General features: G+C 47.4%; 2 protein-coding genes across 2 annotated transcripts in view; one reads left to right on the forward strand and one right to left on the reverse strand.

The window, feature by feature from the left end:
- Window positions 1-1,910: 1,910 nt before the first annotated feature.
- On the reverse strand, window positions 1,911-37,984 carry TPRG1 (tumor protein p63 regulated 1). The gene is made up of 6 exons (XM_083364051.1): window positions 37,932-37,984; window positions 32,724-32,939; window positions 29,686-29,777; window positions 26,167-26,343; window positions 8,784-8,937; window positions 1,911-2,132 (listed from the first exon to the last, which is right to left on the reverse strand). The coding sequence occupies exons 2-6, from the start codon at window positions 32,874-32,876 to the stop codon at window positions 1,938-1,940; spliced, it is 771 nt and encodes a 256-aa protein (XP_083220177.1). The 5' UTR covers window positions 32,877-32,939; window positions 37,932-37,984; the 3' UTR covers window positions 1,911-1,937.
- Window positions 37,985-42,335: 4,351 nt separating this feature from the next.
- Window positions 42,336-70,613, forward strand: part of LOC310641201 (transferrin receptor protein 1-like) — a 546,690-nt gene continuing 518,412 nt past the window's right edge. Inside the window, exon 1 of the mRNA XM_083364069.1 lies at window positions 42,336-42,368. The gene's annotated coding sequence lies outside the window, so the exon portion shown is untranslated. The remainder of the gene's footprint in view (window positions 42,369-70,613) is intronic.

A 70,613-nucleotide genomic window follows, 5' to 3' on the forward strand; every position in this document is an offset into this window, starting at 1 on the left:
TCTTTAATCAGCTTTTTCTAAATCAGCAGCTGCTCTCCGACTTGCCCTCCGCTGCTAGCCCATCGTTGCCACAAGGCAAATCCCATCATCACTGAGCAAAGGTTGAGGGGAATTGTAGTCCAATCTATTCAGAAAATTCCTGGCTGGGCAAAGTAAGAGATTTTGCAAGCAAAGCTACATTCACACATACAACTTAATCAAGGAATCTATTTCTGGTTTGGCACATCATCCTGAAGATTTGAGGGCTGTATCTCATCAGAAAGCAAGCCAGGTTCACACACACAGAAGTGACTCTGCCTTGTGAACGCCGCCACCCGGCTTTTTACCCAGCTGCTGAAGTGTCAGGGGGAGTGAACAGCACTCGAACTCAGAGCACGTGGCATGACGGTGGGCTCACATTCAGGTCAGGAGCGTGGCTGTCTCCAGCCAAGTTGCCTAGATTGGATGGCTGCAAACAGTCCTCAGCTTACAAGCACAATGGCGCGCAACACTTCCGTTGCTAAGCGAGAGAGATGTTAAGTGAGTGTAGCTCCATTATACGACCTTTCTTGCTACGGCTGTAAAGCGAATCACCGCAGTCATGAAGTTAGCCGCACGGCTGCTAAGTGGATCCGGCTTCCCCATTGACTTTGCCTGTCGGAAGGTCGCAAAAGGGGAACACGTGACCCCACCCCGGGGGATGCTGCAAGCGTCATAAATACGAGTCAGATGCCAGGCATCCAAATTTTAACCAGGTGGACCGCGGGGGATGCTGTGATGGTCGTTAAGTAGGAAAAACAGTCACAAACAGTCCCTTCTTTGCATGTCGCCTTACCTTCAAATGGTCACTACAGGAATGGTTGTAAATCGAGGACTTGGAACATCTGGAACGGCCAGTTCCAGATCTGATATTTTGGTGGGCAAAGCTGGTGTGCCAGTCAGAGAAAGCTCAACGGGCATCTGGGCACCAAGTTCCAAACTCTTGGGTTTTATTCCTGCAAACTCCAGACTCTGAAGGAGGTTGGTGAGTCTGGGACCCCTCTTGATTTTGGGGTGCCAGAGAGACCGCAGGCAGTCCTCAACTTATAAACACTCGCTTAGCGACCATTTGGAGTTATGGTGATGCTGAAAGAAGGTTGGCCAAGGACCAGTTCTTCTCACCCATAACCACTACAGCGTCCCTGTCGGTCACACTCCCGATTGTGGTCGTAAATCAAGGACTCTCTGTAACCTAATTCTCTTTCTTCAACCTCTCATTCCACCAGGTTTGGGAGGAAGGAAGGAAGGAAGGAAGGAAGGAGGAAGGAAGGAAGGAAGGAAGGAAGGAAGGAGGAAGAAAGAGGGAAGAAGGGAGGGAGAGTGGAAGGAAGTGAGAGAGAAAGAAATAAAAAGAAGAAAGAAAGAAAGAAAGAAAGAAAGAAAGAAAGAAAGAAAGAAAGAAAGAAAGAAAGAGAAAGAAAGTGGGAGGGAGGGAGGGAGGAAGAAAGTGGGAGGAAGGGAGGGAGGGTGGAAGGAAGGGAGAGAGAAAGAGAAAGAAAGAAAGAGAGAGAGAGAGAGAGAGAGAGAGAGAAGAGAGAGGGAGGAAGGAAGGAAGGAAGGAAAAGAAAGAAAGAAAGAGAAAGAAGGAGAGAGGGAGACAGAGGGAGAAAGGAAGGAAGGAAGGAAAGAGGGTGGGAGGGAGGAAGGAAGGGAGAGATGAAAGAAGAAAGAAAGAAAGAGAAAGAAAGAAAGAAAGAAAGAAAGAAAGAAAGAAAGAAAGAAAGAAGAAAGAAAGAAAGAAAGAAAGAAAAGAAAGAAAGAAAGAAAGAAAGAAAAGAAGAGGTAGGTAGGAAGGAAGGAAGGAAGGAAGGAAGGGAGGGAGGGAGGGAGGGTGGAGGGAAGGAGGGAGGGAAGGAAGGAAGGAAGGAAGGAAGGAAGGAGGGAGGGAGGGAGGGAGGGAGGGAGGGAAAAGGTCCAGATCAGAAGCCGACGCTGCCCCGAGCGAGGCAATATCCCAGTTTATTTTGGTTTCCGAAAAAGGCCATCATCCCAATGTAGGTCTGAATGCAGATGGGCTCGCTCATCAGAGCTACTCGAGGACTCCGGCCTGGCGCAGGCTCCATCCTTTGGGCATTCTGCACGGCTTGAATCAGCTGAGCCTTGAAGGTGGAAACCTGAAGATAAGCAAGGGAAGCCATCATTTTCCCCCTTCCTTGCAATATTTCCCAGACAGGATTAATTGTCCAATTTTTAATTGTGGTTTTTATTTATTTTATTAAAAATGCAATGTAAAAAGCAATGCCAACTGAAAACATGTATCAAAAAGAAACAATGCAGAGAGGGGGGAAAAGGGGAAGAGGGAAAACATAAAGGAAATAAGCAGTGTTTTTTTTAGAGAATTGGATAAGATTAATAATTGCTAACACTCTAAGGGCAGAAAGTGAAGAGGAACTGAAGAGCCTCTTGTTTCGGGTGAAGAAGGAGAGTGCAAAAGTTGGGTTGAAACTCAACATCAAGGAAACCAAGATCATGGCATCCGGCCCTCTCAATTCCTGGCAAATAGATGGGGAAGAAATGGAGGTAGTGACAGATTTTATTTTCCTGGGCTCCAAGATCACTGCAGATGGGGACTGCAGCCAAGAAATTAAAAGACGCTTGCTCCTGGGGAGGAAAGCCATGGCAAATCTAGACAGCAGACTAAAAAGCAGAGACATCACCCTGTCAACAAATGTGCATATAGTCAAGGCTATGGTCTTCCCAGTTGCAATGTATGGCAGTGAAAGGTGGACCATAAGAAAGGCTGAGCGCCAAAGAATTGAGGCCTTTGAACTAGGGTGCTGGAGAAGACTCCTGTGAGTCCCTTGGACTGCAAGGCGATCAAACCGGTCAGTCCTAGAGGAGATCCACCCTGACTGCTCTTTAGAAGGCCAGATCCTGAAGCTCAAACTCAAATCCTTTGGCCACCTAATGAGAAGGAAGGACTCCCTGGAGAAGAGCCTAACGCTGGGAAAGGTGGAGGGCAAGAGAAGAAGGGGACGACGGAGAAGGAGGTGGCTGGATGGAGTCACTGAAGCAGGAGCTTAAATGGACTCCAGAAGATGGTGGAGGACAGGAAGGCCTGGAGCAGGGGTAGGCAACCGCGGCTCTTTTATGACTCATGGACTTCAACTCCCAGAATTCCTGAGTCAGCTATGCTGACTCAGGAATTCTGGGAGTTGAAGTCCATGAGTCATAAAAGAGCCGCGGTTGCCTACCCCTGGCCTGGAGGAACGTGGTCCACGGGGTCTAACAACAACAACAAGAACAACAGCAATTGCTTTTTTTAAAAAAAATAGTTTTTACTGGAGTTTAAAAATGGAAAGATGAAAGAACTAGTACAAACTAAAAAAAACACCAAGAGAAAAAAGAGAATATAAACCACGAAGGTAATTATCATTTTATCATTTAGATAATTAAATAAGAGGATTATTTGTAATCATGATTTGTACTGGCGTTTAAAAATGCAAAAAAAAAACCCAACAACAACAACCCACAATAAAAACTCTGAAAGATGTATAAAAAAAAAAAGAAGAAAAGAGGAGAAGAGATAAAATATAAAAGAAAGGTAATTATTATTTTGGATAATGAGAAAAGATAGATGGTCACTGTTTTGTTTTTTTAAATCATTGTTACTGAAGTTTAAAACTGCAAAAGTAAAAATAAAGCGAGCTAAAAAAATATTAAAAAGACAACATACGGAACGGGGAAATAAAAAGGACAAAGGAACAAAATATAAAAAAAGAGTGATTATCATTTTAGATAATTAAGTAAGACTTTTTTTTCAGAGTCTTATTGAAGTACAGGTAGTCCTCAAGTTACGACGATTCCTTTAGTGACCATTGAAACTTACAAAGGGCCTGAAAACAGGGATTTATGAGCTTTTTTTTCACACTTGCGACTCTTACAGCATCCCCAGGTGTTCACAATGATCACAATTCAACCACTCGGCAACTGACTCGTGTTTCTGACGGTCGCAGTGTCCCGAGGTCACATGATCCCCTTTTTGCAACCTTCCGGCAAGCAAAGTCACTGAGGAAGCCAGATGGATTCAGAGTTCAGGAGTGGTAAACCGGGAACTGGATGACCTTCCATCACGGACGATTTAGTGACATTCCTGCCTGGAGCAGGGGTTGAACTAGATGACCTCTGAAGGTCCCTTCCAACTCTGTTATTCTGTTATTCTGTTCTCCCTCCTTCCTTCCTTCCTCCCTCCCTCCTTTCTTTCTTTCCTTCCTTCCTTCCTTCCTTCCTTCCTTCCTTTCTTTTTCTCTTTCCATCCTTCCTTCCTTCCTTCAATCCTCCCTCCCTCCCTGTTCTCTCTTTATCCTCCCTCCCTCCCTCCCTCTCTGTCCTTCTTTCCTTCCTTCCTTCCTTCCTTCCTTCCTTCCTTCCTTCCTTCCTTCCTTTTTCTCTTTCCATCCTTCCTTCCTTCCTTCAATCCTCCCTCCCTCCCTCTTCTCTCTTTATCCTCCCTCCCTCCCTTTCTGTCCTTCTTTCTTTCTTTCCTTCCTTCCTTCCTTCCTTCCTTCCTTTCTTTTACTCTTTCCATCCTTCCTTCCTTCCTTCAATCCTCCCTCCCTCCCTCTTCTCTCTTTTCCTCCCTCCCTCTCTCCCTCTCTGTCCTTCCTTCCTTCCTTCCTTCCTTCCTTCCTTCCTTCCTTCCTTCCTTCCTTCCTTCCTTCCTTCCTTCCTTTCTTTTACTCTTTCCATCCTTCCTTCCTTCCTTCAATCCTCCCTCCCTCCCTCTTCTCTCTTTTCCTCCCTCCCTCTCTCCCTCTCTGTCCTTCTTTCCTTCCTTCCTTCCTTCCTTCCTTCCTTCCTTCCTTCCTTCCTTCTCTTTCCATCCTTCCTTCCTTCCTTCAATCCTCCCTCCCTCCCTCTTCTCTCTTTTCCTCCCTCCCTCCCTTTCTGTCCTTCTTTCCTTCCTTCCTTCCTTCCTTCCTTCCTTCCTTCCTTTCTTTTACTCTTTCCATCCTTCCTTCCTTCCTTCAATCCTCCCTCCCTCTTCTCTCTTTATCCTCCCTCCCTCCCTCTCTGTCCTTCCTTCCTTCCTTCCTTCCTTCCTTCCTTCCTTCCTTCCTTCCTTCCTTCCTTCCTTCCTTCCTTCCTTCCTTCCTTCCAAAAAGGCATTTAAGAAGAATCAGCCACTTGTCTGAAGTGGTCTAGGGTCTCCTGCTTGAGCTGGGGGTTGGACTAGATGACCTCCAAGGTCCCTTCCAACTCTGCTATTCTGTTATTAGTTGCTAAGCATCTGAATTTTGACCGCACGACCCCGGGGATGCTGCCCTGGCCGCAAGTGTGAGAAAACGGACCTAAGTGCCTTTTTTTTTAAAGTGCTGTTGCAAACTTGGAACGGTCGCTAAACGAACAGTCGTAACTTGAGGACTTCTTCTGTAGGTGGAGGAACGGAGCAGGAGATCTTGCTTCCAAGAACGTCTCCGTCAAATAAGCCCGGGAACCGGATCCCTCCATACGAGCGGGTCCCGAGGGATCTAGCGGTGTCCTTCAGCCACCTCTCCATTGCAACACAGCTGGGACCCTCCCTGAATTGGGGGTGGGTTGGTGGGGGGGCAAGAGCAAGAGGGTGTTGATGCCAAACACTTGCGAACACGTCTCTCGCATGCAAAGGATATTTTTCATGCTCGGCATTCAAAGCAGCTTGGGGTAGATCGGATGCACTAAAACATCCTCCCCACGCTAGGAACACAAAGGGGTTGTGTTACACCACAACGACACGGCCATGGAAATCTGGAAAGCAGCCCAGATCTTGAGGACAGAGAGAGAGGGAGGGGAGGGCGCAGATGGGGAGGGGAGGAAGGAAGGGGCTGGGGTCTCTCTGGATGGAAATGGAGCGAAACACTTGGCAGCTGAGCCACGGTGACCCCCTTCCAGCTTGCACTCTCCTGTGCGCACGGGCGCAAGGATGCCACTGTTTTAATTGGAACAGTTCATCGGTGGAACTCATGGCCTCCAGAAGCGGTGAATGCTCCAACAATGGAGGTTTTTAAGAAGAGACTGGACAGCCATATGTCTGAAATGGTATGGGGGTTTCCTGCCTGAGAAGGGGGTTGGACTAGATGACCTCCAGTGTCCCTTCCAGCTCTGTTCTATTCTATTCTATTCTATTCTATTCTATTCTATTCTATTCTATTCTATTCTATTCTATTCTATTCTATTCTATTCCTATTCCTTATTCTGTTCTGTTCTGTTCTATTCTATTCTATTCTAATTCTAATTCTAATTCTAATTCTATTCTGATCTATTCTATTCTATTCTATTCTATTCTATTCTATTCTATTCTATTCTATTCTATTCTATAATTTCTATTCTATTCTGTTCTGTTCTTCAGTTCTAATTCTATTTTAATTTCTGTTCTATTCTAATTTCTATTCTATTCTATTTTTAATTCTATTCTATTCTATTCTATTCTATTCTGTTCTTTATTCTATTCTATTCTATTCATTTTCTCTATTCTATTCATTTTCTCTATTCTATTCATTTTCCCTATCCTATCCTATCCTATCCTATCCTATCCTATCCTATCCTATCCTATTCTATTCTATTCTATTCTATTCTATTTTTATTCTTTCCTATTCTATTCTATTCTGTTCTGTTCTGTTCTGTTCTGTCCTGTCCTGTCCTGTCCTATCCTATCCTATCCTATCCTATCCTATCCTATCCTATCCTATCCTATCCTATCCTATCCTATCCTAGTCTAGTCTAGTCTAGTCTAGTCTATTTATTAATTTTAACTGAGTTTTAAATTTAAGGCCTCTGTCCTAATGTTTTGCATGGCATGTTTACGGAATATTGTAACCAGGTGGCAGGTAAGTTCAAGAAGCAAACACACCCACATGCTTGGTCCGCGTAGGGACAAAGGATCTAGCAGCAGCCATTCACAGAACACGCTAAGCTTACTTAGCATGACAGGCAGTTCTCGACTTACGATGGTTTGTAACCGCCTTGTAAAAAGTGACTTATGACCCAGCGTTCACATTTAACGACCGTTGCAGCATCCCCGTGGTCACGTGATCAACATTCGGCTCTTTGGCAACTGACTTGTATTTATGACGGTCGCACAGTGTCTCCCGGGGGGGGGTGTCACGTGATCCCCTTTTGCGACCTTCCGACAAGCAAAGTCAGTTGAGGGGAAGCCGGATTCGCTTAATGACCAAGTTACTCCCTTAACAACTGCACTGATTCACTTAGCAACCGTGTCAAGAAAGGTCGTTATTAAGGGGCAAAACTAGGCTAAACCACCGTTTTGCTTAGCAACGGAACTTATGGGCTGAGTTGGGGACGTAAGTCAAGGACTTACAGCTTTTGGTTACTTTCTCTGCTTTTTCCTCTGTTTTTTGGCAGATTGTCCCCAGCTCCTTTCTTCCTCGGCTCAGCTCAGCTTTCTCTGTTATTTATTTATTCGTTTATTTATTTATTGGGCTTCTAACCCGTCAGGATCCGGTGATTCTCAGCGGTTTCCAAAATAAAGCATCCACAACACAACACTGGAGCTCAGATGGCAAAACCATTAAAAACAAAAAAACGGGACCATTAAGTGAAAATTAAAACGGTCGGACCATAATAATCAGAGGCGGATTTTCTTTTTGTTCAGCAAAGTTTTTTTTTCTTCTCTGGGCAGCGTTGCGTTGGAAAAACAAACGGGTAAAGTGGCTGCTTTTTCAAAGGCCTTTGGGCTACAGAGAACCTAGAGTCCTGGGTCTGGAAGGGATCTTGGAGGTCCTCTAGTCCAGCCCCCTGCTCGACCGCTCCAGGCAAAATGGCTGCCCAGCCTCTTCTTAAAGCGGAAGATGGAAGAATCCCACCCAATGTTTATTTTTTAAAAAGTTCTGCCCAGGGTTAGTGCAGATTCCGAGCTGAACACCCATCGGTGGTGTTCCTGCGAAATATTTGCTTCCCTTCTCACAACTCTCTGAACTAGGTCAGGGAAAGGCATTCGTACGTCTTGCTAAATTAGGCTACTATTACCTAATCTAGATTAGTTTCTACTTGATGGGTTAGCTTGCGGTGGAGTGACGGGGTGAATTCAGGACACACAGGTCTCCAGAAGGTGTGAATGCTCCAACACTGGAAGTTGTTAAGAAGAGACCGGAAAGTCATTTGTCTGAAATGGGTATAGGGTTTCATGCCTGAGCAGGGGGAGGGGGGGTTGGACTAGATGACCTCCCGGGTCCCTCCCAACTCCATCATTCTGCCTTTACGGATACTAGATTGAGCAGGATGCACGAACGCATCCATGCTAGCTAACCGTGCTTGTCTACTTTTTAGGGTTAAGTGGTCCCACATCAGCCTTAACCAGGTCAAGGAGAGACCCAGCAGATGTATCCTTGCAATAGACCATGGTTGGTGTGTGGGAAAACCGGCTTTGTGAGAGATTATAAATAGATGCTTTTCCAAATTGTGGATGTGGCTTTTTCTCCCGGGCGAGTTAAGTCCGCCAGCTTTTGCAAAAGCTTTCTCCAAATAAAACTCTGTTCCTGGAATCCCAAGTGGGCTGGTTTGTTTGTCTTGGGAAATCTGAGCCACGTTCCAAACAGCATCCATTAACCGTGGTTGGCTTTTTCCTGGCTTATTGGGGCATGCAAGGCCCCAATAAGAACTTCCCATCTATTTTGCAAACAAAGGGAAATGGGTTCATCCGTGACCACTTCCAGTATCTTGTGTGAATGCAGCCACTCCGGGAGAATTCAGCCTCTCAAACTCACCCGCCTCCTCGCAACCTCGTCCCCACCACTCCCGTTTTGAGGGGTGGTCTTTCGTTGACCCACCTGACAGATGGGGCTAAGCCTCGGGCAGCCATTTTTGACCGGGTGCTCCGTGAAGGTGGTGTACGGCATGTTGGTGGACCATGGGTTCCAGCGGGCGAGGAAGTTTGGCTCTTGCTGAGTGTCCCAGAAGATCCTCAGGCCTTCCCCGTTCCTCCTAGAAAGCAAAACATTTGGGTTCAATGTTCCTCAACTTTGGCAACTTGAAGATGCGAGGATTTCAACTCTCAGAGTTCCTCAGCCACCACCTGTGGACTTCAACTCCCAGAATTCCTCAGCGAGCATGTGTGGACTTCAACTCCCAGAGTTCCTTGGCCACCATCCATCTATGGAGTCCAACTCCCAGAATTCCCCAATCAACGCATGGACGTCATCTCCCAGAATTCCCCAATCAACGCATGGGCTTCATCTCCCAGAATTCCCCAATCAACGTGTGAACTTCATCTCCCAGAATTCCCCAGTCAATGTGTGGACTTCAACTCCCAGAATTCCCCAATCAACGTATGGACTTCAACTCCCAGAATTCTTCAGTCAACATGTGTAGGCTTCAATTTTCAGAGTTCCTTAGCCACCATCTGTGGACTTCATCTCCCAGAGTTCTCAGCCAGCATGGGAGGACTTCATCTCCTAGAATTCCTCAGCCAGCATGGATGGACTTCAGAGTTCCTAGGCCACCATGCTACCCGGAGGTATTCTGGGAATTGAAGTCCACCCATCTTCAAGTTTATTTTTTATTTTATTTTAATCCCATTTATATCCCGCCCTTCTCCGAAGACTCAGGGCGGCTTTACAAACTTAGCAGTAGCCTTCATTCTATGTATATGCCTGCTTATTAGGGCTTTCACACACACCCCAAGCGGCATTATTACAAAGTCAGCTTAATTGCCCCCAACAATCTGGGTCCTCATTTTACCTACCTCGGAAGGATGGAAGGCTGAGTCAACCTTGAGCCTGGTGGGACTCGAACCTGCACTAATTGCAGGCAGCTGGTGTTACTTAAGGAGGCATCAGCCCACTGCTCCACCAAGGCTTGAGGAACACTGTTATGGGTGAAGGGGTGTTTCTAGCCTGTCCCAAAGGAGAGGCTCCTTTAGATGGGACAAGCATCCAGATTCTCCAGAAGAACCAAGAGCCCGGATATACAGAATAGAGAATAACAGAGTTGGGAGGGACCTGGGAGGTCTTCCAGTCCAACCCCTTGCTCAACCAGCAGGCCCGACAGCATTCTGGAAGAATGGCTGTGCAATGCCTTCTTAAAAGCCTCCAGTGATGGAGCGCATGGCGATCCAGGTAGGGAAGGAATTCCTAAATGGGGGAAGGTTTTGAAGGTCACGGTACCTAGGCATGGAGGGAAGGTATTGTGGGCCTCGAAAATGGTTGGAGAACACGAGAAGGTTGAACACTTCCCAAGGGTGAGGCCTGAGCTCCTGGAAGAACGATCCCATGGATGAGTCAAGATGAGAAGCACCACAAACCTCTTGTCTGGACGTTCTCCAGGAAATAACCCCCAGGGCAGGGAGAAGACAATTCCATTGCACAAGGGAAGGTGAAGAACGCCAAGGTCCTCCCATCCTACACAATGCAGGGAGGTGCAAAGACGTCCCCCGTCCTCGGCCCCAAGGCCTTGCAAGCTGGTTGCACCACCAACAGCCTTGGGCATCCTTCTGGCTCTCCACCTCTCCCACCTCTTCCTTGAAGATGGGACCTCTCTCCTTCCTTCAGGAACCCCGACTCCATGACGGTGCTGGCCTCCAGACGTTGTGGGTGTTCAGGGACAGTGAGAAGAATGGACCGGTGGAACGACTTCCCTCAAGACGTTGTGGCTGCTCCATCGCTGGAGGCTTTTAACAAGAGATTGGACAAGCCTTTGTCTGAAATGGCATAGGCTCTCCTATGTGTGCAGGGGGTTGGACTAGAAGACCTCCAAGGTGCCTTCCAGACCTAGGATTCTATAATTCTTAAAGGGGGGGAAGGAAGGAAGGAAGGAAGGAAGGAAGGAAGGAAGGAAGGAGATAAGAAATTGATGAGGGAGGGAGGGAGGGAGGGAGGGAAGGAAGGAAGGAAGGAAGGAAGGAAGGAAGGAAGGAAGGAAGGAAGGAAGGAAGGAAGGAAGGAAGGAAGGAATTGGTGAGGGAGGGAGGGAGAGAGGAAGTAGGAAGGAAGGGGAAGCAGAAGGAAAGGATGGATGGCAACATGAAAGGAGGGAGGAAGGAGGGAGGAAGCACAGAAGAAAAGGCGATAGAGGGAGGAAAGATGGGAGGGGAGGGAGGGGTAGAGAGAGGAAAAGAAGGGAGAGAGAAAAGGAGGGAGGGAGGAAGCACAGAAGAAAGGGAGAGATAGAGGGAGGAGTAGGGAGGAAGAGGGAGGGAGGAAGGAAGAAGGGAAAAGAACAAAGGACGGAAAAAGGGAGGGAGGGAGGGAGGGAGGGAGGGAAGAAGCAAGGAAGGGAGGAGAGGAGAGGCAATGGGTGGAAGCTCCTCAGAGGGAGAGCGAACCAAGAAATAAGGAGAAATCTCCTGACAGTGAGGACAATTAACCAGTGGAACTCCTTGCCACCAGAAGTGGTGAATGCTCCAACACTGAAGGTTTTTAAGAAGAGACTGGACAGCCACCTGTCTGGAATGGAATAGAGTCTTCTGCTTAAGCAAGGGGTTGGTCTAGAAGACCTCCGAGGTCCCTTCCAACTCCGTTATTCTCTTAGTCTCCTCCTCGGAGGCTTCGCAGATGCACTGAGCAAGGCCAAACGCCCATCCCGGCTTCTCTCCTTCTCTAAGCCACCTCAGAAGACCCGATTGGAGGCCTGCAGAGCCCATTGGGTGGCGCCACCCAGGGATGGCTCCAAAACAGGCCGCAGCCAATGCACGCTGGATCTTCTGAAGGACCTGAAGACCGAAATGATTCAGGGGACGGACTGGGAGACCTCCAGTGATCGGCAGAGCCCAGGTGGGTCTGTGGCAGGAACCCACAGCGCACCAGGGGACGCCGCCTTGAGGGCAGCCGGTCCTTGACTTACAACCACTCCCTTAGCGACCTTCAGCAACAGATGGAAACTGATCAAGGAGAGATTCAACCTAGAAATAAGGAGACATTTTCTGACAGTGAGGACGACCAACCAGCGGGAAAGTTTGCCTTCAGATGTTGCGGGAGCTTCGTCGCTGGAAGCTTTCAAGAAGAGACTGGACTGTCAGAAACGGTGGAGGGTCTCCTGCTTGGGCGGGGGGGTTGGACTAGATGACCTACAAGGTCCCTTCCAAGTCTGTTATTCTATTCTGTTCTGTTCTGTTCGAGTTCTCTTCTCTTCTATCCCACATTTTCTCCTCTCCTCTCTTCTCCTCTTCTCTTCTGCATTCTCTTCTATTCATTTTCTATTCTTTCTTCTCTTCCATTCATTTTGCATTCTCTCTTCTCTTCTCTTCTCTTCTCTTCTCTTCTCTTCTCTTCTCTTCTCTTCTCTTCTCTTCTCTTCTATTCATTTTCTATTCTCTCTTCTCTTCTCTTCTCTTCTCTTCTCTTCTCTTCTCTTCTCTTCTCTTCTCTTCTCTTCTCTTCTCTTCTTTTAAAGTTACAACAGCACTTAAAAAATGTGACTCATGGTCAGTTTGCACACTTACGCCTGGAATCACGCGATCACTCTTTGCGACCTTCCTAGCCCAGCTTCCGACCAGCCAAGTCAATGAGGCAAGCCCGCTTCGCTTAACGACCCTGCAATTCGCTTAACAACCATGGCAGACAATGTCGTAAAAACCGGGCCCGATTCCTTTATTAAGAATCGCCTTTGCTTAACCATGGAAATTCCGGTCCCCGATCGCGGTCACCATTCACCACGGAAATTCCCTCCTTAACTGTGGCCGTAAGTCGAGGAATGCACGTTGGACAGATGTTCAAAACAAGGGCTGCTGGGGCTTGGAATTCTTCTTTCCAGACTCTAATCTTCCCGGAGAGACAGATGAGATGAGGTGTCCGTTCCCTGCTCAGGGAAACGATGAGGTTTCCCATTTCAAATGTAATTATTAAAAAGCCACACAAACACCCTTCCAAAGGATGCCAAGATTCAGGCTGGGCCAAACCAACGTATTGCCAATCCAATAAATCCTCCTCTCTCTCTCTCTCTTTTTTTAAAAAAAGAAAATCTTTCTGTTCTTTCCTAAAGACATAATAATAAACACAGTTCCAAACTCGGGGTGGGGGGGGGGCAGAGAAAGCAGAAGAGGAGGAGGAGGAGGAGGAGGAGGAGGAAGAAAGGAAAGAAGAGAAATAATAAACAGATTTAAGTCCTGCATTTTTTTTCCCCTTTCTTTCTTTCTTTCTTTCCCCATTCAAAGCAGCACCTGGCTTTCGAGAGAGGAAAAACAAAACGGGATGCGTGCGTTTTCTCTGCAGAGAGAGAAAGATCTCAACCAACTGGGGCCCTCCACTGAAGGTCCATTAAATTGCAGATAGCAGAAGAGGGGGAAATTGTAGCCCCCACCTTCCTGGGTGGGATTAGAATTGGGGGGGGTCTGTGTCTCCGTGTCCCACTTGGAAACATTTCTTGGATGTGCGCTCTTCCTCGGAGAGATGAAACGTTCTGCAGATTACATCTACAAAACCATTTGTTTAAGGACTGTTCGAAGTGACAACGGCGCTGAAAAAGGCAGCTTATGACGAGTCCTCGCGCTTGTGACCGTCGCAGCGTCCCCGCGGTCAAAACCGGGGCGCTTGCAAAGCAGCGTGTATTTCTCACGGTGGCAGCATCCCGGGGAGGGGGGTGTCTCGTGATCCCCTTTTGCGACCTTGTTAGGAAGCTTCCAGCAAGCAAAGTCATTGGGGGGAAGGGAGGGGAAATGGATCCACTTAGTGACTATGTGGTTTGCTTAGTGGCCGTGGCAAAAAGGTCACAAAACGAGTGCAACTCGTATATCCCCCCTTGTGGCCTGCTGATTCTCTTGCAATCCCTTTCTCTGCACTCTCTCCACTCCCGAGGATGGAATAAAAAAAAAGAAAAAGTTCCTTCTCTTCTCGGTCATTGCCAGCCTCAACCTCCTTTCGCAGTGAACGGCAAAGCGTAGCCTATTTGACCCGCCTTGGGTAGCGTCTCCCACGTTCTCCAGATGTTTTATTTTATTTTATTTTATTTTATTTTATTTTAATCCCATTTATATCCCGCCCTTCTCCGAAGACTCAGGGCGGCTTACAAGCTTAGCAGTAGCCTTCATTCTATGTATATGCCTGCTTATTAGGGCTTTCACACACACCCCAAGGGGCCTTATTACAAAGTCAGCTTAATTGCCCCCAACAATCTGGGTCCTCATTTTGCCTACCTCGGAAGGATGGGAGGCTGAGTCAACCTTGAGCCTGATGGGACTCGAACCTGCACTCATTGCAGGCAGCTGGTGTTACTTAAGGAGGCATTAGCCCACTGCTCCACCAAGGGATCCCACTTTCCATGGAGTACAGGGTAGTCCTTGACTTATAAGAGCATTTTATTTTATTTTATTTTATTTTATTTTATTTTATTTTATTTTATTTTATTTTATTTTATTATTTTATTTTATTTTATTTTATTTTATTTTATTTTATTTTATTTTATTTTATTTTATTTTATTTTATTTTATTTTATTTTAATTCCATTTATATCCCGCCCTTCTCCGAAGACTCAGGGCGGCTTACAAGCTTAGCAGTAGCCTTCATTCTATGTATATGCCTGCTTATTAGGGCTTTCACACACACACACCCAAGCGGCATTATTACAAAGTCAGCTTAATTGCCCCCAACAATCTGGGTCCTCATTTTACCTACCTGGGAAGGATGGAAGGCTGAGTCAACCTTGAGCCTGGTGGGATGCGAACCTGCACTAATTGCAGGCAGCTGGTGTTAATTAAGGAGGCATTAGCCCACTGCTCCACCAAGGCCCACTGCAAGATGTTCCTTCATCTCTCCATCAAACTGGAGCAAATCCTCCTCGCTGATCCTCTCTCTCTCCTTCTCTTTGTTTGAAGAGAAGGAGAGAGAGGAAGACGGAGAGAACAAAAGACGACTGGCTCCAGTTTGACCCGTGGATGAGGATGAGATTGAAGGAACATCTGGAGAACATGTCAGAAGTTGCGAGAGCCAGCTTGGCTGCAGTTCAGCACAACTGGGATGAAGGCCTCCAAGGATATGGAGAAGGGCGAGTGGACCAGCCTGTTGCTTCGCTCTTTGAAAAAGCACCGACCATTTGTTGTGGGCAACTTCAGGCTTCTGAATGCGGTCAACCCAAGAACAAGGCTGAGCCAAAGAATGCTTGACTGTTAAGCCCCAAGGATCCTCCTGGCTGGAAAATGTCTCCTGTCTTTTCTCTAGCAATTATCCTCTTTTCGGAGAACAATCAATGTGGTTTAGAAAGGAGAAAGAAGGAAGGAGAAAAAAAAACTCAGAAGAATTATTCTGGATGGAGTTGGGTGGTCCTGCACCCGGTTTTGGTGACTAGCTGGGTCAAAGCTTCAGAGGAATGAACAGACCCACATCACTGTGGGGCTAAGGAACTTTAAAGGTAAAGGTAAAGGTTCCCCGCACTTGTGTGCTAGTCGTTTCCGACTCTAGGGGCCGGTGCTCATCTCCGTTTCAAAGCCGAAGAGCCAGCGCTTGTCCGAGGACGTCTCCGCGGTCATGTGGCCGGCATGACTAGACGCCAAAGGCGCACGGAACGCTGTTACCTTCCCACCGTAGCAGTCCCTGTTTTTCTACTTGCATTTTTTACGTGCTTTCGAACTGCTAGGTTGGCAGAAGCTGGGACGAGTAACAGGTGCTCACTCTGCTACGCGGCACTCGGGATTCGACCCTCCAAACTGCCGACCTTCTGATCGACAAGCTCAGCGTCCTAACCCACTGAGCCACCACGTCCCATAACTTTAAGAGGCCAATTAAACAGGAGGCCGGGTAGTCAGTTGGAGCTGAGAATGAATCAAGATTTGGATTAAAGGTGCCGAGAACAGATGACTTCCATTGCCGTGTTCTTCTCCAGGTGTTCCTCAACCTTGGCAACTTTTAAGATGTGCGGACTTCAGCTCCCAGAATTCCCCACCCGGACCTGCTGTGTAGGACATCCTCTGCACAAACAGACTTGCTGCATCAAAAGGCACCGAGTGGCCTCCTTTCCACTTCATCCTTTTCTTTTTTTCTCTCCCTCCTCCTGTGCCTCCTCATCGTTCTTTTCCTGCTCCTCCTCTTCCTCCTCCTGCACCCTCACAATTCCTTCTCCTCCTTCTCCTTTCCCACCATTGTTGCCTCCATCCCTCCTTCTCCTTCTTCACCACCGGCCCCACCGTTTCTCCCTCTCCTCCATCATCACCCCTTTCCATTCTCCTCCTCCTTCTTCTCCACCATCATCCTTCTCTTTCTTCTCCTTCTTCTCAACCTTCGCCACCATCCCTCCTCCTCTTCCTCTTCTTCTCTTCCTCTTCCTCCTTCTCCTCTTCTCCTCCTCCTCCTCCTCCTCCTTCTCTTTCTCCTATTCTCCTTCTCCTATTCTTCTTCTCTTTCTCCTTCTCTTTCTCCTATTCTCCTCCTTCTCTTTCTCCTCCTCCTATTCTTCTTCCCCTTCCCCTTCTCTTTCTCCTATTCTCCTTCTCGTTCTCCTCACCAGAAGCAATCTGGGGAGGTTTATGAAAAATGACAGACACGTGTCCTATTTTGACACAAGGTGTTCAGATCCAAAAAGGACCTCAGGAGAGCCAACTCTCTCTCTTTCACCCTCCCTCCCTCCCTCCCTCCTCCCCTCTCTCTCCCCCTCGCTCCCTCTTTCCCTTCCTTCCTTCCTCCCTCCCTCCCTCCCTTTCTCTCCATCCATCCATCCATCCATCCATCCATCCATCCATCCATCCATCCCTCTGTCCCTCCCTCCCTCTCCCTCTCTCTCTCTCTCCCTCCCTCCCTCCTTCTTTCCTTTTGGGTGTTGTTCTGTGTCCTGGAGAGAAGTTGGCACCGGGAGGGCAAGGATGGTGTCACACAAAAGGTGTCCCCCACCCTCGCCCTGGCAGGCCAGCCGTGGGGAGGAGAGGTTGGGTCGGAAGCAGGCACGGATTACAGTTCGAATCATCCCCTCCCTCCGGCTCTTCCACCCCCAGCCCCCCCCCCGCCACCAAGCAGGCGGCATCTTTCTGGGCTCCAGAGTCAGCTGGCTGCCAACCAGAAATATTTGGCCTGTGCCAGATAAACAGCCTGTCCCTTTAACTCTCCCGGAGGCCAGGAAGGAAAGATCCGAGTCCTTTGCCTGCAAAGAACACGACCACGACCACGACCACGGTCTCTCCGGCCTTCTTGTAGGATGCAAAAAATCAATAACCCCACTCTCCCCTTTTTAACTCAAAAATCTGATTTTTTTGCTGGAGGGGGGCATTTCTTACAACTGACAAGGATGGCCTGTCTTAACAGTTGCAGGCAGCAGGCTGAGAGCACAGCGGGAGTTTAAGATAGACTGCACTTGCCCAATGCTTGACTGATGCCACAGCTGCTTAGGAAATCCAAGTTTTGTCTTATTTCATGTTATGTTATGTTATGTTATGTTATGTTATGTTATGTTATGTTATGTTATGTTATGTTATGTTATGTTATGTTATGTTATGTTATGTTATGTTATGTTATGTTATGTTATGTTATGATGGACGGACGGACAGACAGACAGACAGATAGAGGTAGGTAGGTATGTAGATATATAGAGGGAGGGAGGGAGGGAGAGAGAGAGAGAGAGAGAGAGAGAATATATAGGATAGATAGATAGATAGATAGATAGATAGATAGATAGATAGATAGATAGATAGATAGATAGATAGATAGATAGATAGAGGGGCAGATAGATTGAGTGGCCATATAAAGCATATATATGATTTATATAGCCACCCATATGTCTCTGGGTGGCTTGTTGTTGTTAGCTGCGAAGTCGTGTCCGACCCATCATGACCCCATGGACAATGTTCCTCCAGGCCTTCCTGTCCTCCACCATCTTCTGGAGTCCATTTAAGCTCACGCCTCCTGCTTCAGTGACTCCATCCAGCCACCTCCTTCTCTGTCGTCCCCTTCTTCTCTTGCCCTCAACCTTTCCCAGCATGAGGCTCTTCTCCAGTGAGTCAGCTTACAAACCATAATTTTTCCCAATGGGAGCACAGATCTTGATCCAAGGGAAGTTCCAAGGGGATGGTGGACCTCCTCCTGGGATAGTCCTGCTTTAAAGATGGTCTGGAGCAATATACTGTATCTCCACCTTGGCCACTTGAAGATGGGTGGAATTCAGCTGCCAGAATTCCCTTGCACAAATGCATTCCTTTTGATGTGTATCCCAATTGTGGCCTGCTTATTCTCTTGCAATCCCTTCCTCTGCAATCTCTAGGATAATAATAACAATTTTAAAAAAAACAGTCCTGGCTGGCTGGGGTATTCTGGGAGTTGAAGTCCACCCATTTTCAAGTGACCCAGGTTGGGAAACACAGCTCTGGAGCTTACGCCAGCCAAGTGATGCAGCCATAGTTACGAGTGAGAGGCCGCTTCGAAAGGCAGCGTCAGGATTCTTTTATTCATTTCATTTTACGTATCGATTCGTCAAACAAAAAGTGCAAATTCGAAGGAATTAAAATGAAAAACCAAACTAAACCACCCCTCCTTAAAAATGACAGGGATGATAGGTAAGAAACTCCGCACTTGTAACAAGTCTGTGACAAAGATTGAATTTCTTGATAATCAAGTTGGAAGCGTCTTACATTGAGTTTAAAGCAGTTGTTACGTTGGAGATCCCACACGGGTATTGGAAAAACATTTCAGGAGAAGGTCCAGGGAAATTGCTCTCCTTGTTCAGCCCACAAGGGCCCATGGTCTTATCCTCAGAGCGATGAGGCCATCCAGGGGATGGGAGATAACAGAATGACAAGAGTTGGAAGGGACCCTAGAGGTCTTCTAGTCCAGCCCCCTGCTCGGGCAGGAAACCTGTACCATTTCAGACAAGTGGCTGTCCAGTCTCTTCTTGAAAGCCTCCAGAGATGGAGCAGCCGTACCTTCTGGAGGCAAGTCATCCCACTGATTAATTAACAGAATACAGAGCTGGAAGGGACCTCAGAGGTCTTCTAGTCCAACCCCCTGCTCAAGCAAGAATCCTTATACTATTCCAGACAAGCGGTTGTCCAGTCTCTTCTTCAAAGCCTCCAGTGCTGGACCATTCACAACTTCTGGGGGCAGGCCGTTCCACTGGTTAATTGTCCTCCCTTTTAGGAAGCTTCTCCTTAGTTCTAAGTTGCTTCTCTCCTTGATGAGTTTCCATCCGTTGCTTCTTGTCTTGACTTCAGGGGCTTTGGAGAACAGGTGGAGCCCCCTCCTCTTCTGTGTGGCAGCCCCCCAAATATTGGGAGACTGCTGTCATGTCACCCCCTTAAACCAGACATACCCAACTGTCTTTGCTAGGGTGCCTTTCCTGGGCGAGCAGAGGGCGCAGAGGGGGCAAAGCCGGCCTGCAAAAAAGGCGACGGGTTCTTCCAATCTCCTGCTAACTAAGTTTAGGTCAGGCAGACCAGGCACCCAAAAAACGTGTTTATTCTTGACTGAAACGCAAATCGCCCAGCAGCAGCCACTTTAGAGGAAAGCCAGTGTTATTGTGGGGAGGGAGGAGGAAAAACGCAGCTGGGAGCCAAATTTGCGGCCTGGTGCTGGAGGTTTATTCCCCCCCCCTCCTTGCAAATTAAACTGTGGGATGGAGCGGGGTGGGGGCAGAGGAAGGGGTGGGTGAGCCACACCAAGATCTGAAGGTTTGATCTGCTGAAAGCACACACACACACACACACACACACACACACACACCCTCCTCCTCCTCGCCTCCTTGCAGGCGTCTCTTGAGTCATCCAATAATTTGGGCTGTTTTGTGCCCCTCCAGGGGATTGGTGTGTTCCTACCAGCCCGAGCGGAAGAACGGTGCCAAATCAATCTCTCTAGGGTGTGTGTCTGTGTGTCTTTGTGGGTATGCCGGTAATTGCGCTTGCGTACTCCCTGCCCTTTGCAGGGGGCAACGGCTGCAAGCCGGCACAGCTCAGCTCAACTCAAACTTCAGAGCCTCTGGCTGGATCGTTGCCAGTTCAGCTGGGGAGGAGAATTTATTTTATTTAGAATGGGGGGATCTGATCACTCCCTCCTATATCCGGGGTCTCCACATTTGGCAGCTTTTAAGACTCGTTGGACTTCAACTCCCAGAATTCCCCAGACAGCCAGGCCTTTTCGTTTTTTTGTTTTTTTTTTAATTCTATCCTCTGGAGCGGAGAGATCGCAGAGGAAGGGATTGCAAGAGAATAAGCAGGCCAGCGCAGGGATGCACTTCGAAAGGAATGCATTCTGGGAGTTGAAGTCCACAAGTCTTAAAGTTGCCAAGTTTGGAAACCCCCTACCGGATGGGGCAAAAGAACAGAGACCACTTGAACACCTGGACAAGCTGCGCAATACAGGTAGTCATCGACTTATGACAGTCAAAAATTCAGATGCTCCGGGATCAAAAATTCAGATGCTCCACACCCGCTTCACGTTTACGACGGTTCCAGCATCCCTTTTGCAACCTTCGGACCAGCAGAGTCAATGGAGAAGCCAGATTTGCTTAACAGCCCCCTTAGCGATTCACTTAACAACGGTGGCAAGGGCAGTCATCAAATGGGGCAAAAACTCAATGCGCGTCTCACTTAACGACAGAAACGTTGGGCTTAATTGTGGCTGTAAGTCGAGGGCTATCTGCATGGCTACGTGGTGACGGTGCCCCCTTGTTCAGGGTCAGCCCCCAGCCCCTTTCTCTGGTGTTTCCCCCTCCCCAACCCCAGCCCTGCTGACCCTCTCCATTCACCCCCTCGTCCGCTTCCTGGTGCTTCGTTGTAAAACCTTGCAGGTTATTAACTTATTTAGCGTATGTTGAGAAGGTGACAGAAGGGAAGTAAAGTTAGACACACATCGGAGAGTGAAACCGACCAGCTTGCAAAAGAGAAGGGGCTTGTCTGCAAAAAGGACACACACACACACCCTTTAGCAAGAGGGCTGGGTGTGAAGACCACCCCCACCCACCCACCCCCTGGAACCAGCAAAGGAGCCGTGAAGTGGAATTAAGCAACTCAAGGAGGAATTTCCCGATGGCCGAAGGCTTTTATTTGGGTTCCAGACTGGGTCATCCCTGCACCAACGAACCGGAGGAGGGCTCCTCAAAGTCTCCAGGTTTAGGAAGTGGGGTCAGATCAGGTCAAAAGCTGCCCGGCCGGAGAAATCTTGAGCAATGTCAACAGCCGTGAAATAAGTCCTGTCCTGGCTCTCTTGCAAGGTGAGGAAAGAAGAGACCAGGAATGGTGGTTACAGAAGAAGGCATGGGTGGAAGTTTTAGGTGGCCTCGGTCCAAAAATGCCAGGCCCCTCCCAACTCGGAGGAGATCCTCCTCGCCCAGAGATGGCACCCGGGTTTAGAGGCCATGTGCGCTCTCTCTCTCTCTCTCTCTCTCTCTCTCTCTCTTGCTCTCTCTCTCTCTTTTGCTCTTTCTTTCTCTCTCACACACACACTCTCTCTTTTGCTCTTTCTTTCTCTCTCACACACACACTCTCTCTTTTGCTCTGTTTCTCTTTCCCCTTCTCTTTCTCTTTCTTTCTCGCTCTCTCTCTTTCTCTCTCTCTTTTGCTCTTTCGCTCTCTCACACACACTCTCTCTTTTGCTCTGTTTCTCTTTCCCCTTCTCTTTCTCTCTCTCTTTCTCTTTCTCTCTTTCTTTCTTGCTCTCGCTGTTTCTCTCTTTCTCTCTCTCTTTTGCTCTTTCTCTCTCTCATACACACTCTCTCTTTTGCTCTGTTTCTCTTTCCCCTTCTCTTTCTCTCTCTCTCTTTCTCTCTTTCTTTCTCGCTCTCTCTGTTTCTCTCTTTCTCTCTCTCTTTTGCTCTTTCTCTCTCTCATACACACTCTCTCTTTTGCTCTTTTTCTCTCGCTTTCTCTCTCTTTCTCTTTTTCTCGCTCTCTCTTTTGCTCTTTCTTTCTCTCTCTCTCACACACTCTCTCCTTTGCTCTGTTTCTCTTTCCACTTCTCTTTCTCTCTCTCTCTCTTGCTCTGTCTCTTTTGCTCTCTCTCTCTCTCTCTCTCTCTCTCTCTCTCTCTCTCCCTCTCCCTCTCCCTCTCCCTCTCCCTCTCCCTCTCGGTGAACCAGGACAGGCAAAGAAGACGTTGACGGAGGTACCCAGTTCTTGGTCACCCTGTCAGGAGCTCCAGCGGAGAAGGCCAGTCTTGCCATCTCCAGAGAGAAGAGCGCCACCTGCTGGAGCATGGAGAGAAAACTCATCGGGGAAATTCCCTGCCAACCTTCCTGCCTCCAACTCAGAGGAACAGAACAACAGGGATGGAGGTCATCTAGTCCAGCCCCCTGCTCAGGCAGGAAACCCTCTACCATTCCAGACAAATGGCTGTCCGGTCTCTTCTTGAAAGCCTCCAGTGACGGAGCACCCACAACATCTGTGGCAAGCCGTTCCACTGGTTAATTGTCCTCGGCTGTCAGGAAGTTTCTCCTTGGTTCCAGGTTGCTTCTCTCCTTGGTTAGTTTCCACCCGTTGCTTCTTGTCCTGCCTTCGGGGGCTTTGGAGAATAGGGGGACCCTCCCCTTCTTTGTGGGAGCCTCTCAAATATTGGAATAGAACTATATGTCACCCCCAGTCCTTCTTTTCATTAAACTAGACATACGCGATTCCCGCAGCCATTCTTCATACGTTTTAGCTTCCAGTCCCCAAACTATCTTTGCAGATGTTTTGCATCATCGGAGAACAACCTTGGTGACTGAGATACCAGTCAAAGGGTGTGGAGACTCTGCTGGAAGATCCCGAACCACGGTTAGAACATCAGAGATGCCAAGATCTCCTAACCTTGGGGACTTCCGTATCTTCTGAACCCTGGAGGATCCGAGCCTCTCTTCCCTGGGTGTCTACGGAGACCCTCAGTCATCCACGGTCCTGGCTGTCCCAAAGGTGCTTCTTCAGGAGGCAACTGGGCTTCCTACTTTTTCTCTGAGGGCATTTTGCTTCTCCTCCAGGAAGCTTCTTCGGCCCCTCCACCACGCGGAGCTGAAGAGCCGAAGAAGCTTCTTGGATGCCACTCGAAACATCTTCAAAGAAAAAAAACAAAAAACAAAAGAAAAAGTCCAGTTCTCTCTTGAAAAAGCACCTTTAGGGCACCTGAACTTCGTTTTTCCTTGAAGACGCTTCGCTTCTCGTCCAAGAAGCTTCCTCACTTCTCGCCGAGTGGTGGAGGAGGACGGAAGGATTTATATGCCTTGCAGTCATCTGGTCCTTAGTACTCTCTCTGAGAGTCGTGGAGGTCAGCCTGTGTCCTCAGGGTCACCTGAATGGTGCAAATGGGTGTGGAGACCTCTTGGAACTGGCGGAGCCCCCAACCGGGAAGACATCTCAACCGGGGTTGGAGAAAGCAGCCAAGAAACCGCGTGGAGACCTTCCCTAAAGTGTGTGCTTCCTTACTTCCTTCTGTTCTTTCAGAAACAAAGAATAAAATGGGGTCCTCAGCTGGGTCCTCGTTCAATTTACACACCTCCAGGGCAGGACTCTTGAGGTGGCCTCACCTTTGGTGTTCCTCAACTTTAGAAACTTGAGGAAAGGTAGATTTCAGCTCTGTCCTTCTGGTTCCTTTGCGACCTTTGGGTTGTTATTTTTTTTTTTGCAGATACAGGTGAGACCTTCACCTGGTTTCAGCCAGGTGAAAGCTTTCAACCACTTTCTCTAATTGTTACCTCAGGGGTCTTCAAACGTGGCCCCTTCATGGCTGGTGGACTTCAACTCCCAGAATTCCTCAGCCAGCGTGGGGGAACTATGGCCCCTTCATGACTTGCGGACTTCAACTCCCAGAATTCCTCAGCCAGGGTGGGGTAACTGTGGCCCCTTCATGATTTGCGGACTTCAACTCCCAGAATTCCTCAGCCAGGGTGGGGTAACTGTGGCCCCTTCATGATTTGCGGACTTCAACTCCCAGAATTCCTCAGCCAGGGTGGGGGAACTGTGGCCCCTTCATGACTTGCGGACTTCAACTCCCAGAATTCCTCAACCAGTGTGCGTGGCTGAGGAATTCTGGGAGTTAAAGTCCACAAGTCCTAAAAGGGACAAGTTGGAAGACTCCTGTGTTACCTGGTGGAAGTAAGCTTTAATCTTTGAACTCTTCCTAGCTGCTCACTGCTAATTAGCACAATCTCAGTACAGGTTCTCCTTGACATACGACCACAGCGGAGCCCAAAGTTTCTGTTACTAAGTGAGATGGTTGTTAGGTGAGTTTTGCCTCATTTTACGACCTCTCTCGCCCCCATTGCTAAGTGAATCACTGCAGTTTTTAAGTTAACAACACAGTTGTTAAATGAATCCGGCTTCTCCATTGACTTTGTTTATCAGAAGATCGCCAAAGGGGAACACGTGAGACACACACACCCCGGGACACCGCGACTGTCATAAACACGAGTCGGTTGCCAAACTTCTTAATTTTGATCACATGACCAGATATTTGCTGCAATGGTCGTTAAGTGTGAAAAACAGTCCTAAGTCACTTTTCTTTCAGTGCTGTTGCAACTTTGAAAGGTCACTAAGTGAGCCATTGTAAGTCAAGGACTACCTGTGATTTCAAATCCTTTCATTTAGGGACCCCTTCTTGGGTACTTTTGGGAGTCCAGCTTGAACAACGGGCCCTGTCCAGCAAAATGAGTTTCAAGGTGGAGAAAAGCAAAGTCTTACATTTAGGCATGAAAAAAACCAAAGGCGTAAGTACAGACTGGGTGAGACCTGCCTCAAAAACAACGCCTGTGAGATGGACCTCGGAGTCCTCGTGGATGATCACTTGACTGTAAGCCAGCCGTGTGCAGCAGCAGCCAAAAAAGCTAACACAATCCTGGGTTGGGTAAACAGAGGTATAGAATCACAATCACACAAAGTATTAGTACTGCTTTATAAAGTCCTAGTAAGGCCACACCTGGAATACTGCAGCCAGTTTTGGTCACCATATCACAGAAAAGATGTTGAGAGTTTGGAAAAAATTCAGAGAAGAGCAACTAAGAGCATCCAAGGCCTGGAGACTAAAACACATGAAGAACGGCTGCGGGACTTGGGTTGGGCTGGTCTAGAGAAAAGAAGAAATAGGGGAGACACGATAGCAGTTACTCCAGTATTCAAGGGACTGCCACAAGGAAGAGGAGGGGGCCACGTTGTTTACCAGACCACCAGAGGGCAGGATGAGAAACAAAGGTTGGAAGCTGACCTAAGAGAGAAGCAACCTGGATTTAAGGAGAAATTTCCTGACAGTGAGGACAATTAACCAGTGGAACAGCTTGCCACCAGAAGCTGTTGGCAAGAAAACTAGGGATGCCATTGTTTCTAAACCACATCATTTCCACACACGTCTGGAAAGGAGAATAGAATAGAATAGAATAATGAGGAATAGAATAGAATAGAATAGAATAGAATAGAATAGAATAGAATAGAATAGAATAGAATAGAAGCTGGAAGGGACCTTGGAGGTCTTCTAGTCCAGCCCCCTGCTCAAGCAAGAGGACCTAGACTCAGACAAGTGACTATCCAGTCTCTTCCTAAAAATCTCCAGCCCACAATTTCTGGTGGCAAGCTGTTCCACTGCTTAATTGTCCTCACTGTTAGGAAGTTTCTCCTTAATTCCAAGTTGCTTCTCTCCTTGATGAGTTTCCATCCGTTGCTTCTTGTCCTGCCTTCAGGTGCTTTGGAAAATAGCTTGACTCCCTCTTCTTTGGGGCAGCCCCTGAGATACTGGAAGGCTGCTATCCTGTCCCCCCTCGTCCTTCTCTTCGTTAAACTACACATCCCCAATTCCAGCAACCGTTCCTTATATGTTTCAACCTCCAGCCCTTCAATCATCTTTGTTGCTCTTCTCTGCCCTCTTTCTAGAGTCTCGACGTCTTTTTTACATCGTGGTGACCAAAACTGGATGGCGTATTCCAAGTGTGGCCTTACCAAGGCCTTGTAAAGCGGTATTAACACTTCACGTGATCTTGATTCTATCCCTCTGTTAATGCAGCCTAGCACTGGGTTGGCTTTTGTGGCAGCTGCAGCGCACGGCTGGCTCCTATTTAAGGGATCATCCACTAGGACTCCGAGATCCCTCTCACAGTCACTGCTATTGAGCAAGGTACCACCTCTTCTGCACCTGTGCATTTGTTTTGTCTTGCCTAATCAAAAACATCCAGTTACCTATTGGAAAAGCATTTTTGGGATTGCACCTAAACACCCTCTCGACTTTTTTTTCCCCCCAGGAGATCCTACCTAGTTGGCAATCAACGTGGGGTTTCCACAGTGTTCATGTCGGCGGTTGAAATGCGTCCCCTCTTGGAAAGCTACTAGATCCCCTCCCTCCCCATCGCTGAGCCGCGGAGCCTCACCTGTCCAAAGACTTCTCTGGAAAAGCGAAGGGTCCTGTGGAGATCCTCTCAATGTAGCGCAGAGGGATCCTTTGAAGATCCAGGCATTTGAGCATGATGAAGTCATATTTGCACACCAGGAGGGCAGCGTCGGTGAACACCACGATCCGTTCCTTTTCAATGTTCCAGTGATCGATCCTTGGAGGAAGCACACAAAGGACAAATAGCAAGAAGATTCTGGGCAATTTGGATCCCCAATTTCTGCCCAGGAGAAAGCAAGTAAAACCTTTGAAGAACGGTTGCAGGAATTGGGTTTGGCCAGTCTAGAGAAAAGAAGGACAACGGGGGACATGATAGCAGCCTTGCAATATTTGGGGAGCTGCTCCAAAGAAGAGAGGGGTGCACCTATTCTCCAAAGCGCCTGAAGGCAGGACAAGAAGCAACGGATGGAAACTAGTCAAGGAGAGGAGCAACCTGGAACTAAGGAGAAACTTCCTGAAAGTGAGAACAATTAATCAGTGGAACAGCTGGCCACCAGAAATCATGGGCACTCCATCAATGGAAGTTTTTAAGAAGAGACTGGACAGCCATTTGTCTGAAACAATATAGGTTCTCCTGCTTGAGCAGGTGGCTGGACTAGAAGACCTCCGAGGTCCCTCCCAGCTCTATTCTGATTCTGATCAGATTTACAACACAGAACAAAGAATAACAAAGTCGGAAGTTCATTATTTAGGGGATCCATTGATGGAAACAGGATCCAATGCATTTAAAGTCCAATAAGGGATAAACTCGGGCTTCACTGCATTATGGGAATTTAGCCCAGGGACTATTGCAGCCACCCAAGGGTCAAAAAAAGTCAATGAATTGAAGCTTCACCTAATTTTGCATGTATGGATGGCGCATTAAAAAGCAGGTGGAGTTTCAACTGAATGCAGAATAACAGAATAACAGAGTTGGAAGGGGCCTTGGAGGTCATCTAGTCCAGCCCCCCGCTCAGGCAGGAGACCCCCATACCATTTTAGACAAACAGCTGTCCAGTCTCTTCTTAAAACCTGCAATGTTGGAGCACCCACAACTTCTGGAGGCAGGCTGTTCCGCTGGTTAACTGCTCTCACCATTGGGAAATTTCTCCTTAGTCCCCGGTTGATCTCTCCTTGGTTAGTTTCCAACCATTGTAACAATCCTGGTCAAGGGCCAGGAATAACGCAGGATGTGGGAATCCCCATTTTTCATTATAACCAAAGAACAGAGTCGGAAGGGATACCGGGGGTTCTCGAGTTGAAAAATTGTTTTGAATTTATCAGCTGTAGAGCAGGATTTTTCCAAACCGACCTCGGCAGCTTTCAGATGCATGGACTTCAACTCCCAGAATTCCCTAGCCAGCGTGGGAATTCTGGGAGTTGAAGTCCACCCCTCTTAAAGTGGCTGTGAGGGTGGAAAGCCCTAACCCCAAAAAGCAGAATTGGCAAGGAGCTAAGGTGCTGTTCTCTTTGTGTCCTCTGGGTGGCAGTACAGGAAAATAAATCTCTGCTCTTCACTCTGCGAGAAACTTTTATTAAGTAAATTTTCTCCTGTTTTATATATATAGAATAATGTTTGAGCTTGCCGGAGTTGACAATTAAATAATTTCTGCCAAGCAAGCAGAAACAACTATTTTGGGCCCTTCTGAAGCAGCCCCTAGAGAAGGCAAATGTTCAAATTTAATTTGAAATATTTGCTACTGAGCCTAGGGAATTTTTTTAGGGATGATTAGGGTAGAACCCACGGTTCTATTTATCACAACAGCAGACAAACAAATATCCCTAAAGAATGCAGAATTTCATTTCAGAGTAAAGGAGAGAATCGGGAAGAGACCCATTAAAGGGAGAGTGGGAAGAAAGACAATAAAACCTCCGTTAAATGAATCACCCATTCCCTCCAACCCGAGAGATTTACAAGCTGAACAAAGCAGGTTCATGTATCGGTGTGTTTGTGTGTATCACTGCAATCGAGACGGGGTATCTACGGAGACTCTTCGTCCTCCAGGTCATGATTGTCCCAAAAGGTGCTTTTTTTGGAAAAGACAATTGGACTTCCTTGTTTGTTTTCTTTCCTTGAAAACTTTTCACTTCTCATCCCAAAAGCTTCTTCAATTCAGTTCAGGGCTTCTGCAGATCTGAAGAAGCTTCTGGGATGAGAAGCGAAATGTTTTCAAGGGGAAAAAAAACGAAACCCCAAAGTCCAGCAGTCTTTTTGAAAAAGCACCGTTGGGACAATCAAGGCAGGCTTCCATTCCTATTATATTCTTCATCCACTTGCCGCTTAAGGAACGGTTGCTGGAATTGGGTTGGTCTTGTTTAACGAAGAGAAGGATGAAGGGTGACATGATAGCGGTGTTCCAGTATCTCAGGGGCTGCCCCAAAGAAGAGGGAGTCAAGCTATTCTCCAAAGCCCCTGAAGGCAGGACAAGAAGCAACGGATGGAAACTCACCAAGGAGAGAAGCAGCCTGGAACTAAGGAGAAATTTCCTGACAGTGAGGACCATTAACCAGTGGAACTCCTTGCCTCCAGAAGCAGTGAATGCTCCAACACTGGAAGTTTTTAAGAAGAGATTGGACAGCTGTTTGTTTGAAATGGTCTAGGCTAGGGTTTCCTGCCTGAGCAGGGGGTTGGACTAGATGACCTCCAAGGTCCCTTCCAACTTTATTATTATTATTAACAACCTGCCTCCAGAAGCTGTGAATGCTCCAACACTGGAAGTTTTTAAGAAGAGACTGGACAGCCATTTGCCTGAAATGGTGTAGGGTTTCCTGCCCGAGCAGGGGGTTGGACTAGATGACCTCCAAGGTCCCTTCCAACTTTATTATTATTATTAACAACCTGCCTCCAGAAGCTGTGAATGCTCCAACACTGGAAGTTTTTAAGAAGAGACTGGACAGCCCTTTGTCTGAAATGGTATAGGGTTTCCTGCCTGAGTAGGGGGTTGGACTAGATGACCTCCAAGGTTCCTTCCAACTTTATTATTATTATTATTATTATTATTATTATTATTATTATTATTGTTGTTGTTGTTGTTGTTGTTGTTGTTGTTGTTGTTGTTTTGTTGTTGTTGTTGTTGTTTTGTTGTTGTTAAGATTAAGATTATTATTATTATTATTATTACTAAGATTATTATTATTATTAAGATTATTACTATATATATACGCCACTATTGCAAACTCAACAACAAGCCAGCATTTAAAACTCTAAAGCCACGTGACTTTGGGTTTTGTTTTTTTGCCGTTCTGGGGAGGAAATCTGTCTTTACTGCCAGCCTCTTCCGAAAACCGGCCCGTAGCAAACAGTGGGTTTGCTTAACGACCGCCACGTTCACTTTATGACCATTGCAGGAAAGGCCGTAAAATGGGCCCTGGCCGTGTATATTGCACTTGACACCCATCGTGAGTTATGGCCGTATTTGCCAAGCTCAGCAGTGGCCGTAACTTCAGCATTACCTGAACTGGGCTTGATTTAGCGTAAACAACTCTGTGACGAGAACTACAAGACCTCCATAGTGCTTACTCGGTGAGTAGCCAGAAGCTGCGAGCCGCCTCCCCCTTGCTGGCTGCCAGATGGGCCTTGAGGTCCTCCATGGCTTGATCGAAGGCTCCTGGCTAAAATGGAGAGGAGGAAGAGGCAGATGGTAAAAGCCACAAGCTGGTTTTGAATTCCTCCCACGTTCCCCTCACCTGTCTCTCCAGCCACCTGGGGGTTCCCACCTGTCTCTGAACACCTGCCATGGAGGAGTGGACACCACCAGGAAGGCAAGCCAAAGCTCCAGGCTTCCGACGAAGGTGGCTTATTTCCTGCGGATGAGGATCAAATCCAGAAGTCCTTGAAGGGCACCCGGCTCCTCCGAGACCAACTTTGAGAAGATGGTAAATTTGCAACTAATGCGTTTACCATCGTTCGGGTTGCATGTGGACCCCGGCTCCTATGCATTCACGGGTCCTATGTGTAGATCTGGGGTTGAGTCAGGGCTGATGTTGACCCCACGGGCTTGAAAAATCCATCTCTTTTCTTCGTTGGAACATAGAAGACTAAGTTTGGAAGGGACCTTGGAGGTCTTCTAGCCCAACCCCCTGCTCAGGCAGGAGACCCTATACCATTCAAGGCAAATGGCAGTCCAACCTTTCCTTGAAAACCTCCAGAGTTGGAGCATCTACAACTTCTGGTGGCAAGCAGTTCCACTGGTTTATCATTCTCACTGCCAGGAAATTCCTCCTTAGTTCCAGGTTGCTTCTCTCCTTGACTAGTTTTCATGTCGCTTCTTGTCCTGCCTTCAAGTGCTTTGGAGAACAGCTTGACTCCCTCTTCTTTGGGGCAGCCCCTGAGATACTGGAACACCGCTATCGTGTCCTCCCTCGTCCTTCTCTTCATTAAACTAGACATTCCCAATTCCAGCAGCTGTTCCCTATATGTTTTAGCCTCCAGTCCCCCAATCATCTTTGTTGTTCTTCTCTGTACCCTTTCTAGAGTCTCGACATCTTTTTTACATCGTGGTGACCAAAACTGGATGCAGCATTCCAAGTGTGGCCTTACCAAGGCCTTGTAAAGTGGTATTAACACTTCACGTGAATCTCGATTCTGTCCCTCTGTTGATGCAGCCTAGCACCGCGTTGGCTTTTGTGGCAGCTGCAGCACACGGCTGGCTCCTATTTAGGTGATTGTCCACTAGGACTCCAAGATCCCTCTCACAGTCGCTACTCTTGAGCAAGGTACCCCCTATACTATACCTGTCCATTTGGGTTTTCTTGCCCAAATGTAGAGCCTTACTTTTTTCACCATTGAATTTCATTTTGTTAGATAGCACTCGGTGTTCGAGTCTGTCCAGATCCTCCTGTATCTTAAGCCTATCTTCTGGAGTATTGGCTATTCCTGCCAGCTTGGTGTCGTCTGCAAATTTGATGAGTTCCCCATCTATCCCCTCATCCAAATCGTTGATGAAGATGTTGAAGAGCACTGGGCCCAGAACAGAGCCCTGGGGCACCCCACTACACACTTCCCTCCATGTAGATGCCGTTCCATTGAGGACTACACGCTGAGTACGGCCTGTCAGCCAGCTACGAAACCATCTGGTGGTGATGCTGTCTAACCCACATTTTTCTATCTTATCAAGTAGTAGGTTGTGATCTACTTTATCAAATGCCTTACTGAAGTCCAAGTAAATTACATCCACAGCGTTCCTCTGGTCCACTAATTTAGTCACTTGGTCAAAGAATGCAATAAGATTTGTCTGGCATGATCTGTTTTTGACAAACCCATGTTGGCTTTTAGTAATGATTATTTGCCTCTAGGTGTTTGCTGATTCGTTGCATGATTATCTTTTCCAGAATACTGTCAGCCCAAAGAAACTACGTCTCCTAACTTCCTTCTGAAGCAAGAATGCAAACTGGGGTACCCTTAACCCCCAACTGGACCAAAAGCCCAAATCCTGCCTCTGGGGTGTGTAACAGGGATGATAGGGCCCAGAGCTGCATATTTCAGATGTGTTTCTTGTCCCTTCCTGAGCCTAGCCAGATCCTGGGTGTTTACCCAAGAAGCCAGCCCAGTGATGGGAGGATCTGGACAGACTCAAACTCCTGGTGCTATCTGACAAAATGAAATTCAATGGTGGAAAAAGTAAGGTTCTACATTTAGGCAAGAAAATCCGAATGTACAGGTATAGTACTATAGGGGGTACCTTGCTCAATAGTAGCAACTGTGAGAGGGATCTCGGAGTCCTAGTGGACGATCCCTTAAATGGGAGCCAGCCGTGGGCTGCAGCTGCCACAAAAGCCAACACGGTGCTAGGCTGCATTAACAGGGGTAGAGAATCTAGATCACGTGAAGTATTAATACCACTTTACAAGGCCTTGGTAAGGCCACACCTGGAATACGGCATCCACTTTTGGTCACCACGATGTAAAAACAGATGTTGAGACTCTAGAAAGAGGGCAGAGAAGAGCAACAAAGATGATCAGGGGGACTGGAGGCTAAAACATATAAGGAACGGTTGCTGGAATTGGGTATGTGCAGTTTAATGAAGAGAAGGACGAGGGGGGACATGATAGCAGCGTTCTAGTATCTCAGGGGCTGCCCCAGAGAAGAGGGAGTCAAGCTATTCTCCAAAGTGCCTGAAAGCAGGACAAGAAGCAACGGATGGAAACTAGTCAAGGAGAGAAGCAACCTGGAATTAAGGAGAAACTTCCTGACAGTTAGAACAATTAACCAGTGGAACTCCTTGCCTCCAGAAGCGGTGGATGCTCCAACATTGGAAGTTTTTAAGAAGAGACTGGACAGCCATTTGTCTGAAATGGCATAGGGTCTCCTGCCTGAGCAGGGTGTTGGACTAGATGACCTCCCAGGTCCCTTCCAACTTTATTATTATTATTATTATTATTATTATTATTATTATTATTATTATTATTATTATTATTGTTGTTGTTGTTGTTGTTGTTGTTGTTATTATTATTATTATTATTATTATTATTATTATTATTATTATTATTATTATTATTCATGATCCTCACCCCTTGCCAACCCCATGAAGGTCCCCTGCAGTGGTTGAGTTGACTCACCCGTGTTACAAAATACTTCCTGGAGTCGTACGGATCAGCATAACGTTGGGGGTAGAGCAAGGTCCTGGGGCTGGACGGTGATTGTGAAGTGAAGTTGGCCTTGGGTTGAGGAGATACTTCAGCCATGAGGCAGCTTTCAACCTTCTCTTCCATCCCTTTCTGTCTCTCCAAAATCTGGACCTCGTGCCTAGTTCCTCCGGCCAACGTTTTCACAGCCTTAAGACAAAAAAAAAATCAACCCAGGATTAAATCAATAGCCAACTTTCCCCCTTATCGGCTGCATCAGGTATGAGGTTATGATTGGGTAAGCTTTACTGCAAGATGGCAGCTGCAAGCTGGTGCTCAAACTCCCCGCTTGAAGAGGTGGGGTTACAATCGCTTGGATGGGGCTGCCATCTTGCAGGATCCGGGCATGGCTGGTCTAGAGAAGAGAAGGACCAGAACATGATAGCAGTGCTCCAATATTTGAGGGGGGTCTCACAGAGAGAAGGGGGACAATCTGTTTTCCAAAGCGTCTGAAGGCCAGACAAGGAACAATGGATGGAAACTCATCAAGGAGAGATTCAACCTGGAAATAAGGAGAAATTTTCTGACAGTGAGAACAATTAACTGAAGGAACAGACGTTGCCTTCAGACGTTGTGGGAGCTTCGTCGCTGGAAGCTTTCAGGAAGAGACTGGACTGTCAGAAATGGTGGAGGGTCTCCTGCGTGGGCGGGGGGTTGGACTAGATGACCTACAAGGTCTCTTCCAATTCTGTTATTCTATTCTATAAGAATAGAATAGAATAGAATAGAATAGAATAGAATAGAATAGAATAGAATAGAATAGAATAGAATAGAATAGAAAATAGAACAATAGAAAATAGAATAGAGTAGAATAGAATAGAATAGAATAGAATAGAATAGAATAGAATAGAATAGAATAGAATAGAATAGAATAGAATAGAATAGAATAGAATAGAATAGAATAGAATAGGAGAAAGATTAGAATAGAATGTAAATAGAAATAGAATAGAATAGAATATATGGAATAGAATAGAATAGAATAGAATAGAATAGAATAGAATAGAATAGAATAGAATAGAATAGAATAGAATAGAATAGAATAGAGTAGAATAGAATAGAATAGGACCTTGGAGGTCATCTAGCCCAACCCCCTGCTCAGGCAGGAAACCTTATACCATTTCAGGCAAATGGCTGTCCATTCTCTTCTTAAAATCTTCCAGTGTTGGAGCATTCACCACTTCTGGAGGCAGGTGGTTGTTCCACTGGTTTAATTGTCCTCACTATCAGGAAGTTCCTCCTTAGTTCTAGGTTGCTTCTCTCCTTGATAATTTTCCATCCGTTGCTTCTTCTCCTGCCTTCAGGAGCTTTGGAGAACAGCTTGACTGCCTCTTCTTTGGGGCAGCCCCTGTGAAGTGGGGGGGGGCTCCCCCTCTTCTGCATAGCACCTGAGGGCAGGACAAGAGGCAACAATGGATGGAAACTCATCTAGGAGAGAAGCAACCTAGATTAATTTGCGGCTGGAGAGAGAACGACGCTTTCCCCACCACTGCTGAGGTCATTTGCGCAATTTGGGTGCGTTTCTCGGAAAGCTGCCTTCTGCAGCCAATTAACCTTCTCACCCACCCGCTTGTTCCTGTCTTGCCCAGCAAAACTCTCTCCAAATCTAGTCCAGGGGTCTTGTTCTGCTCGGCTACTGACCGGCCGAGAAAAAAAAAAGGGATGTTTTTTGGACTCATCCTGTACTCATCCTGTTGGAGATCGGCTGCAGCCCTCTTTTCTTTCAAGGCAACTTTGAACGGGCAGGCACAAAAAGCAGCCAGCAAATTTTAAAGTGGGCCCTGTCTGGAAAAGCTCCAATTTTCCTTAGTGGCTGGGGGTGGGGGTGTGTGTGGGGGGGGGGGAGGAACCCAATTGATCAGATGAAACGATGCACTTAATCTGCGGCCTCTGAGTTCCCGCGGCTGGGAGCCAGTTTTTATTTTTAATTTATTTACACAAAGCCATCCTTCTCTTCACTGAAATTCCTGCCTTTGGAGAGCCTCAAGATCAGGTTGCCACACACACACAAACACACACACACACACACACACACACACACACGGGGCATACAAAATGTTCCCCAAGCAAAAACAGGCTGGTGTTTTAGTTCGCTTGACGTGGAGGTCATCAGCTACTTCAAAATAACCGAAAAACAGAGCTGGAAGAGACCTCGGAGGTCATCTAGTCCAGCCCCCTGTTCGAGCAGGAGATCCTATAACATTCCGGACAAATGGCTGTCCGGTCTCTTCTTAAAAGCCTCCAGTGAAGGAGCACTGGACAACTTCTGGAGGAAAGCAGTTCCACTGATTAATTGTTCTGACTGTCAGGGAATTCCTCCTCAGAGGTCATCTAGTCCAACCCCCTGCTGAAGCAGGAGACCCTAGACCACTTCAGACAAGTGGCTGTCTCTTCTTAAAAGCCTTTTTGGAAGGATGGAAGGAAGGAAGGAAGGAAGGAGGGAAGGAGGGAGGAAAGAGGGAGGGAAGGAGGGAAGGAGGAAGAACAGGGAGTTGAAAGGGAGGGAGGGAGGAAGGAAAGAGAGAAAGAAAGAAAGAAAGAAAGAAAGAAAGAAAGAAAGAAAGAAAGAAAGAAAGAAAGAAAGAAAGAAAGAAAGAAAGAAGGAAGGAAGGAAGGAAGGAAGGAAGGAAGGAAAGAAAGAAAGAAAGAAAGAAAGAAAGAAAGAAAGAAAGAAAGAAGGAAGGAAGGAAGGAAGGAAGGAAGGAAGGAAGGAAGGAAGGAAGGAAGGAAAGAGAGAGAGAAAGAAAGAAAGAAAAAAGAAAGAAAGAAAGAAAGAAAGAAAGAAAGGAAGGAAGGAAGGAAGGAAGGAAGGAAGGAAGGAAGGAAGGAAAGAAAGAAGGAAGGAAGGAAGGAAGGAAGGAAGGAAAGAAAGAAAGAAAGAAAGAAAGAAAGAAAGAAAGAAAGAAAGAAAGAAAGAAAGTTCAGCCAAGTCAGAATATGCGTCACTTCCCTAATGAGTACGGCAAGCCTGCAATGCAAGGAGGGCGTCTTTACGAGATCTTGTCCTCCTGTCATCCTCCTCCTCCTCCCTTTTTCCACCCCTCCCTCATTTCTCCTCCTCCTCCTCCTCCTCCTCCACCTCCCTTGCTCCTTCCCCCCTCTCTTCTAGCTCTCCTTCTCCTTCTCCACCACCATTTTCCCCCCTCCTTTAGGAAATTTTCCTTTTGATAGGGTGACACCAGGAGATGAGCCAGTGAGCCCAGCAAGGCTCTCTGCATGGGATCTAGTCGCATCTCAGGGGATCCACCTCAATCGCACACAACGTCACGGGGGCTTCTTCTGGGCCTCAGGGTTTGGGGATACACGAGGTCCTCTACTAACGACCGCAACCCAGCCCAAGGTTCCTGTTGCTAAACAAGACAGCTGTTCAGCGCGTTTGGCCCCCTTTTCACAACCTTACTTGCCACAGTTCTTAAGTGAATCGCCGCGGTTGTTGAGCAGATCATGCAGTTGTTAAGTGGATCTGCCTTCCCCATCGACTTGGCTTGTCAGGAGGTCGCAAAAAGGGGATCCCGTGATCCTGGGATGCTGCGACCGTCGTAAATATGAGTCAGTTGGCAAGCGTTGAATTTTGATCGCCTGACCGCGGGGACGCTGCAACGGTCGTAAGTGTGAAAAACGGTCGTAAGTCACTTTTTACCCAGTGCCACTGTGACTTCGAACAGTCACTAAATGAACTATTGTAAGCCGAGGACTACAACGGGCAAACATTTCACGGAGACTAGATTCGCACAACCGCTTGACCTGGGTTTAATTGACCTATGTTCTGGGCACGCAGTAAGATTCGTGCCGCACTTAAAACAGGAAAGAAGCTAACCAAGACTAATCGGAAGCTGGCTAGCTGAACAGGTTAGGCTTGCAGGTTGTGTGAATGGGGCCACTGCAACGTAAAGTTTCCTGCCTACTATCTTCCCTGGCAATCACAACCAAGGTTAATATTAACTAAACTCAGCCTGCTGTGACAGCATCTGCGGGTCTTTATTTCACCAGCTGGCTAAGATGGCAGCATCTCAATCAAAGAGTTTCCGTAATACTATTTTTCTGTCTGGTTTTGCTTCATTTGGCTGAGTTTTTAATTGATTTACAGCCCTGGACAATTCTCAAAAAGGGTTTATTTTTGAACATTTATTTCTGAATGTTGAAATAAACATTGAGACACTGCACCAACATTTCTGTAAAAGATTTGCTCTGCTGAACGTGCAGTCCCTGGGACCCTCTGCAAGCACAAACCTGGTTAAGAATGTCATGTGAACAGACCAGCCAAACCATAAACTAGCCACAGTTTGGATTCACAAGATACTAGAAAAACAGGGTTGCGGGTGTGTTAGCCAACAACTGCCTTCTCACGGCGCTTGGGTCTGAATGAATGATTTCTTGGGTTTGCGGTCTCAAAGGATCCAAAGTGCCACCAAAGAATTGGTCACATACAACATACTAAGCCATGTTTCTCAACCTTGGCAACTTGAAGTTGGGTGTACTTCAACTCCCAGAATTCCTCAGCCAGCCAAGCTTGGCAACTTGAAGTTGGGTGGACTTCAACTCCCAGAATTCCTCAGCCAGCCAAGCTTGGCAACTTGAAGTTGGGTGGACTTCAACTCCCAGAATTCCTCAGCCAGCCAAGCTTGGCAACTTGAGGTTGGGTGGACGTAAACTCCCAGAATTCCTCAGCCAGCCAAACTTGGCAACTTGAAGATGGGTGGACTTCAACTCCCAGAATTCCTCAGCCAGCCAAGCTTGCAACTTGAAGTTGGGTGGACTTCAACTCCCAGAATTCCTCAGCCAGCCAAGAATTCAACTCCCAGAATTCCTCAGCCAAACAAGCCACATTAATGTCATGGCTGGCTAGAGAATTCTGGGAATTGAAGTCCACCATTCACAAGTTGCCAAGAAACCCTGCTCTGAGCTATTAAAAAGTAAACAATTCCATCAAACCAACATTAGCTTGGTCAGTTATCTCATGCTGTCCCTGAGACTTTTATCCTGGCTTGGATTAATGTGCTGGGTCCCAGCAATCCCAGAAATAGGGGGGGGGGACATTGCAAGCTCCTGTCTTCCCTGGTACCCCTCCACCACACACACACACACACACACACACACACACACACACCTGGCCAGCTCAAGGAGAATCGATCCAGCAGCCCTTACCTGCTTCAGGTGTGCGGCACCAGCTCCTTGCAATCTTCCTAGCTCTACCTGTGTTAACCTCACTGACAGGTTTGGCCAGGTGGACCAGGAAGTGCAAGAAAAAAAAATTGGCTGGGATCTGGCAGCAGGAGAGAGAGAGATGTTTACCCTACCTGGGCAGGTCTTCCGGCCCTGGAAGTGGTAAAGTCTGTGCTAGGGATAGGCACGTGAAGTGGGTGGATCCAGTTCGGTCTGCACCTCTTTGGCTTCTGGGGTGAGGCTCTGGATTGAGAGAGAGAGAGAGAGAGAGAGAGAGAGAGAGAGAGAGAGAGAGAGAGAGAGAGGGAGGGAGGGAGGGAGGGAGGGAGGGAGGGAGGGAGAGGGCAAAAGAGAAGGCAAAAGAGAGAGAGGGAAAAAAGAGAAAGAGAGAGAAAGAGAGAGAGGGCAAAGAGAGAGTAAGACAGCAAAAGAGAGAGGGGGCAAAAGAGAGTGAAAGAGAGCAAAAGAGAGAGAGAAAGAGAGGACGAAAGAAAGAGAGAGGCTGAAAGAGAGCAAAAGAAAAAGAGAGTAAGAGAGAGCAAAAGAGAGGGGGCTAAAGAGAGAGAGGGGGGCAAAAGAAAGAAGGACAAAGAGAGCAAGAGAGAGCAAAAGATAGAGGGGGCTAAAGGGAGAGAAAGAGAGAGAGGGCAAAAGAGAGAGAGAAAGAGAGAGAGAGCAAAAGAGAGGAGGGGAAAGAGGGGTGTTTGCAAAGGAAGCTGGGCGAGATAAAACATATTTACCCGTCTCCAGAATCGAGTTTTATAGATCGTTCTCAGCTTGTAACCCTTTGTTTAGTAAGCATTCGTAATTACAATGGCAATAAAAATGGTGATTTAGGATCGTTTTTCACGACATCCATGTAGTCACATGATCAAAATCCAGACGCCGGGCTACTGGCGTGTACCTGTGACGGTTGCAGCATCCCTGAGTCACAGGATCCCTCTTTTGTGGCCTCCCGGCAAGCAAAGTCAGTGGGGAAACTGGGTTCACTTCACAACCGTCTTATTGTTAAACAAATCACTCCAGTTGTTAAGTGAATCACAAAGTTGTTAAGCGAATCAGGATCCCCACCCCACCCCTTTGAAGGTCGCAGGTGGGGATCATGTGATCCCGGGACGCTGCGAACACGAGAGACGCGTGCTGGTTGCCAAGTGTACAAATTTTGATCCCGTGACCGTGGATAGGTTGCAACCGTCATAACTGTGAGGACCGGTCATAAATCACTTTCCTTCAATACTGTTGGAGTTTTCCAACAGCCACTAGATGAACGCTTGTCAGACGCTTGACAGCTGACTCGTATTTACGACGGTGGCAGCGTCCCTTCGGGGTCATGTGATCACCCCCTTTTGCGAAGCCGACGGGGGAAAGCCGGATTCACTTTAACAACCAAGTAATTCACATAACGACTGCGGCGGAAAGAAAGGTCGTAAGATGGGGCGAAAGTCGCTTAGCGACTGTCTTGCTTAGCAACGGAAATTTGTGGCTCCGTTGTGGTGGTAAAATGAGGGAGTGTCTCTTCTCCAGAGCTGGTTAAGAAGTGTCACTAAATCGTTTCTAGATGTTTGGGGTTCGTTTGCTCCCATGAATGACAAGGCAGGAGCTTCTGGCTGCGTCCCTTTGGGGTGCAAAGATTTTGGATTGACGGCACCCACTTGGGGTCCCCTGTCCATGGGGGTTCTCCATCACCCAGGTCAGGGTTGCCCCAAAGGTGCTTTTTCAGGAGGCAACTGGACTTTCCTTCCTTCCTTCCTTCCTTCCTTCCTTCCTTCCTTCCTTCCTTCCTTCCTTCCTTCACCCTCCCTCCCTTCCTCTCTCACTCCCTTTTTTCTTCTCCTTTCTTCCTTCCCTCTTTCCTTCTTTCCTCCCTCCCTCCTTTTCTTCCTCCCTTCCTTCCTCCTTTCCCTCCTTCCTTCCTTCCATCCTACCTTCGTCCCTTCCTTCCTCTCTCACTTCCTTTTTCCTTCTCCTTCCTTCCTTCCTTCCTTCCTTCCTTGCTGCCTCCCTCCCTCCATTCCTTCTCTCCTTCCTACCTTCATCCGTCCCTCCCTTCCTTTCTCGCTCCCTTTTTCCTTCTCCCTTCCTTCCTTCATCCCTCCCTCCTTTCCTCTTTCGCTCCCTTTTTCCTTCTCCTTCCTTCCTTCCTTCATCCCTCCCTCCTTTCCTCTTTCGCTCCCTTTTTCCTTCTCCTTGCTTCCTTCCTTCCTTCATCCCTCCCTCCCTTCCTCTCTCGCTCCCTTTTTCCTTCTCCTTCCTTCCTTCCTTCCTTCATCCCTCCCTCCTTTCCTCTCTCGCTCCCTTTTTCCTTCTCCTTCCTTCCTTCCTTCCTTCATCCCTCCCTCCTTTCCTCTTTCGCTCCCTTTTTCCTTCTCCTTCCTTCCTTCCTTCCTTCATCCCTCCCTCCCTTCCTCTCTCGCTCCCTTTTTCCTTCTCCTTCCTTCCTTCCTTCATCCCTCCCTCCCTTCCTCTCTCACTCCCTTTTTCCTTCTCCCTTCCTTCATCCCTCCCTTCCTCTCTCGCTCCCTTTTTCCTTCCTTTCCTTCCTCCGTCCCTTGTTTCCTATCTCTCCTTCCTTCCTTCTGTTGATGGAGATTCTCCGTCATCCTGGTCAGGGTTGTCCCAAAAGTGCTTTTTCAGGAGGCAACTGGACTTTCCTGTTTGTTTTTTTCCTTTGAAGGCCTTTCGCTTCTCGTCCCAGAAGCTTCTTCTGCTCTGACTGGAGGGTGGGTAAGGGAAGTATTTATACTCCTTGCAGAAAGCTGATCATTAGTCCTCTCTTTGAGAGTCGTTGAGGCCACCTGGAGGTTTTATCTGCGTCCTCAGAGTGGGGCAAATGGGGGTGGGGCCTTCTTGGACCTGCTGAGAGGACCGGGTTGTAGACTGGAGGTAGACGATGTTGTGTCCCTCCCCCTCGGTTGAGGGAGGGGTGTTCAGTTTCGACCTAGAGGGCCTCTTTGACCCCCTCTTCCAAGCCAGCGGTCCTCCCTGCCCAAAATGTGGACTTGGCTGTCTTCGAAAGAGCGGCCTCGGTCTTTGAAATGCAGACGGACGGCTGAATCTGGTCCCTCCTGTGTTGTGCCAGGCATTTATGAAGGGGTTGTTTTGTTTCCTCAGCGTACAGATCTGCACACGGCTCCCTGCATTGTCCTGGATATACCACATTGCTTACTTTGTGTCTAAGGGGTCAAAGAGGCCGTCTAGGATACCTTGGCTCTTTTAGGACTGGTGGACTTCAACTCCCAGAATTCCTCAGCCAGCCCTGCTGAGGGGAAAGGGAGGTTTCCAAGCTGAACCATGCTGGCTCAGGAATTCTGGGAGTTGAAGTCCGTGAGTCATGAAGGGGCCATAGTTCCCCCACGCTAGCTTAGGAATTCTGGGAGTTGAAGTCCACGAGTCATGAAGGGGCCATAGTTCCCCCACGCTAGCTTAGGAATTCTGGGAGTTGAAGTCCACGAGTCATGAAGGGGCCATAGTTCCCCCACGCTAGCTTAGGAATTCTGGGAGTTGAAGTCCACAAGTCATGAAGGGGCCATAGTTCCCCCACGCTAGCTTAGGAATTCTGGGAGTTGAAGTCCACAAGTCATGAAGGGGCCAAGGTTGCCTACCCCTGGCCTAGGTCAAGACTGAACAACCCTCCCTCAACAGAGGAGGGAGAATACAACATCATCCATCTCCAGTCTACAACACGGTCCTTTCAGCAGGTCCAAGAAGGCTCCACCCCCATTTGCACCACTCAGGTGTCCCCGAGGACACAGGTAAGTCTCCAAGTGGCCTCAAGGACTCTCTAAAAGGAGGCAAAGGACCAGCTGTCTGCGAGGAGTATAAATCCTTCCCTTCCCCATTCCTCCAGGCAGAAGTGAAGAAGCTTCTGGGATGGGAAGCGAAACGCCTTCAAAAGGAAACCCAAGAAAGTCCAGTCGCCTCCTGAAAAACGCCTTTGGGACTTAAGAGTCCGTTGCATTCCCCACGAGGAGCTGCAGACGGAGAGTTCGAGAGTCCTTCGTTCGGGAGGACCTACCTTGAGGAACCTCAACGACGCAGCCCAAGGCGGACTAACCCTTGGCGAAGGAGACACGGAGGGCAGGATCCGAGCCAGCTCATTAGGACGGAGTAGCGAAGGATGTAAGCTGATCTCATCCCGGCCTCTTTGGCTTAGTCGGCGTTGTTTGCCAGCAGATCCTGTTCCAGCACGGAGGGCAGGAAGCCAGCATTGATGTAAAGGCTGGAGAGAGAGGTGCAGGTTAAACGGGGTGAACGCGCTCTGTGTCCCCGACTTACGGCCACGACGGAGCCCAAAACTGAGATATTTGTTAAAATAAGATGAGATGAGACGAGATGTAAGATATAAGAAGATATAAGATACAAGATGATATAAGATATAAGTTTGCTTAGAATAGAATAGAGCTGGAAGGGACCCTGGAGGTCTTCTAGTCCAGCCCCCTGCTCAAGCAGGAGAACCTATACCCTCTCGGACAGGTGAATGTCCAGTCTTTCCTTAAAAATCTCCAGTGATGGAGCCCCCACGATTTCTAGTGGCAAGCTGTTCCACTGGTTAATTGTCCTCACCATCAGGAAGTTTCTCCTTAATTCCAGGTGGCTTCTCTCTCTGGTCAGTTTCTTGTACTGCCCTCTGGCTGCTTTGGAGAATAAGTTGACCCCTTCTTCTTTGGGGCAGCCCCTTGAATACTGGAATAACTGCTATCGTGTCTCCCCTATTTCTTTTTTTCTTTAGACCGGACAAACCCAAATCCTGCAGCCGTTCTTCGTGTGTTTTAGGCTCCAGGCCTTGGATCATCTTAGCTGCTCTTCTCTGATTTTTTTTTCCAAACTCTCAACATCTTTTCTGTGATAATGGTGACCAAAATTGGCTGCAGGATTCCAGGGGTGTTCTGCAATAAGATATAAGATAGGCTAGCATATAAGATATAAGATAGATGTAAGATGTAAGATAGATATAAGATAGGCTAGCATATAAGATATAAGATAGATATAAGATAGGCTAGCATATAAGATGTAAGATAGATATAAGATAGGCTAGCATATAAGATATAAGATAGATATAAGATAGGCTAGCATATAAGATATAAGATAGATATAAGATAGGCTAGCATATAAGATGTAAGATAGATATAAGATAGGCTAACATATAAGATATAAGATAGATATAATGTAAAGTCGCGTGCTTCACATAGAGACGGACACAGAGCTGGGGTAAAGATGAGTTTATTCTGAACAGAACGAACTGGGGAAACGGAAGCCTGGCGTCTATTTGTACCTGCCCAGGTGGATGGCATCCAATCAGTTCAAACCTGGGCTTCCTGCCAGTGCAGGTGACAATGGGTGTAGATCCTGGCTTCCCACCAGGCTGACCATGCCTGGGGCTGTCAACAGCTTAAGTCATTAGGCTTATCCTGAGTGAGCAGTCATCGCCCGGAGCTGTCCAGCCCCTCTGCTGATCTGCACCATCAGCCTCCTGCTGTGCTGTCCTTTGTGTATGCTGGGAGGCATACACTGCATATAAGATAGGCTAGCATATAAGATATAAGGTAGATATAAGATAGGATAGCATATAAGATATAAGATAGATGTAAGATGTAAGATAGATATAAGATAGGCTAGCATATAAGATATAAGATAGATATAAGATAGGCTAGCATATAAGATATTAGATAGATATAAGATAGGCTAGCATATAAGATAGATATAAGATATAAGATAGGATAGGATATAAGATAGATATAACGTATCAGATACAAGATAAAGATAAGATACTGAATTTGAAGCAGAACATGCAGATTCAGCCACAGTTTTGTTCTAAATAGCATCAACAGGAGTTCGAGCAAACATAGTATCCATCACGGATCTCTTTCAAGCTGAAAGCACAGAGAAAAAGCAATGATCAGGGATCTGAAGGCTAAACCATTTGATGAACAAGTGAGGAAAGTGGTTTGGTGTGATCTAGTGAAGAGAAGGGCGAGGGGGGGGCAGGATAGCCGCCTTCCAGTATCTCAGGGGCTGCCCCAAAGAAGAGGCAGTCAAGCTCTTCTCCAAAGCCCCTGAAAGCAGGACAAGAAACAACGGATGGAAACTCGTCAAGGAGAGAAGCAAGCTGGAATTAAGGAGGGATTTCCTGACAGTGGGAACAATTAACCAGTGGAACTGCTTGCCACCAGAAATCGTGGGCGCTCCATCCCTGGAGAATTTCAAGAAGAGACTTGTCCGAGATGATATAGGATCTCCTGCTTGAGCAAGGGGTTGGACTAGAAGACCTCCAGGGTCCCTTCCAGCTTGATTCTATTCTCAAGAGTGGAAAAAACGTATCCAGGAAAGATCCCTTAAATAGGAGCCAGCCGTGTGCCGCAGCTGCCAAAAACGCCAACGCAGCCCTAGGCTGCATCAAGAGAGAGACAGAATCAAGATCACGTAAAGTGTTGGGACCACTTTACAAAGTCTTAGTAAGACCACACTTGGAATATTGCATCCAGCCACGATGTAAAAAAAAGATGTTGAGACTCTGGAAAGAGTGCAGAGAAGAGCAAGAAAGAGGATCGGGGGGACTGGAGGCTGAAACAAACAAGGAACGGTTGCAGGAATTGGGTCTGTCTAGTTTAATGAAGAGAAGGACGAGGGGGGACATGATAGCAGCCTTCCAATATTTGAGGGGCTGCCCCAAAGAAGAGGGGGGGATCCACTTATTATCAGTGCTAGTAATGAATGGGTTTTTTTTCCAACCTCCACATCCATTTTCCAGCAATTTGCAAATACTGATTTTTGGCTGAGCAGCATTCCTCAAAAAGTCCTGGACTTACTTTACAACCCCTCATTTAGCAACCGTTCGAAGTGACAGCCGCACTGAAAAAAAGTGACTTACAACCAGTCCTCACACTTATGACTGCCTCCACATGCCCACGGTCACCCAATCACAATTTGAGGACTTGGTATAACTAGCACATATATATATTTCCGACGGTTGCAGCGTCCTGGGGTCACGTGATTCCCCCCCATTTGCAATCTTCCCAGCTGGCTTCTGACAAGCGAAAGCAATGGGCGTGTGTGTGTGAGAATCCGAATTTGTTTAACGACCATATGATTCGCTTATCGACCGCAAGGGTCCGCTTCGTAACTGCGGCGAAAAAAAATAGCTTGTAAAATCAAGCCCGACTGACTTAGCAATCTCCTTGCTTAGCAATGGAAAGTCTGATCCGTTGCCGTCGTAAGTTGAGGACTAAGTGTAATTTAGACTTTGGGGCTTGGCTACCCCGGGTCTGTCCAGGCCTCACTCCCATTTTAAATTCAATTTACAGCTCCCCCCCAAAACACTGATATTCCCTGGCAGCCCTTTAAAATTGGGGGGCGTTTAAAAATAGTTTCTCGGAAGAAAAACAGAAAAAGGATCTTTTGAGACATGCAAAGATTTCTCCCTGCGTTTCTGGAGATTTATAGGTCTGGTGGAATGACATCAAACGCGCCACATTTTTTTCCTCAATTTTAGCATCCTTTTAAAAGCTCCCACACACACACACATACACATACACACATACACACAGGTGTTTGTGTGCATGGCGTGCATCTGCAAATCTTCAGAGGCGCCCTAATTCTGCAAAAGGCGATGCGGAAAATCGGGAAGGCTTTGGTCCAGGTAGCGACCGTGATCAATTGCAAGGGATCTACCTGCGGGGGTCTACTTAGGGCCACCTGTCCACGTCTGGGATACAGGGTCACTGGCCAGCAATTATGGCTGCTGGCAGCATCCTGGGGGATCTGGCCGCATTTTGCCAGCCATTGGGATTCCTTGGGGCTCTCCGAACATGGTTGTCTTCTTGCAGATGTTTCATTACACAAATTCAGTAACGCCACCAGCCCTGGTGAGATTACCTAGTTGGGTATTGAAACGTCAGGAAGAAAATGAAAAAGCTCAGAGAACACCAGGGACCCCACAGTTGTTGTTGTGGTTGTTGTTGTTGTGGTTGTTGTTGTTGTTGTTGTTGTTGTTGTTCTTCTTCTTCTTCTTCTTCTTCTTCTTCTTCTTCTTCTTCTTCTTCTTCTTCTTCTTCTTTTTCTTTTTCTTCTTCTTCTTCTTCTTCTTCTTCTTCTTCTTTTTCTTCTTCTTCTTCTTCTTCTTCTTCTTCTTCTTCTTCTTCTTTTTCTTTTTCTTCTTCTTCTTTTTCTTCTTCTTCTTCTTCTTCTTCTTCTTCTTCTTCTTCTTTTTCTTCTTCTTCTTCTTCTCCTTCTTCTTCTTCTTCTTCTCCTCTCCTCCTCCTCCTTCTCTTTCTCCTTCTCTTCCTCCTCCTTCTCCTTTGAAATGAAATAAAACAAAACAAAATAATAAGAGGCAATAAAATAAATAAAATAAAAACAAAAGGAAATAAATAGTTATAGTTATAGTTTATTTGATTTATATACCGCCCTTCTCCTTGGTAGGGACTCAGGGCGGTATATAAATATATATAACTGGGGTTTTAATGTACAGGGTGATTTAATGCTTTTTAATTGTTTTAACTTTTGTATGTTTGATTTTTAATTCCCTGTAAACCGCCCTGAGTCCTCAGGGAAAGGGCGGTATATAAATGCAAATATTAATTAAATTAAATTATTAAATAAAATAACAAAAGGAAATAACTGATCATGTGAAATGAAATAAATAAAATAAAGTACTGAAATGAAATGGAATAAAAGGAATAAAATAAAATAGAAATGAAAGGCATCCAAGGGACGACTCGGAGTTCCGTCAGCTGAGGGGACCAGCCCCTCCTGCCCTCTCCCTCCATTCCCAGAGGAAGGAGAAAGGAAATCCAGTCAGTCCCACCTCTGCAAAGACCAGCCAAGCACGGAGCTGAAAGGGGAGAAAGTGAGGCTGGGCAGGCAACACCCCCCCCCCCAAAACGTCCCGTGGCTCCTGTCGCTACCCATTAGACACTTTACAAGGCCTTGGTAAAGCCACACCTGGAATCCGGCATCCAGTTGTGGTCACCACGATGTAAAAAAAGATGTCGAGACTCTAGAAAGAGTGCAGAGAAGAGCAACGAAGAGGATCAGGGGGCTGGAGGCTAAAACATATATCAAGAACGGTGGCTGGAATCGGGCATGTCCAGTTTAACGAAGAGAAGGACCAGGGGGGACAGGATAGCAACCTTCCAGTATCTCAGGGGCTGCCCCAAAGAAGAGGGAGTCAAGCTCTTCTCCAAAGCGCCTGAAGGCAGGACAAGAAGCAACGGATGGAAACTAGTCAAGGAGAGAAGCAACCTGGAACTAAGGAGAAACTTCCTGACAGTTAGAACAATTAGTCAGTGGAACTCCTTGCCTCCAGAAGCTGTGAATGCTCCGACACTGGAAGTTTTTAAGAAGAGACTGGACAGCCGTTTGTCTGAAATGGTATAGAGTTTCCTGCCTGAGCAGGGGGTTGGAGTAGATGACCTCCAAGGTCCCTTCCAACTTTATTATTATTATTTATTATTATTTATGAAGACTGCGCCCAGGAGGATTCTGGACCCTGGCCAGCCCATTTGCTCATCCATTTGTGCTGGCTGGGCTCCTGGCTTTTTTAGCTGATTGCTTTGCGAAGAAGACTTTTCTTAAATAACGAGGCCGTTTCCCCAAATAGCCCAGGGACACTTTTTGCACAGTGTGTAAGAGGAGAGAGGACAAGGCGAGGGAGAACAGGGAAGGAAAGTCCTGCCTGAAGTGGTCCAGAGGCTTCGTGGTCAACTGAACGTGCCGGATGATTTCCAGGCCGTGAGGGGACACCAGGAGCAAGGCAGGAATGTCCCGGGCGTTCAGCCTCCTTGCTGTGCAAGGCACAAGGTGTTCCCTTGAAGCGTTTCGGTTCCCTTCGTCCCCCGGTGAGCAGCGTGAGGCCTGAGGCAAGCAATGGCTCTGTGCAAGGTGGCATTGTGTAAGGAAGGAAGGAAGGAAGGGAGGGAGGGAGGGAGGGAGGGAGGGAGGGAGGGAGGAAGGAAGGAAGGAAGGAAGGAAGGAAGGAAGGAAGGAAGGAAGGAAGGAAGGAAGGAAGGAATCATCCACTTTTTTCTTTTGCAGGAGAAAGGCCTTTTGAAATTTGGTTAGAAGAATAGAATAGAATAGAATAGAATAGAATAGAATAGAATAGAATAGAATAGAATAGAATAGAATAGAATAGAATAGAATAGAATAGAATAGAACAGAACAGAACAGAACAGAATAGAACAGAATAGAATAGAATAGAATAAACAGATTGTAGAATAGAAAAGAATAGAATAGAATAGAATAGAATAGAATAGAACAGAATAGAATAGAACAGAATTTAGAATAGAATAGAATAGAATAGAATAGAATAGAATAGAATAGAATAGAATAGAATAGAATAGAATAGAATAGAAAATATAGAATAGAATAGAATAGAATAGAATAGAATAGAATAGAATAGAATAGAATAGAAAATATAGGAATAGAATAGAATAGAATAGAATAGAATAGAATAGAATAGAATAGAATAGAATAGAATAGAATAGAATAGAATAGAATAGAATAGAATAGAATAGAATAGAATAGAATAGAATAGAAAATATAGAATAGAATAGAATAGAATAGAATAGAATAGAATAGAACAGAACAGAATAGAATAGAATAGAACATAATAGAATAGAACAGAATTTAGAATAGAATAGAATAGAATTTAATAGAATAGAATAGAATAGAATAGAATAGAATAGAATAGAATAGAATAGAATAGAATAGAAAATATAGAATAGAATAGAATAGAATAGAATAGAATAGAATAGAATAGAATAGAATAGAATAGAATAGAATAGAATAGAAAATATAGAATAGAATAGAATAGAATAGAATAGAATAGAATAGAATAGAATAGAATAGAATAGAATAGAATAGAATATTTTTTTTAATTTTAATTCCATTTATATCCCGCCCTTCTCCGAAGACTCAGGGCGGCTTACAGTCTAAAGCACAAATCAATGTGCTTAGCAGTAGCCTTCATTCTATGTATATGCCTGCTTATTAGGGCTTTCACACACACCCCAAGCGGCATTATTACAAAGTCAGCTTAATTGCCCCCAACAATCTGGGTCCTCATTTTACCTACCTCGGAAGGATGGAAGGCTGAGTCAACCTTGAGCCTGGTGGGACTCGAACCTGCACTAATTGCAGGCAGCTGGTGTTACTTAAGGAGGCATTAGCCCACTGCTCCACCAAGGCTCCACCAAGGAATAGAATAGAATAGAATAGAATAGAATAGAATAGAATAGAATAGAATAGAATAGAATAGAATAGAATAGAATAGAATAGAATAGAATAGAATAGAATAGAATAGAATAGAATAGAATAGAATAAATATTGGAATATAGAATAGAATAGAGTAGAGTAGAGTAGAGTAGAGTAGAGTAGAGTAGAGTAGAGTAGAGTTAGTTACAACAGCACTGAGGAAAGTGACTTACGACTGGCCCTCATACATACGACCATCGGAGCATCCCCCTGGTCACATGTTCCAATTCCAGACCCGAGGGATGTACTCACGACCGTTGCAGCCTCCTAGGGTGACATGATGCCCTTTGCAAACATCTGATGAAAAGACTCAACGGGGGAAGTCAGGTTCGCTCAGCCCCCACCCAATTCGCTTAACAACCGCGATGATCTGCTTAACCACCAGGGCCAAAGAGGTCGCAAAACGGGGCGTGACTTCCTTAACCGCCGCCTTGCTTAGCATGGAAAATCCTGGTCCCCTTTGAGATGATGAAGTGGAGCGTTATCCGCAAGGGAGGCAAAGAGAAGCCTCTTTTCCAGGACGGGGAAATTGCAGGGTGGGGTTTGGGGCAAGGAAGCCCCCCCCCTCCTTGCACCCATGTCCGCAGGGAGGCTGCCTGCCTGCAGCTGGCGGGGACGGCGAAGGACGGCGAAGGACCCCGAAGGACGGAACCGCAGGTGGCCCATTGGGCCGGATCACGAGTGCTTTGCAGGTGCTCCTGGCTCTTGAGTGCTGCGGCTCTTAGGATTGTGAGTGTCGAGGCGCAACTGGAGTGCTGGAAGGCAGCCCCAGGAGAGCAGAACAGCTTCCTCAAAGGCCTGATGTCAGGCTAAGAGCCATTTTTGGTTTTTTGGCTCAAGACAAGAACTCTGAACTCTCTGTCCCTGAGCCGTTCATTTCAGGGGTTCTGAAGCATCAGAAGGAATTTGAAAAATTAGAATGATTTATTTATTTACGGTATTTTATTTTAATTCCATTTATATCCCGCCCTTCTCCGAAGACTCAGGGCGGCTTACAAGCTTAGCAGTAGCCTTCATTCTATGTATATGCCTGTTTATTAGGGCTTTCACACACACCCCCAAGCGGCATTATTACAAAGTCAGCTTATTGCCCCCAACAATCTGGGTCCTCATTTTACCTACCTGGGAAGGATGGAAGGCTGAGTCAACCTTGAGCCTGGTGGGACTCGAACCTGCACTAATTGCAGGCAGCTGGTGTTACTTAAGGAGGCATCAGCCCACTGCTCCACCAAGGGTCTCCCCCTCCCCCTCCCTCTCCCCCATCCTCCCCCCCCACTCCTCTTCTCCACAAACCTCCTTCCATTCTAGCACTGATTAGGTTACGTAGCTGGGTCATGAAACGCCTGCAAAAAAACCCACCCAGCTCAGAGAGCGCCAAGGACCCCACAGTCCTCCTCCTCTTCCTCTTCCTCTTCCTCTTCCTCTTCCTCCTCCTCCTCCTCCTCCCCACAAACTCTACTCTCTTCTGGCACTGATGATGTTCCTTAGTTGGGTCATGAAATATCTGCAAGAAAACCACCCAGCTCAGAGAGCGCCAAGGACCCCACAGTCATTCCTCCTCTTCCTCTTCCTCTTCCTCTTCCTCTTCCTCCCTCTTCCTCTTCCTCTTCCTCTTCCTCCTCCTCCTCCTCCTCCTCCTCCTCCTCCTCCCCACAAACTCTACTCTCTTCTGGCACTGATGATGTTCCTTAGTTGGGTCATGAAATGTCTGCAAGGAAACCCCCCGGTTCAGAGAGCGCCAAGGACCCCACACACATTCCTCCTCCTCCTCCTCCTCCTCCTCCTCCTCCTCCTCCTCCTCCTCCTCCTCCTCCTCCTCCTCTCCACAATGCCCCCTCCCTTCTAGCACCCATGATGTCACCTCGTTGGTTCATGAACTGTCTGCACCCTACACTGAAAACCCCAAATGTAGGGTCCTCGGTGCCCTCTACCAAGCCCCCCACCCCATTTGGGGTTTCACTGTAAGGCAGCCTGCCTCAAGCCAACCCCAAGTTTTTTTTTTTAAAAAAATGGTTTGAGCAGAGAATCTCCGTTTCTGGAAAACCTCCCGACACTTTGCAGACGGAGGAGAAGAAGGATTCCTTTTATGGATCCTCCCGAGAGAATCGGCTGAGCGTCTGGATGCTCCGTTCGCTTCCAGGGGAAACAGATCTCTCTTTCTGGCAGTGCCCACCTGCCCGCTCTGCCTTGAGCGCCAGGCAAGCCAATTCTCTCTGCACTTTCATCGCTTCCTTTCGTTTATTGATTTTGTTTTATTTTTAATTTAAGGGCATCGGGGGGGGACGTTGCTGTCCCACCCCTTGGCTGAGGGTGGCCGGAAAAAGAGACGGGCCTGGGGATAAGCCAACATCGCCACAGATGTGTTAAGCAGGCCTGCTGGTGGGTTCAGAGACCCCCCCACCCCCCACCCCAGGGACAGATGGGGTTGAAGTCTTGGGGGGGGGGTTTGGGGACTGATGACAGCTCCCCAGGAAACCCAAACCTGCTTTTTTTTTAAAAAAAAATCTTACTGGCAGGTCAAGGGGGTAAAGGAGAGGGAATAAGGGCCGGACCCCTCCATTTGGACCTGTAAGATTAATTTTGAGGAAAGAGCAAAACGATCTTCGAGCTCTCTGGCCCAGGCTGGGAAGTTTAATTTTAATTTTAATTGGTGTTTTTTTTAACTTTTTCAGGGACTGTTGTAATTATTTTTAATTGCTTTTAACTTTTGTATTTCTTGTTTTAATACCCTGTAAACCGCCCTGAGTCCTTCGGGAAAGGGCGGTATATAAATACAATTAAATAAATAAATAAAAGCCCTGCTATTTTGTTTTGCTTTGTCTTGTTTTAGATTACTTTACTTTACTTTACTTTATTATTTTATTAGTGTAGTTTAGTTTTATTTTAATTTTATTTATTGCATTGCATTGCTTTGCTTTGCTTTATTTTAATTGCATTGCATTATATTATATTATATTATATTATATTATATTATATTATATTATATTATATTATATTATATTATATTATATTATATTATATTATTATATTATATTATATTATATTATATTATATTATATTATATTATATTATATTATTATTTTAGTTTATTTTAGTTTATTTTAGTTTAGTTTATTATTTTATTATTTTATTAGTTTAGTTTAGTTTAGTTTTTTTTTAATTTTATTTATTATTTTATTGCATTGCATTGCATTGCTTTATTTTATTGCATTGCATTGCATTGCTTTATTTTATTGCATTGCATTGCATTGCATTGCTTTTCTTTTATTTTACTCTTTTATATTCTTTATCTTTTTATTTTATTTATTTTACTATTTTATTTTATTGTAGTTATTTGGGAAGAGTGCAGAGAAGAGCAAAAGAGATGACTGGGAAACTGGAGGCTAAAACATACGAAGAACGGTTGCCGGAATTGGGTATGTCTAGTTTAATGAAGAGAAGGACCGGGGGGGACACGATAGCCTTGTTCCAATATTTGGGGGGGGCTGCCATAAAAAGAGGTGGGGGAGGGGGTGTCAACCTCTTCTCCAAAGCTCCCGAAGGCAGGAAAAGCATCAAGGAGAGAAGCAACCTGGCCCTAAGCAGAAATGTCCTAATATTGAGGACAATTAACCAGTGGAACGGCTTGCCACCAGAAGTTGTGGATGCTCCAACACTGGAGGCTTTCAAGAAGAGACTGGACAGCCATTTGTCTGGAATTTTTTTAATTTAATTTTAATTCCATTTATATCCCGCCCTTCTCCGAAGACTCAGGGCGGCTTACAATCTAAGAAGCACAAATCAAATGTGCTTAGCAGTAGCCTTCATTCTATGTCTATGCCTGCTTATTAGGGCTTTCACACACACCCCAAGCGGCATTATTACAAAGTCAGCTTAATTGCCCCCAACAATCTGGGTCCTCGTTTTACCTACCTGGGAAGGATGGAAGGCTGAGTCAACCTTGAGCCTGGTGGGACTCGAACCTGCACTAATTGCAGGCAGCTGGTGTTACTTAAGGAGGCATTAGCCCACTGCGCCACCAAGGCTCTTGGTGGAGCAGTGGGCTAATGGGATAGATGACCTCCAAGGTCTGATTTCTCTTCAGATCATATAAACCTTTTGCCTTTCACTAAAGATTTTCCATGGAGATGAACCTATACGAGTTTATAGCTATTTTTTTTTTTTGGACTTTCATGCTGCAAACCACCCAGGGTCACTTCAGAACAAAAGGGATGGTAAGTAATAGGTTTAATACATAAAATAAGAATCAACGAAACAAGGTCCCTTTCAACTCTGTTATTCTCCATTCTCTGTGTTTACATTCAAGAGTTTCTTTGGCTTCTTTTTTCCCCCCACTGGTCGGCTCAAGAAAACACACACAAACACACACAAACACCTTGGCTGATGTTTGTTGGCTTGCTTTATTTATCCCTTAATGAAGTATTTACAGCTTTCTGCTGTTCTTCACACCCGTTTCTCCTCTTTACACCCTACGAATAAAAGGCGGCGTTCTCATTTCCTTTGAAATATACAAAAAAAATATATCTTTATTTCTCATAGGTTTCTCGCCACATTGTCCCCACATGTGGGTTTGTTGATGCAGTGAGAGGGGTTTTTTTTCTTCTTTATTGGCAGATTTGGCTTTGTGCACCGGGATCTCAGGTGTTCAGGGCCAAACACGATGATGCAAAAGGATGGAAATCGCGCGGAGACTCACAATGCAAAACGCAGCTTTTTGTGCTTCCAAGGCGAGGTTGGACCGAATTTTCTGAGTCAGATAGCGGACATCACAATTTTGCAATGCAGATTGTCATTTGTTTCACCCACCCCGTCTGCCTTGCACAGATTTGCGGGCAAGATTTCAAGGGCAGGCTTGGACAAGCCCAAGAATCTGCCTTTGTTTGGCTTTACGAAGCCCCTCAGCTGTCAAGAGCAGCTTTGGTCAACCTGGGCAACTTGAAGATGGGTGGACTTCAACTCCCAGAATTCCCCAGCCAGCTGCAGTTCACGCTCCTTCCGGTGGCCAAGGTTGGCTGACTGGGGAATTCTGGGAGTTGAAGTCCACCCATCTTAAAGTGACATGCCACGGTGACATTCATGCTGGCTCAGTAGATGGATGGATTGATGAACAGGTGAGTAGATAAATTGATGGGTGGATGGATGGAAGATGGATCAATAGATGAAAAGATAGAATGATGGATGGATGGATGGATGGATGGATGGATGGATAAACAGATTAATAGATAGATGATAGATGAGATGATAAATGATAGGTGATAGATAGATGATAGAGATAGATAGATAAATAGATAGATAGATAGATGATTGATGGATAGATGATAGATGAGAATAAATGATAGACAGATGATAGATAGATGATAGACAATAGATGGATAGATGATAGATAGATAGATAGATAGATAGATAGATAGATAGATAGATAGATAGATAGATGATTGATGGATAGATGATAGATGAGATGATAAATGATAAGTGATAGGTGATAGACGATAGATGGATAGATGATAGATAGATAGATAGATAGATAGATAGATAGATAGATAGATAGATAGATAGAAGATTGATGGATAGATGATAGATGAGATGATAAGTGATAGGTGATAGATGATAGATAGACAGACAGATGATACATGATACATGATAGATAAATGATGGATGGATAGAAGTCTAGATAAATAGATAGATGATGGATGGATGGATAGACAGACAGACAGACAGACATAACATGAAAGGACCCCTTGTCCAAACGAAGAAGACCCTCCCTCCCTCCCACCTCCCTGAAGCAGGCCAAGACGGAGGGAATGTGGCTGAAACTCTGCCGCCAGCCCTGCTGAAGGGCCGTGGGGAGCTCCCTCTGCAAGAAGGGGCAGCCGCCGATGGCTCTGGAGACGCCATTACCGGCCTGCGGCCTGCCTTCCAAGCAGCGGCCTCCAAGGGCCAAGTCATAAATTAGCCCCCGGGGGCAGGTGGCTCATTCTGCAGGCTCTCCAGAGGCCGATGGCTTCATTCAGCCTGGAAAATCTGAGCCCATTCATGTCTCTCTCCCAGACAGCTGTGCTTCTTGCAAGCCCCGGAGTCAGAAGAACAGAGCTGGAAGGGAGCCTGGAGGCCTTCTAGTCTGACCCCCTGCTCAGGCAGGAGACCCTCTACCATTCCAGACAAATGGCTGTCCAGCCTCTTCTTAAAAACTTCCAGCGTTGGAGCATTCACGGCTTCTGAAGGCAGGTTGTTCCACTGGTTCATTGTTCTTACTCTTAGGAAACTCCTGGGATCCCTCCTTGATGATTTTCCATCCGTGGACGTGGCTCTTCCGTTGTGGGGGAGAAGGCCATGAGTTGCACTGCGGCTATCCTAGGGCAGATGCATCAACCAAAAACAGAGCATCTTCTCACCACCTAGCCCAGGGGTCTTCAAACTTGGCCCTTTTATGACTTGTGGACTTCAGCTCCCAGACTTCCTCAGCCAGGAATGCTGGCTGAGGAATTCTGGGAGAGTTGAAGTCCACAAGTCACGAAGGGGCCATAGTTCCCCCACGCTGGCTGAGGAATTCTGGGAGTTGAAGTCCACAAGTCGTGAGGGGGCCATATTTCCCTCATGCTGGCTGAGGAATTCTGGGAGTTGAAGTCCATGAGTCATGAAGGGCCCATAGTTCCCCCACGCTGGCTGAGGAATTCTGGGAGTTGAAGTCCGCCAGTCATGAAGGGGCCATGGTTCCCCCATGCTGGCCGAGGAATTCTGGGAGTTGAAGTCCGCCAGTCATGAAGGGGCCATAGGTCCCCCATGCTGGCTCAGGAATTCTGGGAGTTGAAGTCCGCGAGTCACGAAGGGGCCATGTTTGAAGACCCCTGACCTAGCACTCGGTCTCTTCTTTGGCCTGTCCCTTCATGTGTTACCTTTCCACTTGCACGGAGTCTCCACCGATTGTTCAAAACCAAAATCTTACAAGGCGGGAGGGAGGACAGTGTTAACCCCACTCGGCTGACCCCTTCTTATAAGGCTTCCACAAGAGAGAAGAAGAAGGTTTGTGGCGGCTTTGACCTGTTAGGATGAATATTTTTAAACCCTAAAATTGGTCCAGCTGGGACACTCACATCTTTCAATGATTCAGCCCAGAATGCTGGAAAACTAGACAGGGAGACACTGGGCAGTTCCTAACCAAAGCTCAGGATTCGGTGATGTTTTCATGAGAAATGCCTTTTTTTAAGCCTTATCTCTAGCTATGAAGTTGAGTGCATTGGGGAAAGGGGGAAAGGGAGGGAGGGAGGGAGGGAGGGAGGGAGAGGAAGGAAGGAAGGAAGGAAGGAAGGAAGGAAGGAAGGAAGGAAGGAAGGAAGGATAAGGAGACAGAGGGAGCAAGGGAAGAGATGGAAATAGGAAGGAAGGAAGGAAGGAAGGAAGGAAGGAAGGAAGGAAGGAAGGAAGGAAGGAAGGAAGGAAGGAAGGAAGGAAGGATAAGGAGACAAAGAGGGAGCAAGGGAGGAAATAGAAATAAGGAAGGAAGGAAGGAAGGAAGGAAGGAAGGAAGGAAGGATAAGGAGACAAAGAGGGAGCAAGGGAGGAGATGAAAATAGGAAGGAAGGAAGGAAGGAAGGAAGCAAGGAAGGAAGGAAGGAAGGAAGGAAGGAAGGAAGGAAGGAAGGAAGGAAGGATAAGGAGATGAAGAGGGAGCAAGGGAGGAAATAGAAATAAGGAAGGAAGGGAGGGAGGAAGGAAGGAAGGAAGGATAAGGAGACAAAGAGGGAGCAAGGGAGGAGATGGAAATGAAGGAAGGAAGGAAGGAAGGAAGGAAGGAGGGAAGGAAGGAAGGAAGGCAGGCCTAGAAGCATCGCCGTGGGGCTGTTTTCCCATCAGCTCATGCTCTACTGACCATAGTTACAACTTCTCTCCGTGTCATCTCCTCCTCTGCCTCCACCCCTCCCCCTCCCTAAGAGCATCCTAAATCTTCCCCCATCCTTCCCAGCCACACACACACATGGGCCACAAGTGCCCCGGCTCTCCTCCCACTAGGAGGCACTACCGTAGCCTTCGATGCCCATCCCGCCCTTAAGAGCAGGATCCTCCCCGATGGGCAGAGAGCAACTCTTTAAAGCCTGTTGCACAAACCGCACACCCAGGTTTTACAATTCACTCTCTTTCTCTCTCCCCACCCCACACACATCTCCTTACCAGATGAAGGAAGCGCAACACACCTGCGGCTTGCAGCTGAGCATAAGGTTGGCACCCACCTCGGGTTTCATTAAGTTGTGAAGGACGCTGTGTTCTGTTCTGGCAACTCACAAGTTTTGACACCCTGCCAGGAAAGCAGTCCCGCTCTCTCTAGCTTGCAAACCGAATAGAATAGAATAGGGCTGGAAGGGACCTTGGAGGTCTTCTAGTCCAGCCCCCTGCTCAAGCAGGACACCCTATACTATTTCAGACAAGTGACTGTCTAGCTAGCCTCTTCTTAAAAACCTCCAGGGATGGAGCGCCCATGGTTTCTGGTGGCAAGCTGTTCCACTGGTGAATGGTCCTCACTGTCAGGAAGTTTCTCCTTGATTCCAGGTTGCTTCTCTCTTTGATCAGTTTCCAACCGTTGCTTCTCGTCCTTCCCTCTGGCGCTTTGGAGAATAACGTGACCCCCTCTTCTTCTTTGGGGCAGCCCCTCAGATACCGGAACGCTGCTATCCTGTCTCCCCCATTTCTTCTTTTTTTTAGACTAGCCAAACCCGAAATCCCGCAGCCGTTCTTCGTACGATTTGGCCTCCAGTCCTTGGATCATCTTAGTTGCTCTTCTCTGCATTTTTTTCCCCAAACTCTCAACATCTTTTTTCTGATAGGGTGACCAAAACTGGCTGCAGCATTCCAGGTGTGGCTTCACTAGGACTTTACAAAGCGGTCCTAATACTTCACTTGATTTTGATTCTATGCCTCTGTTTATACAAATCCCCCCCCCCCCGGATTGTATTAGCTTTTTTGGCTGCTGCCGCACACGGCTGGCTCACGGTCAAGCGATCGTCCACTGGGACTCCAAGGTCCATCTCACAGTCGCTGTTTTTGAGTCAGGTCTCGCCCAGTCTTTTATTTGTGCCTTTGGTTGTTCCTGACTAAGGTAAGACTTTGCTTTTGGGGGCATGTCTTCTGCCTTCCACCCCCTAAAATAAGGGTGGACATTTAATCAAGAAGTTTGGACGGGACGGTTGACCCCCCAGACCAGCAGCAGGATTATTGCTGTTCGTTTAGCTTAAATCAGCGTTTCTCAATCCCAGCCGCTTTAAGTGGGCTGGACTACAACTCCCAGAATTCCCCAGCTGGCTGGGGGAATTCTGGGAGTTGTAGTCCAGCCCACTTAAAGCGGCTGGGATTAACAAACCGGTGTGCTTGAACTGCAATCAAACACAAGAGCCTGGCTTTCTCCGACTTCCTCAGCCCTCCCAAACCTCAAACAAGATTAAGAGGTGCTCAGCTTATTTATTTACTCCTCTGATTTACGCACCGCCCTTCTCACTAGATAAGTGAGCTTGGTTGCAACTCCCGCAGCCTCCCAGCCTGGAACGGGGAGTCCTGTTCCACATCTGACCAGGCACTTAATGACAGGATTAATTCTGCCATTAATTAGGTTGTGAGCATCCGGTGCGAGCCATCTGTGGCGATCCTAAAGTGGAAGGAGAGAATCGGGAAGCCAGGGCTTCGCCCTGAGTAACCCTCAAGCGGTTTTGTGTTTCCAAAATCCATGAAAAGTTAATTCATAAAATTAATTCCTTCAGGGCTTCGTGAATTAACCGGTGGAACGGCTTGCCTTCAGAAGCAGAAGGGAAGGCTTTCAAAAAGAGATTGGGCAGCCATTTGACTGGCATGGTATAAGGTCTCCTTGCCTGAGCAAGGGAGGGTATGGACTAGACCAGGGCTTTTCAACCAGTGGTACGGGTACCACCCGTGGTACTTTGGCACCTGGCAGGTGGTACGTGACCATCCTAGAAAAGTGGTAGCAGGGGAGGGGAATGAGCTGAACTGGTTGCAGCACCACACAAGCCTGAGCGAGAGACGGCTGGAGCTGCAGGGCCGTCGGGGCTCAGCGGAAGCACCAGGATCAGCGCCAGGATCCAGCTGGAGCTCGGCGCTGATCCTGGTGCTTCTGAGCCCAGAAGAAGCGCCGATCAGCCGGTATGTTGCAGCATCTCCAGGGTCTTGTGATTTACATTCGGATGCTTGGCAACTGATTCATATTTATGACGGTCACAGTGTCCCAGGGTCATGTGACGGGACCAAAACCTGCTGCAACCACCCAGCAGAGAAGTGGGGGGAATCAAAACCAAACACCCCCCCACACACACACCACCCCCGCTGCCAATCCTCAACAAAAATGCCCACAACAATGAAAACCTCGGACGGGAGGAAGAGCGCCGCCAGGCGGACAGGCAGGTGTCTTGCTCGGCTGTGGCTTAGGGGGCACTTTTTTCAGTGCCATTGTAACTTCGAACAGTCACTAAGCGAACAGTTGTAAGTCGAGGACTGCCTGTACTTCATCCCTTTTTTCCTTTTTTTTTTTTGGTCATCAGGTTTTTGACACCTTGCTAGGCGACTCGGATGTTGCCATATCCTAAAAGTGGCACAATGGGTGAAAAGGTTGAAAAGCCCTGGACTAGATGACCTCCAAGGTCCCTTTTTGCAAGCCTAATATTCTGTGTTCCCTGTTATAAGTTTGGCTGGAACCTGCAAGGCAAACGATTAAGATATGACCAGCAGAGGGCGCCAGACGCCCAGTACTCAAGGATTAGGGGAAAAAAGAAGATTTTTAAAAAGAAAGATACCAGGATTGAGAATAAAGATAAAAGTTTTCCTGGTACACAACTGAAAGTGACTTGATGCATTCAACTATGTGTGTCTTTTCTAGCCTATTAATCCCATAGTGGAGGCATCAATCATTTAATTTAATTAATGACTTGCCTCCAGAAAGTTGTGGGTGCTGCCACAAAGAAGAGGGGGGTCAAATTATTCTCCAAAGCACCCGAAGGCAGGACAAGACACAACGGATGGAAACCCATCAAGGAGAGAAGCAACCTGGAATTAAGGAGGAACTTCCTGACAGTGAGGACCATCAACCAGTGGAACAGCTTGCCACCAGAAATCGTGGGCGCTTTATTTATACGTAAGTAATCTATAAAATAGTGACGCGGTGGCTCAGTGGGTTAGGACGCTGAGCTTGTTGATCTGAAGGTCGGCAGTTTGGCGGGTCGAATCCCGAGTGCCGCGTAGCAGAGTGAGCGCCTGTTACTCGTCCCAGCTTCTGCCAACCTAGCAGTTGGAAAGCACGTAAAAATGCAAGTAGAAAAATAGGGACCACTCCGGTGGGAAGGTAACAGCGTTCCATGAGCCTTTGGTGTCTAGTCATGCCGGCCACGTGACCACGGAGACGTCCTCGGACAAGCGCTGGCTCTTCGGCTTTGAAACGGAGATGAGCACCGGCCCTTAGAGTCGGAAACGACTAGCACGCGTGTGCGGGGGAACTTTTACCTTTAATATATATAAAACATAAAACATAAATAAAAGCACTATGGGACAAAATTAATATATCCTTCCCTCACCGCTCATTTATTTCCACAAGCATTGACCACAACACTTACACTAAACATGAAACAATAATGTTAAATCTCTCTCTCTGAATCCTGTCATGTATTACTTCCAATTACTCTCATAATCTTCATCCTATTTTAATACATTCTGTGACATCACTACTGTTTAAGGCTGTGTGTGTGTGTGTGTGTGTGTGTGTCTGTGTCTGTGTGTGCATGCGTGCGTGCGTGCGTCTCTGTGTGTGTTTGTCTGTCTGTGTGCAACTTTGGCCACTTTAATACTTGTGGACTTCAACTCCCAGAATTCCCCAGTCAGGATGTGTGGGCTTCAACTCCCACACTTCAATTCCCAGAACTGCGTGATTCACTTAACAATTGCAAGTGATTCGCTTAACGACCGTGGCTGGCTAAGGAACTCTGGGAACTGAAATCCACGGATCCTGGCTGGGGGATTCTGGGAGTTGAAGTCCACAAGTCTTAAAGTGGCCAAAGTCGGACACCCCTGATTTAAGACCATGTTAGGGAAAGAAGAAACTACTTTTTTGTGCTAGCCAATGATAGCTTGTCTATCAGCATTTTGGAAGAAAATCAACCGTAAATACGGTTGTTAGAAAGCAACTGAAGACCCTCACTGTGAAAAGTCACCCAGCCGGCTTTCCTGCCTAAGGCGGGACTAGAACTCCCCGTCTCCGGGTGATTAGCCCAAAGTCACCCAGCTGGTTTTTGTGCCTAAGGTGGGACTAGAACTCCCCGCCTCCTGGTGATTGGCCCAAAGTCACCCAGCCAGCTTTCATGCCTAAGGCAGGACTAGAACTCACCGTCTCCTGGCGATTGGCCTCAAAGTCACCCAGCTGACAAAGGCAGCACTAGAACTCAGCTCTCAGTTTGTAGCCTGGCAGCTTCACCGTTAGCTTCTCCGAATGGGGAAGGAGCAGGAAGGAAGTTGAAGGAGGGAGAGATCTGGGAGCCGGCAGGCGTGCAATTTGGCTTTTGGAGCAACTCCGCCAGATGTTTGGCTCCAAGTGGACGCTGAAGCAGTGGGCAAAGCCCCAGGGAAGGTTTGCGCCTGGCCTGGATTGCGGCTGCAAAGGGGACAGAGGCTAAACGCTCCCGGGATGTGCAATCATCATCATTGAGGACATGAACTGCATCCCAGGCGCTTTGCTCTGGAAAAAAAAGACGGCTTGGGAACCGCCAGGCGCACGCAAAAACGCGCCTTCTCTCCGTGTTGCATGCTCACTTGGGCCCGAAAGCGCTTCTTTGCAGCGCCGGAAGTGACCGTGCCAGAGAGCCAGGGGCTGTTCCATTTTTAAAAAGAAAATTGGAAAGGGGAAAAAACAACAACAACAGCCCTTCGGGTCGATTTCTCCGAGGAAGGCCTGGTTTGTTTTCTTTCGCTGTGGTTTGGCCTCCGGGAGACTGTTTCTCTCCAAGGTTCATTCAGGCAGGAAGGCCCGTGGATTCCTGCCCCGCGTCTGGGTCACCGTGACCTCGGTGGAGAAAGGGATCTAGTCTGTTTCCAGCAGTTTTTAAATGGGGAAAAAAACCCCTCTCTTGTGGACTTCAGGATGGCCTGAGCGAAGACCGGAAGCCTGGCAGAGCCCTTGCTGGAACTTTCCAAGACACACAGAAAAATTTCTGAAGCTTGGTCACTTGAAGAGTAGGGGGACTTCAACACCCAGAATTCCCCAGGCGGAATGTGTGGACTTCAATACCCAGAATTCCTCAGGCGGAATGTGTGGACTTCAACTCCCAGAATTCCCCAGGCGGAATGTGTGGACTTCAACTCCCAGAATTCCCCAGGCGGAATGTGTGGACTTCAACTCCCAGAATTCCCCAGCAGGAATGTGTGTAGTTCAACTCCCAGAATTCCCCAGCCGGAATATGTGGACTTCAACTCCCAGAATTCCCCAGCTGGAATGTGTGGGCTTCAATACCCAGAATTCGCCAGGCGGAATGTGTGGACTTCATCACCCAGAATTCCCCAGCTGGAATATGTGGACTTCAGCTCCCAGAATTACCCAGTCAGAATATGTGGACTTCAACTCCCAGAATTCCCCAGCCAGTCATGCTGGGAGTTGAAGTCCCCAAGTCATAAAAGAGCCAAGGTTCGTCACCCCTGATCTAAGTCAAAGACTACCTGTATTCATCCTAGAATCATTGACTTCTAATGCTGAAGGGGACATCTGAGGCCTTCTAGTCCAGCCCCCTATTCAGGCCCCTCCCAGGCCATCCCGAACACATGGCTGCCCAATCTTGTCTTCAAAATCTCTGCTCCTTTTCCGGGAAACCCCTTAAGGACGGAGCCCATCCCGTTCTTTCAAAACAGACAACCCTGAATTTCAAAGAAGCCGTGATGGAAAAACATATATTTCATATCAGCGGCTACCAAAAATGCATTGTTTATCTTGCATTAATAGACACTGGATTCCCAAAGATCGGAAAAATAACCTGATTTGTTTTGGCCAGGCCCGTTCAGAATATTCAGACTTATTCTGGATGCCAAAAGGAAAGATTCAGAAAAATGGGAAGATTTAGCACAGAGAACATAGACTAATAGATTTGGAAGGGACCTTGGAGGTCATCTAGCCCAACCCCCTGCTCTAGCAGGAGACCCTATCCCATTTCAGAAAAACGGCTGCCCAGTCTCTTCTTAAGAACCTCCAGTGTTGGAGCATTCACCGCTTCTGGAGGCAGGCGGTTCCACTGATTGACAGAATGAGTTGGAAGGGATCTTGGAGGTCTTCTAGTCCAACCCACTGCCCGAACAGGAAAAGGAACGCAGAGCCAATCCACGGTTTAATGGCTGCTTGGATATTAGGACTGATGAAGAGAGCTGGCTGGCAGGTTGAGATGAGGAGGAATTGCTGGGAGCCTTCGGCAGTCATCTGGAAATTCTCACCCTCTTCTGAAGACCTGGCTTCGCTTCCAGGAAGGAACTTCTCTGAACGTTTAGGAGAAATGTCCCAAGAGGAAGATCCGTTGGAAAAAGGGGACCGCTCCCAAAGCAAGGAGGGGACCCCTTTCTGGGCTGTGTGTGTGGCTGGAAACCAGACAACCATCTGCTGGATTGGAGTTCCTTCGCTAAGTAGGAGAACGTCAGTCGTAACTGGGCCCACATCTGCATCTTCATCAACGATTTGGATGAGGGGATAGATGGGGAACTCATCAAATTTGCAGACGACACCAAGCTGGCAGGAATAGCCAATACTCCAGAAGATAGGCTTAAGATACAGGAGGATCTGGACAGACTCGAACACTGGGCGCTATCTAACAAAATGAAATTCAATTGTGAAAAAAGTAAGGTTCTGCATTTAGGCAGGAAAAATCAAATGCACAGGTATAGTACAGGGGGTACCTCGCTCAATAGTAGCAACTGTGAGAGGGATCTCGGAGTCCTAGTGGACAATCCCTTCAATAGGAGCCAGCCGTGTGCTGCAGCTGCCAAAAAAGCCAACACAGTGCTAGGCTGCATTAACAGAGGGATAGAATCAAGATCACGTGAAGTGTTAATACCACTTTACAAAGCCTTGGTAAGGCCACACCTGGAATCCTGCATCCAGTTTTCGTCACCACGGTGTAAAAAAAGATGTTGAGACTCTAGAAAGAGTGCAGAGAAGAGCAACAAAGATGATTAGGGGACTGGAGGCTAAACCACACGAAGGATGGTTGCTGGAATTGGGGATGTCTAGCTTAATGACGAGAAGGACCAGGGGGGACATGATAGCAGCCTTCCAGTATCTCAGGGGCTGCCCCAAAGAAGAGGGAGTCAAGCTATTCTCCAAAGCGCCCAAAGGCAGGACAAGAAGCAACGGATGGAAACTCATCAAGGAGAGAAGCAACCTGGAACTAAGGAGGAATTTGCTGATAGTTAGAACCATTAATCAGGGGAACAGCTGGCCACCAGAAGTTGTGGGTGCTCCATCATTGGATGTTTTTAAGAAGAGACTTGGCAGCCATTTGTCTGAAATGGTGTAGGGGTTTCCTGCCTGAGCAGTGGGTTGGACTAGATGACCTCCAAGGTCCCTTCCAACGCTGTCATTCTGTATTCTATCCATGGATCTCCAAAACCAACCACTGGGCATTTCCAGGGCTCATCAACCCTCTCTGGAGAAATGGCCAGGCTGCTCCTCATCTGGGGACAAAAGTGGCCAAGTAGCCTCCTCCTCCTCCTCCTCCTCCTCCTCCTCCTCCTCCTCCTCCTCCTCCTCCTCCTCCTCCTCCTCCTCCTCCTCCCCCTTCTGAGCTGGCTCTCCAGAGCTGAATGTTCCAATTGTGCCTTGAGGAACAGCCTCGCTGTGTCCAAGTTATTCTAAGTTCACAGATCTCATATGTGGAAAATTTTTCAGCTGTGCGGCGTGTTCCTGCCAGTCACTTGAAGCCCATTTATCTTCTTGCCCCAGTTTCGGGTTTTCTGCTCCGCCCTGAGGTCCTGAGAGGAGAAGACCTCTCTGCCGGAAGTCAAGCCTTGCAAAAGCCAGCCCCGACAGGAGGGTGGCAGATGTCGACGCTCTCCACCCAGGGCCCGGGTAGACGGTCCCACTCGAGTTCCTCTCTTCTCCAAGCTGACTCGGCCCGATAATTCATCACTTAGGTCCTGCCTGTATTGCTTTTATGCACAACGTGGGGTCTTCCCTCCTCCGATTCTCCATACAACAGCAACCCTGTGAGGTGGGCAGGGCTGAGAGAGAGTGACAGGCCCAAAGTCACTCAGCTGGCTCTCTGGCTTAAGGTGGGACTAGAACTCCCCGTCTCCTGGTGATTGGCCCAAAGTCACCCAGCCGGCTTTCCTGCCTAAGGCGGGACTAGAACTCCCCGTCTCCTGGTGATTGGCCCAAAGTCACCCAGTCGGCTTTCCTGCCTAAGGCGGGACTAGAACTCTCTGTCTCCTGGTGATTGGCCGAAGGTCACCTAGCTGGCTTTCATACCTAAGGCGAGACTAGAACTCCCCATCTCCTGGTGATTGGCCCAAAGTCACCCAGCTGGCTTTCATACCTAAGGCGGGACTAGAACTCACCGTCTCCTGGTGATTGGCTCAAAGTCACCCAGCCAGCTTTCCTGCCTAAGGCGGGACTAGAACTCACCGTCTCCTGGTGATTGGCCCAAAGTCACCCAGCCGGCTTTCCTGCCTAAGGCGGGACTAGAACTCACTGTCTCCTGGTGATTGGCCCAAAGTCACCCAGCCGGCTTTCATGCCTAAGGTGGGACTAGAACTCACCGTCTCCTGGTGATTGGCCCAAAGTCACCCAGCCAGCTTTCCTGCCTAAGGCGGGACTAGAACTCCCCGTCTCCTGGTGATTGGCCCAAAGTCACCCAGCCGGCTTTCCTTCCTAAGGTGGGACTAGAACTCCCCGTCTCCTGGTGATTGGCCCAAAGTCACCCAGCCGGCTTTTCTGCCTAAGGCGGGACTAGAACTCCCCGTCTCCTAGTTTGGAGGCCAGCACCTTAACTGCTAGCCCACAGTGGCTCTGATCCTCCTGGAATTATAAAAAAATTCCGTGGGAGGCAATTAAGCGTCTATCCAGGTGGACTGTGTGAGGGTATCATTCCTCATCAGGTGCCTTCCAGGCATGGACTACAACTACCATCATCCAACAGCCAATGCTAGATTTCTGAGGTCCGCATGTACCTCATTGGAAATATAACAACCACCACCACAATAATAATGTTGGAAGGGACCCTGGAGGTCTTCTAATCTAGTCCAACCCCCTGTTCAGGCAAGAGACCCTATACCATTTCAGACAAATGGCTGTCCAATCTCTTCCAGTGATGGAGCATTCACAACTTCTGGTGGCAAGTCGTTCCACTGGTGAATTTTTCTCACTGTCAGGAAATTCCTCTTTAGTTCCAGGTTGCTTCTCTCCTGGATGAGTTTCCATCCGTTACTTCTGGATGGATGTGCTACCTGGGCCTTCCTCTTACGATAAAATTATCCATCCTCCCTCAGGTGGACCTCCTCACCCAGTCCCATCAAGCGAACAGACTCAAGAAACCATCATTCTGTGCCCTGAGGAAATTTGGGAGAGACAGGATTGGGAAAAGAGGTGCCAAGATCCATAAATACATTCCCAGTGAGGATCCAATCCCCCTTCTCCTAGGGGGCTTCGAGAGAACATTTCCACGGAAAGCTTTTTCTCGGAAGCTTCTGGAAGCTTCTGAGGAAAAGTTTGGAAACCAGCGGGAGAAAACGTATTCCCGCCTTGCTGAGTCATCCCCTAATTCCAGAGAATACAACTCCAATTCCCATCAGATTGGAACTTCTGGAGAAGAACTGATGGCTTCTCCCAATTTGCTGAAGCTCCAATTCTTCGCTGCCTGTGCCAGCCCTGGCTCTCGGGCCTCGGAAGAGCCCGTGCGGGCGCATCAGGGCAAGAGAATAACAGAGCGGGAAGGGACCTTGGAGGTCTCCTAGTCTAACCCCCTGCCTAAGCAGGAGACCCTGTACCATTTTGGACCAATGGCTGTGCAGTCTCTTCTTGAAAGCCTCCAGGGATGAAGCACCCAAACTTCTGGAGGCGAGGAGTTCCCCTGGTTAATTGTCCTCACTGTCAGGAAATTCCTCTTTAGTTCCAGGTTGGATCTCCCTCTGAGGAGCTTCTACCCATTGCCTCTCCTCTCCTCTCCTCCCTCCCTCCCTCCCTCCCTCCCTCCCTCCCTTCCTTCCTTCCTTCCTTCCTTCCTTCCTTCCTTCCTTCAAACCCTCCCTCCCTCCTTTTCTTTCCTTCCTTCCTTCCTTCCTTCCTTCCTTCCTTCCTTCCTTCCTTCCTTCCTTCCTTCCTTCCTTCCCTCCTTCCTTCTTTTTCTTCCTTCCTTCCCTCCCTCCCTCCCTTTCCTTCCTTCCTTCCTTCCCTCCCTCCCTCCTTCCTTCCTTTCCTCCCTTCCTTCTTTTCTTCCTTCCTTCTCCTCCCTCCCTCCCCTTCCTACCTCCCTTCTTTCCTTCCTCCTAACCCTCTCTCTCCCTCCCTCCGTTCTTCCCTTCCTTTCTTTCCTCCCTCCCTCCCTTCCTTATGCTCCCTCCCTCCCCCTCCTTCCTCCCTCCCTCCCTCCCCCTCCTCCCTTCCTTCCTCCTTTCCTTCCTTCCCTTCCCTTCCTCCTTCCCTCCATTCTTCCCTTCCTTTCTTTCCTCCCTCCCTCCCTCCCCTCCTTCCTCCCTCCCTCCTTTCCTTCCTTATCCTCCCTCCCTCCCTCCCTTCCCAGGAAGCCCCCCCCACCTGAGACAGAGGCTCCTGGCACACACACACACACACACCCCGCATCGCCAGCAGCTGGGGGTCCGCCTGGGCGACCCTCCTCTTTCCTCGGAGTTTCTCCACCGCCAGTCTGGAGCTGGCAGCCTCTGAATAGTTCCCTTGGCAACCGGCTGCAAACATTTGGGGAGATGTTTTGGAAAAACACAGCCTTTTTTGGAAAGCTGTAAAAAATATGCATTTGATTTGCAGCGTGTTGCTGCTGTTCTTTCCAAAAATTTTTAATGGCCCTTAGAGGACGGGGCGGATGCAGCCTTCCCCCCCCCCATTCAGAAGCCTCCCCAGGCAGGCTCAGCGCTGCTGGGATTCCTCGGAATAAAACCCCCCTCGCCTGAATCCCAAACAGACCTGGCACTGCCCTCAAGGCACCATGGCTTTATTCCCCTTTCCGTCCTCTAGGGCAGGGGTCTTCAAACCTGGCCCTTTTATGACTTGTGGACTTCAACTCCCAGAATTCCTCAGCCAGGCACCCTAGGCCATTTCAGACAGGTGGCTGATGGAGCGCCCACAACCAGAGGGAAGGACGAGAAACAACGGTTGGAAACTGGCCGAAGAGAGAAGCAACCTGGAATTAAGGAGAAACTTCCTGACCGTGAGGACCATTAACCAGTGGAGCAGCTGGCCACCAGGAATCGTGGGCATCACTGGAGATCTTTCAGAAGAGACTGGACAGTCACTTGTCTGAAATGGTATAGGTTCTCCGGCTTGATCAGGGGGCTGGACTAGAAGACCTCCAAGGTCCCTTCCACTTCTGTTATTATTCTGATGGTCTTTCAATCTGTCTATTCTATTCTATTCTATTCTATTCTATTCTATTCTATTCTATTCTATTCTATTCTGTTCTGTTCTGTTCTGTTCTGTTCTGTTCTGTTCTGTTCTGTTCTGTTCTGTTCCTTATTCTATTCTATTCTATTCTATTCTATTCTGTTCTGTTCTGTTCTGTTCTGTTCTGTTCCTTATTCTATTCTATTCTATTCTGTTCTGTTCTGTTCTGTTCTGTTCTGTTCCTTATTCTATTCTATTCTATTCTATTCTATTCTATTCTATTCTATTCTATTCTATTCTATTCTATTCTATTCTATTCTATTCTATTCTGTTCTGTTCTGTTCCTTATTCTATTCTATTCTATTCTATTCTATTCTATTCTATTCTATTCTATTCTATTCTATTCTATTCTATTCTATTCTATTCTATTCTATTCTATTCTATTCTATTCTAGTTCAAGCCGTTCCACTGGTTAATTGTCCTCACTGTCAGGAAGTTTCTCCTTAATCCCAGATTGCTTCTCTCCTTGATTAACAGAATAACATAGTTGGAAGGGGCCTTGGAGGTCTTCTAGTCCAACTCCTTCCCCAAAGCAGGAGACCCTATGGCCAAGTGGCTGTCCAGTCTCTTCTCAAAAACTTCCAGTGTTGGAGCATTTACCGCTTCTGGAGGCAGGTTGTTCCACTGGTTGATTGTTCTCACCTTCAGGAAGTTTCTCCTTAATTCCAGGTTGCTTCTCTCCTTGATTGGTTTCTATCCATTGCTTCTTGTCCTGCCTTCAGGTGCTTTGGAGAAGAGGTGGACCCCGTCTTCTTTGTGGCAGCCCCTCAAATATTGCAAGGCTGCTGTCATGTCAAGCATGATAATACCACTTACAAGGCCTTGGTAAGGCCACACCTGGAATACAGCACCCAGTTCTGGTCACCACGATGTAAAAAAGATGTTGAGACTCTGGAAAGAGCGCAGAGAAGAGCAACAAAGAGGATCAGGGGACTGGAGGCTGAAACATACAAGGAACGGTTGCTGGAATTGGGAATGTCTAGTTTAATGAAGAGAAGGATGAGGGGGGACAGGATAGCAGCGTTCCAGTCTCTCAGGGGCTGCCCCAAAGAAGAGGGAGTCAAGCTCTCCTCCAAAGCGCCCGAAGGCAGGACAAGAAGCAACGGATGGAAACTCATCAAGGAGAGAAGCAACCTAGAACTAAGGAGAAACTTCCTGACAGTTAGAACAACTAACCAGTGGAACAACCTGCCTCCAGAAGCTGTGAATGCTCCAACACTGGAGGTTTTTAAGAAGAGACTGGACAGCCGTTTGTCTGAAATGGTATAGGGTTTCCTGCCTGAGCAGGGGGTTGGACTAGATGACCTCCAAGGTCCCTTCCAGCACTGTTATTCTGTTATTTTTTCCTTCCTTCCTTCCTTCCTTCCTTCCTTCCTTCCTTCCTTCCTTCCTTCCTTCCTTCCTTCCCTCCCTCCCTCCCTCCCTCCCTCCCTCCCTCCCTTCTCCAACACTGGAAGTCTTTAAGAAGAGACTGGACAGCCCTTTGTCTGAAATGGTATAGGGTTCCCTGCCTGACCAGGGGGTTGGACTAGATGACCTCCAAGGTCCCTTCCAACTTTATCATTGTTGTCGCTGCTGCTGCTGCTGCTGCTGTTGTTATGTCATCAGACCAGGGATTTTCTTTGCATCCCTCCTCTGATGACATCACGACGGCTGTGACGTCATTTCAGGCCTGGGATGGAGAAGGAGAGAAAGAGCTAAGAATGGATGAAAAATACCCAGCTTGGATGCAACCGGGACCACCTGCAACTTTCAAGGCTTCTGCCAACTTTAGGGTGGGTGGGTCATTT

The sequence above is a fragment of the Vipera ursinii genome, assembly GCF_947247035.1.
Source record: "Vipera ursinii genome assembly, chromosome: 5".
Lineage (NCBI taxonomy): Eukaryota > Metazoa > Chordata > Lepidosauria > Squamata > Viperidae > Vipera > Vipera ursinii.

What these genes read in the sequence shown, in the direction of transcription:
- TPRG1 (XM_083364051.1), bottom strand. Translation starts at nt 32,876, where the DNA reads ATGGAAGAGAAGGTTGAAAGCTGCCTCATGGCTGAAGTATCTCCTCAA. An exon ending in AGCTTCTGGCTACTCACCGA is followed by an intron (nt 26,344 to 29,685) that starts GTAAGCACTATG and finishes GCTTCCTCCAAG; the next exon opens with GATCGATCACTGGAACATTG. An exon ending in CCAGAGAAGTCTTTGGACAG is followed by an intron (nt 8,938 to 26,166) that starts GTGAGGCTCCGC and finishes TTTGCTTTCTAG; the next exon opens with GAGGAACGGGGAAGGCCTGA.